General features: G+C 46.8%; 1 pseudogene; it reads right to left on the bottom strand.

Annotated features, from left to right (window-relative positions):
- Positions 1–34,676: 34,676 nt before the first annotated feature.
- On the bottom strand, positions 34,677–42,988 carry LOC110554713 (cytochrome c-like; annotated as a pseudogene).
- Between the last annotated feature and the right edge of the window lie 29,101 nt (positions 42,989–72,089).

Raw genomic sequence — 72,089 nt, 5'->3', positions numbered from 1 at the left:
GCGGAGACTGGATTCATCCGGGCAGGAAGGCAGCTCCCACAGCTGTCAGACGCACTCTGCCCTTTCATTTCTTATAAGAGAGGAAGCTAATTATACTGTCACTGAGAAAAATAAATGTACAACTTCTACTGAAGCTCAACGAGGAGCAGCAGGGTAAGCCTCCTGTAGGCTGCTCGCCAGCATGCTGTGTTCACCCAGGTGGCACAGGCCACGGGGGCTTTGAGGCCGGTGCAGTGAGGAGATTGTAGGCTGGCAGAACTGTCCCCAGAATCAGTCTCTCTCTCTCTCTCTCTCTCTCTCTCTCTCTCTCTCTCTCTCTCTCTCACGCACGCACACGCCACTCTCACCTCCGATACCAGCGTGCTGTCACCAAGCACGTCTGCTTACTTCCGTGGACTTCTGTTTTGCGGTCCTCCTGTTACATACAATGCCTGGACATTTCGTGGTTTTAGCATCCCCAGGCCTCCAACTCTGCTCACTCACACAGGCTCTGCTCGGAGGAGCACAGGGGGACTGGGACTACTCACCATCGACTCACTACCGACACAGCTACAAGGTCAGTGCATCCGTTCACCCCACAGTCCATACCTACCTCCTTCGGAGACCGAGCAGGGCTGGATGCCCACGCCTTCGCTGAACCTGGCCACTGACAGACGCTTCACGCTTCTGTGATGCTTGCAGTGGGGAACCAGGGCTGAGAATCAGTGTATCAGGGCAAAAGGTCCATCAGCTGCATCCTTACCTGGGGGCTTCCTCTTCCTCCAAAGTGGGACCTCTGCCATGTCACAGCAAACTGAGCTTTCCCCTTCCTGGCCTTTGAAGTGAAGATCAACTGACACGCAGACCTGCACTAAGTGAGCAGAAGCTCACCCAGGTGCAGTGGTGCACGCCTGTAGTCCCAGCACTCGGGAGGCAGAGGCAGGCGGATCTCTGTGAGTTGAGGCCAGCCTGATCTACAAAGGGAGTTCAGGACAGCAAGGCTACACAGAGAAACCCTGTTTTGGAAAAAATAAAAGTAATTAGAAGTTCAATTTGCCAGTTTCTCATCATGCCACTGGCGAGAAACTTTCAACGGAAACCTTATTTGTAGCCGAAAGCAGTTTTGTGAGCAGCAGTAGGCTGGCTGCCTTCATGGGAGAATCCCTCCAGGAAAGGCAACCTGGGAGTCACTGTGGCCTGGGAGCCACTGTTCCTGGGGGTGGACTGGGGTGAGGCTGAATGTGTGAGCTGCTCTCTGAGAAGGGGCATAGGGACTTGGCAAACAGAAGAGCGTTTGCGTCTGAGGGTGCAGCTTCAGGGAAGTCAGCTAACCATTGGAGGCCCCAGCTTCCTCCTCCATGTAAAGCTCATCACAGTACCTCCCCAAACACTTCTTAGTGGTGATAGTGACAGATGGCAACTCTTGAAATGAGAGAATAAATAGGAACATGGCTTTATTTTTCACGTTGTACCAGGGTCCCTCTCAAACCCCAAACAAGGATTGTACTCTTTTCTCAAGCCGTGTCAACAAGCTGATGGACACTGTGACATCTTACTGTAAAAGCAGCCACAACTTCAGTGGCTTAAAATAATGCGGATTTATTAGGGTACAGTGCCGGAGGTCAGAAGCCTGAAATGGGCCTCACTGGATTCAAATCAAGATGTTGGCAAGGCCTGCTCCTGCTGGAGGCTCTCAGGGAGAATCCATCTTTTTTACTGTTCCAGCTTTTTGAGGCTTCCTGCATTCCTTGGCCCATGGCCTCTCCCGTCATCATCAAAGCCAGCAATTTGGCATCTTCAAATCTGTCTGTCACTCTCCTGCCTCCCTCCTGTACTTACAAAGGCCCTTGTGATTACATAGGGTCCACAAAGATCATTCAAGATAATATTCCATCTCAAAACCCTTGACATAGTCACAGCTGTAAGCCTTCTTTGCCAGGAAAGGTGACAGCCGCCACTGTCCATTATTAGAAAGTGGACCTTCTGGGGTAGCCATTGTTTTGCCTACTTTATCTGAGAGTGTAGTGAATTTAAAGGTTTTACTCCTCTGATCCGCCACCCCTTAACCTTTGACACTCACTTCTACTTGCTTAGTAACAGATGTTGGTAGAAGGCTCAAGAAAATATTCAACAAACAGAAGAGTCACGGTTGGGGAACGAGGTCCTTCCCTGCACACAGACAGGAATGTGCGAACCTGTTTGCTTGCAGCCGTGGGTTTATAGTTCCTGAAACAGCAAGGCAGTAGTTTTCTCTTGTAAAATCATGCCTAGCCTGTTTGAGGGCCTGAAGGGCGGAGTGGCACTCTGATTCTGCAGGTAGCTTGATCTCCCGGGGGCCTGAGGACCGTCCCTGGGGTGAGGACTTGACGGATACTAGCCCTGCTCTGAGACAGGAGCAAGCAGGAAGAAAAGACTCCAGTATAAGACTCCAGTACATAAAGACTCAGTTCAGAATATGTGACATTTAAAATGCTTTTCCAGGGAGTCAAGAACTCAGATGTGGAATTTGGACTGGAAGCTGGAACTCTGTGGGAGGTCTGCGAGGATGGAGGATTTGGGTACTTTAGGCCTCCACAACAGAAAACAGGTGGTTCTCAGCCGTGTGGTGGGGGAGGCAGGAGGGAAGAAGGGGGGCGGGAAACACTGAGTAGGCAGGCTTCTGGGAGAATGGGACTCAGCCTCCCAGACTGCTGCTGGAGAGGAAAGAGTATCAGGTGAGGTGGGGCACCTTCCTGGATGTTGCTAGGGGACAGCATAGACTGTCCAGAGGCCTGGGGCGGGACCTGAAATCCGCACTGGCAAAGGCTTCTCTGCACAGGAGAACCTCTGCTTGGCTCTGAGGCCTTGGAGTGAGAGACACAGAGAAACGGAAGTCAAGCCAAGCCTGAACGCCCCACAAAGAAGACTAGAAAGTCCAGTGGAAAGCCCTCCTTCTGAATCCTTTGGAGCCGGGATGTGACCCTGCTTCTGAAGCCACGAGTGCAGCCCGAGGCAGGACCAGCTGAGCCTGTGACAGGCTTTAATTATTTTAGGGTAAGAAATGTGTGCCTTGTAAATACACCAGATGTCTTTCTTTTGTTTATTTTAATTTTTTGTTTGTTTTACTTTTTGTTGTCATAGATGTTGTTGTTTTAGTAAAACTTAGTAAATAAGGAAAGGATAGCCGGGCCCTTATCCTTGTTTGGGAAGACCCAGCTGGAGAACCAAAGAATCCTTTTACAGTACAAGACTCTGGGGAGGTAAATCATGAAAACGTGATAAATCAGGATCCCAGAAGTGGCTGCTTTGGGGTTCCCTAGGGGAGTTTTAATAACCTCTTCAACAATTGGGTGGATGGGGGGAAATGACAATTTTAGTGGCATTGAAGGTGATAAAAACAGAAACATCCTCCTGTTATAGGCATCAAAATGGGCAATCGATCCAAGCTCCACCTTCTCTCACAGGCCCAACAACAATCCAGTACAGAGCTTGCTGGGTAACAGGAAGCCCCCCATGGACCCCCCAAAGCCTTAGGCCTTAGCTGACCATTCTCCCTTCATACAAAGAACACGACAAACACACACCTGCAGTCTGCACAGCAGGTCTGCCTGGCATCAGTTAGCACCGACTTCTGGCAAGTGGATTCTTAAACAAGGTCAAGATGCTCTCAGCGTGAGCATTTAACATGGTCTATAAATGAGCATCCGATGACTTCCTACTTCACAGGACAACCAGACTGGAGATGCAAATTGTGACCCTGTGACCCAGGGATGAGCCTGTGACCAGAATCAAGTCCAAGGGTCCAACTCTGCTCATCTCACTCAAGTTTCTCAGCCAAACACATAGAAAATGGATTTCCAGAGACGGGCAAGTGACAGAGAAGTCCACTGCCTTTGTTCTAAGATGTCCTTAAGACAAAACAAGCAAGCAAGCAAGCAAACAAACAGAACCCACTACTTCCCTTGTTCACGATGCGGGGAGAAGCTCAGGGCGTAGAAGCTGGGAACTAAGAAATAGATTTGAAGACAAACACTTCAAAGCTGTCTAGAGAACTTCCCCAGAAAACACAGACCTTGTTTGGCAACTAGTGAGTGATTCAAGCCCACTTGGAGTTTCCAGGGAGGAGAGTTTCCTTTGAGCACCACAGATAATTTTTCATCTGGCAAAGTGGTCTTGAACCAGCAGAAACCTGGATGGCCACAGGGAAATGGGTTTCCATCTGATCTTGTTCCCCAAGCCATATTAACCAGGGGTGGCAAAGACAGGAAGCCTACCGTCTACAGTCACATTTGATTTTGTCCTTGCATGACAAACGGAGGACAGTAAGCTTAATCTGGGGCCCCTGAAACCCAGAGGGCTGACGTGGCCACGAGAAAGGCCATGCACCCACATAGGACCAGATGTGGAAGACATTCATGTAAGTTGAAACATCTTCCTGGGTCTGGTCCTGCCAAAGGGGCAGCCAGGCAGGCTCCCCTGGGTGGAAGCTGTGCTCCTGTCCATCTCCTCCCTCCTCCTTACTGCAGATTCACTGTCCTTCCACGGTAAGCACGTGATTGCTCATGAGGCCAGCCGGTCAACCTCCTTAGATGGCCAGCTAGGAAGGACCAACCTCCCGTCAGAGCCCACCTGGTCTTGGTCCCTCGGGACCAGCGTCACCCCCTCCACGGTTTTTCTGCGTGATGTCCTCACCCCGCGCTGACTCCGATGTCCTTCATGGAGACCACAGAGGTGGCCCCTTGGTGACCAGCGAAAGCCACGCAGTTTCCCCGGATGGCCACGCGGGGGCAGGAGAAATGCCCAGAGGCTCGGGTCAACCCAGTTGCTGGAGGCGGGGAGCAGGGATGGAGCTGGCGCCTGAAGGCGGCGGGGGGGGGGGGGGGGGGGGGGGGGTCCCGGGAAAGAGCCGCACTTGACCCACCTGCCCTGCGATATCCCTGGGCCCCGGGTTCTGCTGGCTTGGCGACTCACGCTGGAGTCCTGCAAGTGGTCGCAAGGGAGCTCTTGGCTCTGAGCTCTGGAAGATCCCTCCAACCTGCACATGGACCTTTCATCCTGGGAAGAAAGGTGCCCAGTCCCCCCCCCCGCCCCCCCTTCCGTCTCTTCTGCATCTTGTCTGTCTGGTTACCTATCTGCCCCAAACTTGTGGCCACTGTTATCCGTCCACCTCCCCCCAACCTCCCTCCCCAGTGCACTTGACTGCTGAGCCATCTCTTCAGCCCCCCAGCCCCCATTTAATTCTTTAATAAAATATTTTCCAACTCGGCTTTGATTCCCTGAGGATAATTATTTTTTTATTTACTGATAAGGTAAAAAGTTTAATGTACCTTCAAAATAGACCTGGCTCAAAGAGGTTATGAAACTGTTCTGATGCTAACAAGAAAAAGATTTTAAAGGCTTTGAGAGGAGACAACGCGAAAACAAGGCTGGGGAGGTCAGCGGAGCCAAACCAAAGCCCTTGGTGTCCTCCTCTGGACCTATCCGAAGTTGTGTCTCAGTGGGAGGGAGCAAGGCTTGTCTGGAGGCCCTGTGTGAGGGCCCCGGGTCCTACTGTCTCCCACCCCTCCTCGGCAGGGAGCGATGACCTCAGCGTCCTAGCGTCTAAACAAGGGACAGCGAGGCTCCTTCGTGGAACTGTGGCCCGGGGCTGCGAAGGTCTGCGCATCTGCTTTGTTCCCTCTATGGCAGATGTGGACACCCAGTGTCCGCTTCTCCAGCAGGGCAGTGGCCAAGGCCTGCGGATTTTCCACTCTCCCTTCTGCTGGCTTTCTCCCTTCACCCTCCAGCCCTTGGAAACCCGCTATTCGTTTGCTTCTCCAGCAGAGGGTAGGCAGGAGAAAGAAGAGCTGAGAAGCAAGTCGGTCTTGCTTTTCTCAGTTGACTCCTCCAGGGTTTGTGGGAAAAAGAGCTGCGCTGTTGGCTGAAATGAGATTTGGGGATTATCTGTGGATTTAATCTGGTCTCACATCTATCATCTCCTCAAATAATTAAAAGATTACTAGTCACATTCAGAAGTTGCATTAACCTCACGGAATCCACAGAAAAATCTAAATAGGCTTAAATTCTATCCTGGGATCCATAATGTTAAGTGCGTGCTACCTCCAGATAATTAACATTTTAGGATCGCCCCTCCCCCGGGGGCGGAGCCACAGCAACACCTAGATGGGTGAGTTGACTTGAAATATAATAAATATGAAGGCGAGAATGGCCCAAGTCGGAAGAGGGTTGGCTGTGCAACACTGATGGTCTGCAGCTTCTCCGGTCTCCGAGGGAAGATTATGATCTGGAGGTGTTGAGAAGTGCTTTGCTTTCAGGCACTACTCTGTCTGGTGGAGAGCGTTCTGGGCACAGAGGCTCCGGTGGGGACAAAGAAGGAGGGTAGACAGCTGAGGTCAGAGCCACAGCGAGAGCCCTACACTGGCCGTGCAGTGAAAATGGTGTTGGTCCTGCACCGGGCTCAGGAATGTGCTGGTAACTGGATTCTGCGCTGCCATGGCGGTTAACAGTTTCCAGAGCGATGTTGCAACTGTTCTTTGCTTGATCTTCACAGTAACTATGAGGCAGGAGAGTTCAGAAAGTTAAGAACAGAGCAGAATGAGAATCTAGGCCTAATGGCTCTTTCATTTGCATGCCATCAGATTTTTTTTTTTTCCAGACAGGGTTTCCCTGTGTAGCTCTGCTGTCCTGGAACTCCCTCTGTAAACCAGGCTGGCCTTGAACTCAGAGATCTGCCTGCTTCTGCCTCCCGAGTGCTGAGATTAAGGCATGTGTCACCCTGCCTGACTGAGTGGCATCAGATTTCGTAACACACCGCAGCTTCTGATTTGACTACATTTTCATCCTTGCTGCATGCTTTTTAAATGACTACAACAATAAAATAAGCGCACTTAACACAAATCCTAATCAGGAAAAACAAACAAACAAACAAAAACAAAAACAAAAACAAAAAACAAAACCCGAATGCCATATAAACACTGTCTTTCCTTTGGAATTCAATCTCGCTGCTTCTGCTCTACCTACTGATCGCATTTTTCCTCCTTTATAATCAGCAAGCCTTAGCCTAAGCATGTAGTGTCCCCAAGTTACTCATGAAACACCATCTAGAATCCGCTTTGTTCCATGGGGCTTCCTTTCTATGCCTGGAATCTGAGTGGGGGCTGGGATTTTCCAAAGAAATGAGTAAGCTCACCCACGAGTCCCCAAGCACAAATAAAATGTTTAGCGTGTAATCACTTCAAATTTTTGTTCTCTCCATTGATATTTTTAGGAAGGTTTATTGAAAAAAAGTACTCTGACGTACTCCACATGCTGATAGTCAGAGCCAATCAGCACCATTCATATTTTGGAATGCAGTTGTGGTAGAGGCCTCCCCAAGTGTTTCCTTGAACCTCTGCTAGCCTGGAGGTGGGGGTAACACTGAGTCCTTGGCCGGGAGTGCGCGATGGCCATATATGGTGAAAGGCACATGCCCCTGAGACACAGTTGCGGAACATGTTAATATGCACGTGTCTCCGTTCTGCTCCCAAGAAGCTGGTGTGCAGATGTGAGGGGCTGGGGTGGTGGGCGCGCTGCTGTCTACAGTTTACATGAGGTCTAATAGGCCTCCAGAATGTGTTTAAAAGGCAGTGTGCAGGGTGAGGCCCCCAAACCTTCTTTGACGTAATTGTCTTTCTTTGGAGACGCATCTTGAAGGGAAAGATGAAGATTTGAAAGGGGAATTAATTTTCTCCAACAGATTTTTAATTTCCCCTGCACTTCATAGGAATTCTTTAAACACAACAATGGCCATAGCAAATCCATCTCATTGTGGATTCCTACCTGAGCAGAGTTTCTGTTTCAGAGCTGTGTATCCCTCTGTAGTTTTTGACCCTGTCTAGCCAATTCTGTCTAAGCTGCTGCTGTGAATGGAAAAAACAAAACAAAACAAAACAAAACCCACAAAAAACCAAATTGAGAGCTTGTTTTGTTTTTTTCTTAGTTTTCATTATAAAAGTTGAGCTTGGGTAGCCTGTCATAATTAAAATGTGATTTCCTCTGTATTTTCTGTGCTCAATGGACTATAACAAGTATGATGCATTCTGAAATGTGGTACAGTGAGGTGAGGAGGGGAGGATGTTCAAGGCGATTTTGAAAGATCCAGCGTCCCGATATGGATGCCGGACAGACGTCACGGTGGTTAATAAGTTTGCTACTATCTTCTAAATGCGCTCTTCCTAACACCACTCCATCCTTAGAGATTTACAGTCGCTATAATTTATGTTAACTTATATCTGGGACTTTTTTTTCCCTCCAATGTTTGGCGGCCAACTGCTGGCGTCCTGGCATGTTTTATATTAGTCAGCAGCCCTCTTAAATTATTTCTATGAAATGATTTACAAAGGATTACAAATTCTTATATGGCATTTACAGTTAATGATTAGGCAGAGAGATATATAAAAATATGATTGGTCACATACGTAGCTGACTTGTGAGGCTCAAAACTGTGCGTGCTTTATAAGAATTGTTTTTAAAAATATATTCTAAGGCTTATGTATTTTTCCAGTGAAAGACAAAACATGTGTAAAGGAATGGGGGGAGAAAGATGTGCATGCTCTCCTGGACTCTCTCCTCTAGTGAAACACTCACAGGGTTATTTTCTGTTTCATGATCGCCATTTTTAGGAACTGTTGAGCCGTGTAAGATCTCAAGTGATGATGGTGACAACCTGTTGTTTACTATTTAAAGTTCAATATATAACATTTCTCCTAAAATATGAGATTTTTATTAATGATATTAATATCTCTCACAGAAAAAGAATTAGCAATGAGATTACAGGTTGCAAACACAAGGAGAAATGAAAGAGAACACCGCCTTCCTCGTTCGCATCTCCTCTTTGCTTCTCTGTGGCGGTGTGAAGTCTCCCAGATTTCTACATTGGATTTCATTATTACCCAGGAAAGGCAGACCTGGAGGAGCAGCCCAAAGGGCTTCCTCACCATTTTATTCATGTGAAAGGGACACCCGTAGGACCTCTTTGCATCTGAGAGAGATATTTCTTTTCTTCTTCCCTTCTTCTCTTGGTCTCTGCAACTGTGGCTTTAACACAACTATTTATGATTCGTTTCATGAAAGGCTGTTTTCTCAGGGGGTACTAAAAAGTCTTAAAGTTGTTTTAGAGACTGGCAGCAGCAAGGACTGATCTTCCTTCATGCTGTAAAACAAAGTCATTGTTAATAGTCTACAACCTGTAATAAACTGTTAAAAAAGGAATTTACGATGGCCGGTCATTATCCTCCCAAAGTAATGTTGTTTTGCGTCTGCCCTTGTCAGTCATCCAAGGAGTCATGTAAGGAATGGCAAACAAAGAGAGTGGTCTGCGTCCACACAAGGGCTCAGGCGGATTGCCTGGGTAAGACCTTGTCTGGTAGTCCCTTTATCACCATCTGAAAGCCACAAAATGATAGCCACAGGCATACTTCTTACTGATTGGTCGGAAAGGCACCAGTTTGTGGGGAATAAGTTGGGCTGAGAACTGGAAAATGATTCGCATAGTTGTCTGCAGATTGCGTGGCGTGCCTGGAGTGAGGGGGTGGCAGATTTTGATCCTGTAAGTCCAGAGACGTTCTCTTCCTTTCTCCTCATCACTCACAGGCACTTTGCTGAAGCTGTATATATTTGGCAAACTTCTGAGATGTCCTCAGGGTCAGCAGGGAGCTGAGAAGGGAACTTATGGCAGAGGGCGGAATCCCATGCCTGTAAGACAGCACAACCGAAGGGTCTACTTACCTTAGAGACCCCTGACGTCAGAGAGGTCGCTTACAGGCAGAAGTTGTGAAAGGTGACTTCTAGGGAAGAAAAATTAGAGTGTGCATGTCCAGAGCAGATGCTAATGGACATCCAGTGAGAAGGGGAGGCAGGAAGCAGGACATCTGAGGAGGAGGCAGACACCTGGTTTGCTTGGATTCCAGCAGCTGAAGATAGAAAATCCCTTCCTAAGATCACACCTTCAGTTCCCAAGGGTTTTTCCAAGTCTAATGGAAAATCCAACATCCACTGAGTGTGCTGAAAAGCAATACAGAGAAATGTAAGGAAACAGTAAGTGCCCAAACAGTGCTGATTTCTATGAATGTATTTAGCTTTTTGTGAAATTTCAGAGCAGGCCCTCTGCATCGACCTTTATAGAGCAAATCCTCATTTTTCAGAGAAAGTGCTAGATTGTCATTGGCAAACTGATAGCTTTCTTTTTCAAGAGAAAATAAATACACATTATGTTTGCCAGTATGTGGTACAGGGGGAGGGGAAAGGCTCCCCACTATTTAAGTGAACAGTTCATAACATTGAATGTGAAAGCAATGAAAACTGGTTTTAAAATGAGACTGAAAAATGGAAGTTCTATTTTTTTACTCCTTGGCTATTAATTTACACAAGCCTGTTCTATGCTGGCTTCAGAAAGGTGTCAGTGGCCTCGGTGGGTCTTGAAAGCGGATTGTGATGTGTGCTGGTCGTGCCCATTGAAACAGGATATCAAGCATATGCCTTTAATCCCATTGCCTTGGAATCCTAGAAAAGATTTGATGTCACCTGGAACATTTGCTTAAGGATTTTAAATTGAAGACAGTAGAAATCCATGTAACAACATAATAAGTATGGCCTTCCAAAATCATGTTAACGCAAATTGTTGTTGAGACAGGGGTGTTATTGTATAGCCCTGGCTGGCCTAGAACTCATGAAGTAGATGAAACTAAGACTCACCGAGACCAGAGACACCCCTATCTCTGCCTCCCAAGCAACAGGATTAAAGGCCTGCATCATGGATCAGCCAGTGAGCTTTTTGCTAAAATTTCAGAGCATGTTTTATGCACTAATGCTTGTGGAAAGTTAGACACTGTCATCACCCTTGTCCCTGTCCAAATCACATGACACAGCCATGCAAAGGCCTTCCCCAGCCGTTATCCAGAGTCTTTTTCAAGGGACTGAAACCTTCAATGGTAGCCTTATAGTGAAGTGTCTGCTCTTGACCAAACATTGACCTAGAAGTCACCTCACTCAAGTGGACTCAGTCATACCCACAGCAGTGTTGTCTGTCACAATAAAACACACTTGCGATATGCAAAGAAGAGAATCGTAAAATTAAATTTCAGGAAAAAAAAAAGGCAAGACAATGCTCACTTTTGTGAGATAGCCTATTCCATGGTAATCTATAAATAACTGGAGCAAAGGTGGCCTGAGCCAGCAGTTCTCTGGTGAAATGATGGAGAATCTGATCTGTTTCACTATTGAAAACTTACCAGAACTTGTCACTGTACTAGAAAAATAAAAACCCAAAAGAATATGGTTTTCTAAAATATTTTTCTAATTATCACCTTGACTTTCTGTGGTTCTGCAAATACAAATAAATAGAAAGTGAAGTTCTTCATTTCTTCCCAGCTTCAAATGTAGCTCAATCACGGCTGAATGGAAAGCGCTCTCTGGAGTTCTGAGACAGCAGCCTGGTAAAGAACAGCCACAGGGGTGTTTTCAGAGAGTGGACGGCAGCTGCCGGCCAGGTGGGGAGCCGTTTGGGGTTGCTGGAGGATGGCGGTGTTTCGGGTTTTCCCACCACTCAGATGCACTTGCAGTTGTTTGTAAGGGGCCGTTTTTTGTGATGTGGCCTGGCTAACAGAGTTTATTATCGAAACAAACACTGTAGCCACTATGACCATAACTCCCTCGAAGCAAGTAAGTGCTGAATCAATCAGAAGATGGAAGAAAGACTGAAAGTGGCCTCTGGGACCAAGGGTTAGCTCAGTGGTTCTTACCTAGAGCGTGCAACACCTTGCAGTCCTGGCTCAGGGGTTCTCCTGAGTCTGCAGTCATACTGCGGGCTTGAGGTGAGAAGCAGCACAGGCCTCTGCAGCGCTGACAGGGGCAAGATAGTCCTTTCGCAGAAACCTTCCTCTCTATAAAGTCTCACTCCCACGACAGTCCCCTGTGGCTGGCTGCCGACTGAAGTGCCTCATTTCTCCTCTGATGTGGCCCCTCATCCTTTTTGTCTTAGTCCATTTTGTTCTGTCGGAAGAAAATAGCAGACACTAGATGATGTATAAGGAAAAGAGGTTTATTTGGTTTCTGACCGTCTAAGCTACAGGGCATCCACATCTGATAAAGATCTCCTTGCATCTCAGCATGGTGGGGGGCGGGGAGGAAGAGAGGAATGCGGGAGGAGGACAGAAAGTGAGCGTGTTTACCTCATTGTAACTAACCCAATCCCTTCAGACAGAGCCCACTGAGTCCCCCTAGGGGACAGGAAGGCATTAGTCCCTTCTGAGGACTGCTTCCTTGGCCTATTATCTCTTTTAAAGACGGCATGACCTGGGGCTCAAGCCACTAGCACAGGGACTTTTAAGTGGCAACCAGAGCAGTGACCCCTCTGTCTGGTATCTTCAGGGTGGCATTCTGTCCTGGGTGACTGAGATGGATCTAAGATTAAAAGAAGAAATAGAGAAGCGATGAGGTAAGAGTGAAAGAATGAACATCTCAGATGGAAATTGCCGTGTATTTACAATCTGATCTTGGAAGTGGCTGTCCATACAAGAGTCTTGTTCTATGCTAAGACCAGGCTACTGCACAGTCCAGGCGTAGTGGCTCAGAAGGACTTCTGCGTGTATATCCTGGGCTACACAGTGATTTGAGACTCCATCTCAAAATCATAAAAATGAGTTGGCACAAATGCCAGGAGATTACAGGCAGGAGGTCACCTGCCTCCTGATTGTGTCAGGAGGTCACACATATATTTTATCTAACCCAATACATCAATAAATTTTTTAATATAAAATCATTGACATAGTTTATAATTTTTCATACCATCTTTGCTATTGGATTATAGGGTTCCCCTCACACACTTTCATTTATAGGTTGAAGCTCGTAATCCCTAATAGGATGGTATCTGGAGGTGAGTCACTTGGGGGTCACCAAGTTTAGACAAAAACAGAGTCGTGATTAGTGTCCTAGTGTTCTGGCATGCTAATCTTGGACTTCCAGGCTTGTGAGTGTAAATATTAGTGGTTAGTGCCCAGTCTTGTAATACGTCAGAGGATTCCAATACGCCTAGGAGAGGCCACAGTTCCATTTCACACCTATCGCACAGACAACCTTGGCTGTGGAAAACAGCCCAGATCTAGATCTCTCACAGCCTCTGGAAGACTCAGCAGCCCTAAGGAAATCTCCGCTGGGAGATTACGCCATTTGTGTGGCCTGTGTGGCACAGGGGAAGCGCTGGTCACATCGCTGACTGCAGTACTAGAACAGCCTCCATCAGGGCCCTGTTGCCAGAAGGAGGCTCCGGTCACTTCCTGATGCACTCTGGCCTGCTCTCTCAGGTCCTTTCTGGTTTTCCAGGAAGAGCGAGCCCTGCATGCTTACCCTCTGGGATAGGAAACAATTTCTTCAGGCACCAGTGAGGCCCATAGAACAAGCCCTGAGCTATTGAGACTCCAGATTATACTCGACCAAAACCCCTTGGCTCTAAGCATTTATTTACCCTCTCAGCTCTTGAACTTTCTTTGTATTATCCCAAAGATCTTGATAGCTCCTTAAAAGCACGGGTACCCTGTTTCTTCCCAGTATGGACATACTGAGTAACCTCTCTGTTTTACCCCCTCAGCTCATCTTTCTGACTGGATGGACTCTTGGCAAGTGACCACATGTGGTCTGTTGAGACCCCGGGAGTGAGGCCTTTGACCTTAGACCCCAGTAATAATATTGTCAGCTCTCGGTTCAGAAGGAACTCAGACCAAAAAACTACGTTCTGACTCTAGATGAGCAATGCAGGGTCATTCCAGAGACCTCTAATTTGGAATATATTCTAGGATAAAGCAAAACTCAACCCCTCCACTCCCCTTGGCCCCCAAATCTGCCTGGCCCATCTGGAGCCAGTAACTGTGCACATCAGTCACTCCCGGACCTGACCTGATCTGTGTGCTCCAGTCCTGAACTGGAGCCCATATGTTGTCCTGAAAGCTGATTTGCCTTGGATGTGGAACAAGTTAAATGTTTGTTCAACTGAGCACATTGTATGCTATCCTCTTCTGCCATAGGCGGGGCTTGTGGGGAAGGCGGCTCTCAGGGCCTCCTCTGCTCTTCTGGGTTTTTTCTAATGCACTGGAGGAGACTACAAAACTGTTGGGACATGTCCCCTTGCACCAAGCTTCAAATGCATGATGAAATTAATGTGAGGGAAAATGCCATTAATTATGTCACTAGCTATGAATGGCTTCAGCCAAAGACTTGATTGTCAGATTGATGGCCTTTGCTTTGACAGAATGTGACAACGTATTTGACTTGTATCTTTTCTCACAGCCAGCGTTCTGAGCTGCATTTATGCGAAATTATAATCACAGTGAAAGTCTAGCTGTGTAGCAAGCATGCCCAGGGCCCAGAAGAGAAAATGCTTCCTCTCCAAAAGCATTTAAACGCCACTCACACTCCTAGCAGGCCTCTTAAAGAGTTCTTGAGTTTCATTTGAGGAAAACACAGCATCCTTTACATTAGAAGTGAGCGGAGCCGCTTTATGCGTGGTCCTCCCACGGATGTAAGTGGTAAGTCATTTATTTAAAGCCAGCGAAAGTGCCATGCCTGTCAAATGGGAAGACATTAGTTTCATTCATATGGTGTCTGGAAAAATGGCCTCAGAACCTTCTTTATGAACTTTTGTCCTTACAAAAACACTGTTTATAAAAAGGTAAAACAAATGTGAAGGCAGTTTCAAGTGGAGGAGTACAAAGAAAACAATCTGTCTTTCTGACACGTAGACCCTATTCCAGGACTTTTATTTTATCGTACAGACACACACTGTTTCATCAGTGTCACGGCAGCTACATCTTCAAGAGAGAGTGTCTGTGCCCCACAGTGTGGACACAGCTTTAAAAAATACGTGATGACACAGATCTCATTTCTATGCACGATAGTTTGGGCTGCTCTAGTCCTGGGCTTAGCCACACAGCCTGGAAAAACATTCAGGAGGGGCTGGAGCATTGAAAAGTCCCCAAAGCTGCTTGGCTGGAATGCAGAGGGTGAAAGGAATGCTTCTGTTCTGTGTAAATCTGTCCAGATTTCGTGTTTTACAGAACCAGGCAACGCTACTGGTGCCAAGGCCTGGCTGTGCCTCGAGGCAGCTTCAAGAGGCGGAAACTCCCGTGCCCTGAAGTCAGGTTCCATAAAGGCAAAAGTGAATTTCCAACATTCCAGTCAGGGTGCACTTTATGTCTGTCGTCTTTACACACGTAGCAGTGAAGTTTGCTCTTGCTTTAGAGATCCTATGGGAGCGAAAAGCAAGTAGCATTTTAAGAACAACAGGTATGGTCAATTTAGGCATGTGCTACTAAACTTCTTGCAGCATTTTAGAATGCAACTTGAAAACCGCAGTACGTGTTTCACAGATACACCTGCGCCTGTCTTTATGCACGCATGGGACCACGTCTCTCCACGTATGCATCCACGGACATACAGACCCTGGCAAAACTTGTGTCTCTCTTTTATAACACATTTGTATCATCATTTGTTACCCCATGCCAGATGCCGCATTGCCTGTAGGTGAAGGCAGCCACCCTGGGAGGTGGGAGGGAGCACGCAAATCTTCGCAGGGACAAAGGAAGTCCAGACTCAGGCTAGAGCTCCGCTCAGCTGAGTTTTGCACTGCTTCTTAGGAGGACCAGGTGCTGGAGCTGTGTGTCCTGACTGTGATTTCACTGCGCAGGCTGAGGCAGGAGAAAGACAGTTCAAGGCTGATTTGGATTAAAGAATGGACCCTTGTCTCAAAACACAGAAAACAGTAACAACCCCCCAAACTGAAAGCTGAGCTCCTCTGGAAACAACCGAGCTTGCAGTTTGCTCCAGAATTCAATGTCCTCCGTTTGTGGGTATCCTTGGCTGCCAGCGGTCTCCCAAGGCTCCTAGGGGGTATGGAGCTGCTAAGCTGGCCTGGTTCTAAACGATGGAGGTTTCTCAATCCCAAGATCGTGTTTGGACCTTCTCTCTAAATCTGCCGCCCTACTTGTCTTCTGAAGCCAGAGAGGCCTGGTGGCAACAGGCAAGCAGGCCTATGCTGTCCAAGGAGGACAGTCTTGCAGTTGTGTTGCTGTTGCTGGCACTCAAAGGCTGTCGGGTAGGAGGCAGCAGATTCTTTGGGCGGTGAAGTTGGGGTGGGGTGGGGTGGGGGCGGGACTCGGACAGTCTTTCCATCAGGCCTCTAAAGGAGAGCACCTTTAAAATTCCTTAACTCCGGAGGAGGACGTTGGTAAGCAAGCCTAGCGCGTTTGATCTGACTGCCAGTAAGTCTCCACTTCCTTCTAGAACTACGAGGCTTGCCAGAGGGGGCAGTTTAGTGCCGTCGTAGGGCAGACAAAATCGATAACTTTTTCTAAGCAAGGAGAGGGGGCAAAGCCCTGTAATCGGCGCTTGGGAGGCGGAGGCGGAAGAATCGTGATTCCGGGATGGCCTGTGAGACACCCCCGTTTTAAGAAACAAAACCAAAGGAGACAGACAAACCAGCAGAAGTTTAAAACGTCACTAATTTATCGTGAAATTCACGAAGCTTGACCTAATCCTAGCGGTTTTGGAATGAGTGCATTTAAAAGGCTGGCTTCGCTCTTCTTTGTGGCCATTTAGGTTCTGTGCCCCACCTCCCTCCAGACCTAAGATCCATCTTGGGAAGTGCAGTCCTACCCAGCGTTCCCTGGTTACCGATCTGTTTGGGGTGCGGCCTAAAGGCTGTAACTCTGGCACACCAAGCCTGGTTTTGGCAGAGCGCAATTTCAGACATCTTACCTCATTTTCACACCTTTCTTTTTGGAATGGGCTCACGGGTACTGGCCCACACAGCAGTTTAAGCAAAATGCTATAATTCTGATTTGGTATAGATTCCATGGGTGTGCTTGCTGCTTAATGCACACGCGCGCGCGCACACACACACACACACACACACACAGAGAGAGAGAGAGAGAGAGAGAGAGAGAGAGAGAGAAACCACCGCATAATAAATAATTCCATCTCTTAGCCAAAGCTCTGGAAATGAATATTACATTTTCATCTCTTGGCCCACACTCTGAAATTTAATGTTAAATTCCATGGCTTTTAAGAGTTGTTGAAGCCAGTGTGGCGTGATGAAATATATGTAGTATTGAATCTCAGAAACAAAACAAACCCCAAACCCCAAACCCCTCTCTTTAGGACAGCCTGATTAAAGCAGCTGGAGAAAGAAGAGAGGGGGCTGTGGAGTAGGGAGAAGGGAGCGACAAGGTCTCCCTTGCTGTCCTCAGAATGTTCTGCCCATCCCTCCCTCCCAGAACAAACAAATAGAGCATTGATTGTGTGTAAACATGAGCTCACCGAGAAGCTTGCGCTCCCACCTCCCACCAGCTTCACCAGTTACCATCTCTCTACACCGAAACAGCTCCGGACTTTGAAAATAAGCAGTTTATAATTTCCTGAATTGCGTTCTTCCGGGAGGGAAGACACCCCCCCATGTGGTGGACAAACTACATCTTTTCTCATTTATAAACAAGACGTTTTTTTCACTCAGATTTTCCCCATTATTCTAAAGAAACCAGGAACACATAATTTAAAAAGTAAAACCAAAGCAAAAAGGGGGGAAATTAAAAAAAAATCCGCCTAGAATTATACAGTTTATGCTGCATTTTAATCTCCAGCAGGCTGAGTGTATTTTAATAAATGCTGGCGATTAGGGCAATGAAAAGAAGTAGACATTCAGAAAATAGTTTCCTTTCTATTCTTGGTGATCGCGTCGCCCTCGCTGGTTTTGTTATTGACTCTTTTTTTCTTTCTTTCTTTCTTTCTTTAACCATGTGGGTGGTTTAAGGGGGAATAAGGAGGGGAGGGAGTAGAGGACATTTGCCTGGACATCTTTGCCTTGGCCAGGGAGTCTCCCCCGGGGGAATGCAAGCTGCCTTTGCTCATCCCCAATGCTGCAGGTTATCTGTAGGCAGCCAGTGGCAGGCTCGGGAATCACTGCCTTCGTCTCCCAGCCGAATCCCAGGCCAGTCTGGAAAACGCGTGAAACCTTGAGTTTACAGAAAGCCACGTACCCTCCGCAGGCCAGGAGGCCCTAGGGTGCTCTCTCTGTCTGTCTCTGTCTCTCTCTGTCTGTCTCTGTCTCTCTCTGTGTGTCTCTCTGTCTGTCTCTGTCTCTCTGTCTCTCTCTGTCTCTCGTGGTTTTCCGTTAATTAATCACTCATGGCCGCGCGTCCGCGGAGCCGCTTCCCCGCTCACTCTTCCCCCTCACTGCAGTCCGCGCTGGGCAAGGGAGAATTGGCTCGCTCTTAGGGGTGGCGCGGCTGTGGTCTCTGCCGCTACTGCCCGCGTCCTGCCTAAGGACCTTCCGGAAGGCCCGCTCCCTCCCCCGACCCTCGAGCCCGTGTGCCATGCCGGCGGCTTGGGTGGTCCAGGTGTTCAGGGTGGTCCTTGCGCGCCATCGCGCACCCCGCGGGCACGAGCCTCATCTCGCCCCACTCCCGACCTTCCCCGAGGACCTCTCAGGGCCTGCCCTGGCCTCGGGCTCTAGAACATTCTGAACTAGGCAAACGAGGCAGGCGTTGGACTACCGGGGACCCAGCGGGCTGGCTTCTCCCGGCCCTGGCTGTGCAGCCTCCTCTTGGGAAAAGCCGGATCCCGGCGCCCCGCGGGCCGTGCCCGAGCGTCCCCGAGGAGCGGGTGGGTGCTAACTCGCCTCCCCTTCGCGTTTAGCGCTCCTGCCCCCTCCGAGCCCCGAACAGAAGCCTCCTACGCGGGCCTCAGCTTCGAGAACGCATCCAGATGTGGCTGGGACCACCCTGGGCCTCCAACTGTGGCGCAGGCCGCCCCGCGCCGTCCCGAGGTGGGATCGGATATCCCGCGTGACTCCGTGCCGCCTGGCGTGCGAACCTGGCGAGCGGACGGCCCCGCGTCCCGGGCCCCCGCGGCGCCGTGGGCCGCAGCCCGCGGTGCCCAGGGCGCCGGCTTGCGCGGCAGCGGGCATCCCTCGGTCCCCGGACCGCCACGACACCCGCGAGCGCGCGAGGGGCGCAGCGCGCGCGTGGGCCGGCCCCGCGCGCACCCCGGAGGGTCCTCCGCCCGCCCGCCCGCGGCCAAGGCGCGGTTCCCACCGGCCCGGGCCAGCACTTCCTCCCTCGGTCAGCGATCCGGGCCGCCGGTCCAGCTGTCAAAACAGGGGGTGTCTCTTTCATTCTGCCTCACGGAGTCCCAAAGGGGAGCAGGGGGCCTTAATGCTTGTGTTTGGACACAAGCAATTATCCCTAATTATTCTTTTTCTTTTGAGCCTGCCCGTCCTGCGGCCGAGCCCGCCGCGGAACAGGCCCCCGTAATCCTCCCCGGCCGGCGCAGCTCAGTGGGTTCTGTGCGGCCCGAGGCCCGGGCGCTTTCATGTCACTGCGGGTTTAGAGCTGATTCAAACTCATTGCGATGGGGGAATTAACCCCGAGGCCCTGGCTTTCAGGGGCCTCTGATAAGAGATTATACGTGTTGATGGCAAGCTTTTCCTGGCAAAATGTTTTCAAAGGGCTTGGAGTTGTTAAATCAAAGCGCCATTGAATTGCTCGGGGGCCGCCCCCTCCCGCCCTTCCCCCCAGCTCCATCTCTTTTCCCCTTCATCAGTCCGCTCGCACCGCAGCCCAGGACTGCGCACCCGGAGCAACCGAGCCTCTGCAGAGCCGCACACCAGTTTCTCCCCGTGCCTCGCCTCGCCTGGGGGAGGACAGTTTCTGTGGGTGCCCGTCGCGCTCCTCAACCTCCAGGTCCCCCACCCTGGCGCAGGTCCTGGCCAGGAAAGCCTGCCTTAGATGAAGCGCGGTCCTCTCCAAACGTCTGTTCTGTAGAGATCGGAGGCGGCAGGGTGGGGTGATGGAAGAAAGGAAGGGGAGTCTTCTCCCCCCAACCCCTCCTAAAGGTCAGAGGAGTCAGAGGGGAGCCGCAGGGTTAAAATGTGCTGGGAGCAGGCTTTGCACATGCCAGCGAATCCCCTGGTCTTTTTAGGAGCCGGTGGCACTGGGAAGCTAGGGTTAGAGGATTGTTTGGATGTGGATTCTGCGCTGGAGAAAGCCTGTGTTCGGCGAATCCGCACCAACTGTAATTTACAAAGGGTAAATTTGTACTTTGCAGCTGTTTGCTTCCGTGAAGGCAAAATTTGGACTGGAGATTAAAAAAAAAAAAGTCCTTCAGGGGCTCAGAAAGTCTACCCTTGAGAACGACGCAGCACTTTTAAAAGTAACATATCTAAATATACAAATGTGTTTATTGTGTGTGTGTGAGTGTGCCCCACACGCAAGCCTAGCGCACACAGAGTTCAGAAGAATGCCTCTGGAGCCTCTGGAATTGGAGTTACAGATGGTTTTGAGTCACCGTGTGGGTGTCAGGAATCAAACCTGGGTCCTCTGCAAAGGCAATAGTGCTCTTAATTGCAGAACCCCAGCAAAGTCATGTTTAATGGCGAATACGTAAAACTGTCGACAGCGCCGTTGTCCCGGTCTCTTTATGCTTCCTCTTGCACACTTCCCACACTGCGCCGACCGATTTCTGTAGCTGGACTTCTGATACTAATTTCAGCCTTCTCCAATGCTCTCCTTTCTCCAACCCTTTTCCCGTGTGCTTGCTCTGACATCCCGCTTATTTTCCCTCTGATGCTTGCTTTGGGAGAGGAACAGCGGTGGGATGGTCTGTCCTGCTTGAAGTGGAGGGGACTGGGGGAGAGCTGGCTTGCCTACTCCACAGTGCCATCACTCAGGGACTCCTGGCCCTGGCCACCATCTGTTGCCTACACTCACAGGCACTACAGTCCTGCAGGGCATCAAGACTTTACACAGGCCAGTTGGTGCTCCACACACTCCCTTCCTGTTTATTTTCTTCTTGGGACTCTTAACCACTCACATTCATGGACCAGCCCATGAGCTAGTCCAAGTTATAACAAAACTTGAGGCTGAGCTGGCACCCCCTGTGCCTGGCAGTTTCCCGAAGGATAAATTGGTTCCTTTATGGAGGCTGGCTTGGAGTTAATGACCTTAGATGGGCCCTGTACAAAGCAAAATTCAGTTACAGCTTTTTGTTTCACATTGCTACAAGGTTTTTGCTTCTGTGTCTCCTAGTAGCTGGCTAATGGGTACCTCCTCCTCCCCTCCATTCCTTCAGATTGTCCTTTTCCTCTCCACTTGTGTTATCTCTAAGGAACATTTTTTTAATTTTGATCTATTTAAATAATAATAATGTTTAAATTTTTACATTGCACAGACAAAGGGCCCCAAAACAGACAGCTGGTGTTGCATCAGACTGAAGAGCTTCTACACAGCAAAAGAAATCAGTAACTAAAGAAATAACCCATCAAGTGAGGGAAATATGTGTAAATCATTCATCATATAAGGGAGTAATATCCAAAATATATGAGGAATGCAATAACTCAATAATAAGAAAACAAAAACGACAATCAAAAAGATGGTCAAAGGCCTGAGTAAATATTTTTCAAAGAAGATATAAAAATGAATGGTCAACAGATACCTGAAAAACGAAAATTGAGCCTATACTGTGAGACCTTCCATTCTGAAAAACAGTGAAGTAAGACAGATATATGGCACCTGCTGTCAATTCCAGCACCAGCTTGGGCTACATAGTGAGAATCTGTCTCTAAGAAACCCTAGAACAACAACAACAACAAAAAAAATAGATGAAAAAGTCAGTGTCAATAGGGTATGGAGTACACATTCATATTGTAAAATTGGTGCAGACAATTTGAGGAATAATAAATATACTAATATTATATATATATATATATATATATATATATATATATATATATATATATTATTTGAAGGTGCTTCAAATAACCAAAACTACAGTTACCACGAGATCCAAACAACCTATTTCTGGAGATACGTCTAAAGGAATTGAAATCTCTGTGTCAAAATCATGTCTGTGCTCTCATATTCTTGGCTGCCTTATTCACAATGCCAACTCCAGAAAGAGTTTGCTTAGGGCTGTGGAGAGAGGAATATAAATAAAAGAGACAGGAGCGACTGATTACAATGAGGTTTTCTTCCAGAAACAGCAAAACATTCTAAAACTGACTGTGGTTATGGGTGCACAACCCAGCGACTGTACTAAAGAACCATTCCATTGTATACTTTCCGTGGATGAACTGCACAGCATGTGGATCCTCTCGGTTGTTTTGGGCCGCTGGGTACTTGAGATCTGTACAACCGTACAGGGGTTTCTTTGGTCATAGTCTAGAGGCTGTGAGGTCCTGGAACTTGGTGTTGTTCAGTGTCTCGTGCGGGTCTTCTCACTGTATCATACAGGGCAGAAGAATGGCTTGGCAAGATGGGGCAAGCATGCTAGTGTGGGTCTCTCTTCCTCTTTTTATAGAGCCGCTAAGGCCGTTTGGGGCTTCACCTAGAGGCTCTCCTAATCTTAGTTCCTTCCCAAAGGCCTCACCCCCAACTATCATGTGAGCCTGTGGGCTACATTCCAGTGAATGAATTGTGGTAGTGGGGGAGGGACATGCACACTCAAACCACAGCGTGGGTAAAGTAACAGGAGAGCTTGGTGATGAGCTGTGTGGCACCTGGAAGTTTGTAGACAGTGCCAGCTTGAGAAGATGCCTTTTGCATAATGACCCACACACGTACCTGCAGAAGAATGGCACCGGGAGAGGAAACAGCCATGGCTCTGGGTGTCCAGCCTCCTGACTGGCTGGTGTGAGAGCAGTGAAGTGATGGAGAAGGAGGGAATCCTAGTTGAAGTCATGGAGAATGAAGTATGGAGGCTGAAGAGAAGATGTTTCTACCCTGAGAGTATGGAGGGTCAAGTAGAGAAACAGCATTACAATGGTATTTGTGTATGGACATGCCATGACAGAATACATTAGTTTGCATGCTCATTTAAAAAAAATTTAAAAACAAAGCTGGGCATCGAGGAGCATGCCTGTAATCCCAGCATTCAGGAAGGCAGAGGCAGGTGAATCTGTGAGTTCAAGGCCAGCCTGGTCTACAAAGCGAGTCCAGGACAGCCAAGGCTCCACAAAGAAACCCTGTCTTGAAAAAAAAAAATTAATAACAAGGGCTCTCAACTTCAGATAGAAAAGTGAGACAGAGAGATCAGTCATGAGGCTATTGCTGGGGTCCAGTCCAGAAACAGAAACTTAGAGAAAAGCACAACAAAAGAAACTAGTGGCAAACAGTCTGGTTTTGGCTGCATTTTTAATTTCCTGGCAGGCAGGGTGTGGAAAACAGGGGAAAAAAAAAAAAAAAAAACAGACCGAAGGATGATATTGGGATAGGGGAATCTGTTGGGAATTCAGTTTGGGACTTGTCAAAATGGAGGTCTTCATCCTCTAAACAGAGCAGAGATGACAATTAGACAGTGGGATGCTTGAATGGGGAGCACAGGGAAGAGGTGCAGGCTAGAAATGGAAATTTGGATATTATTGCATATTAATTAGCAGCAGTATGAAGTCAGGCAGGCCTAGGTAAGAGGAGAAGCAATAACTGCAAAGGCAGCGGGGAGGAAGAGCAGAGTCCTGGTGGTACCCTAACTCTGAGAACTCAGAAGATGCCCCAGCCGGGAGGGCTGGGGTGAAGATACACTAGTATTCCGGAAGTCAAGAGAGCAGGTTGTCAAATACTGCCGAGCCGAGGCAGCAGCCATGTGTCAGCTAGAAGGAGCTGCTTGAAGGAACTTGAAAAGGAGGTTTTAGGAGTGAGGTACAGCGAAACTACATGGGGACCCTCATCACAAGCAGAAAGAGTAGAATGGGGTGCTGATGAGTATGGACAATTCTTTCAAAGAACTTTGCCATAAAGATTAGCAAAGCAATCAAGGGAGCTAGTCAAATGTCTTAGAGAGCGAAGGCGCTTGTTGCCAAGCCTGACGACCTGAGTTCAATCCCCAGGACCTACATGATGCAAGGAGAGAACCGACTCCAGCAAGTTATCCTCCGGCCTCCACAAGGGTGCCAGGGCATAGGCATGCGATCTCTCACACACGGCAAATAAAATAACTGATAAATGGGAACAAAATGAGTGTAATTATTAAAATGGAAATTTGGAGGAAAGTAAGAAAAGTGTGTTGAACAAGGGAAATAAACCAGGCACAGGCAGACTTTATGTTGTCTTAATGTACGAAGGCTAAACGTTGACCTTACAGAGTACGGCAGTGGTTACCAGAGGCCGAGTGGAGCCTGAGGAAGCAGGGATGGTTAGTGGACACCAGGATGCAGGCTGGAGGAGTAACTCCCAGAGTTCCACAGCACAGACACAACTACTGATGGCATATATGAAGCTTCTGACCATGAACAGAATTTAAGATTTTTTGAAACTACATAATAATCCTAGTAAGTTAAGTCATTAAATTTGAAGACTACAAGATATAATAATAACCAGAAAAAATAGTATCCAAAACCACAAATGACATTAAGAAGTTATTCTAAATTTAAGAGTATTCTTTTAAATACTTAAGAATAGTCTCATTCACTGTGATACACCTGGAGATGTCTTTATTTTAAAATACACTTTAATCTTTGAAACAATTACTGCCTTATATTATCTTTTATAAAGTTCTCATCTATTGTCTTGTTTGTACAAAAAAAAAAACCTTTTTGTGCGCATATGTGTGTATGTCTGTGTGGAAGCCAACGGTTGAGCCCAGGTGCCACTCCTCAGGCACTGTCCACCTCTATTTTTGAGGCAGCGTTTCTCACTGACTTGCTGGAATTAAGCTAACATGGCTGCTCATCATTTTATTGACTGAACTATCACCAGCCACATCTCTCCTTCCTAAGCCATTTCCTGAGATGAACGTCACATTCCATAAGCTTCATATATTATTCATACCAATGGCTTTAAGATGCTCACAGTCATATGACCCATTCCCTCTCATTATCTTTGAATAGTATTTTCCCACCGTCTATTTTTAAAGGTTTTTAATTTTTATTACATTTTAAAATTATTTAGTGTGTGTGTGTGAGCATGTGAGCACACGTAATTCCTTAGGCATGTTTTAGGAGTTGGTTTTTCCCTTGGGACCAAGTGGGTCCCAAGCATCAGATTCAGTCATTAGGGTTGGCAGCAGCTGTCTTTACCTACCAAGCCGTCTCACTGGCTCTCCATGATCTATTTTATTCTAGCTTCGGTGTCCCTTTTAAGCATATGGTCCACTCCTGGGGGGTGAAGGAGCCTAACATATAACACCCTTTCTGCGCACTGACAGTCAAAATTAATTGAGTTTGTTAGGCAAGGAAATTAGACAGATGGAAATAAAAAGAGCCGTTTTATAGCTAATAAATGCAGGATTTGAGGATGTGGCTTGGAAGTGTGGGCAACCATGGGTTTCTCAAAACTAAAGCTTAGTTTGAATTACCCCTGCTCTCTGCCACAGACAGCACGGAATTGCCACATGCTCCCCATCTGGCGGAGCCTCTGTGAAATGTATGGCCGAGTTGTAAGTTGGAAAGCATGCCCAGTGTGGGCAGGCTGGGTACCAGGAGGGGCTAGGAATCACGGGCCTGCTTTGCTGTGACTCACCAATAAGGTCAGTCACCGTCACAGACAATCAAGATCTCACACTGATAATGCCCCCCCCATGTGCACCAGACTGCTAGAATAGTCTATGAAGCAAGCATAATTCTGACAACCAAACCCAATAAAGACAAGCGACAAAAACCATATCATATTGTTTCATGTTTACCTAAAAGTATGTACACACACATACACAGTCAAGAGCAATAGACTATCTAACTAAACTATCTGTCTATCTAGACAATCTAAGAAAACCCCAGCAGCAGGTATCAGAAAACTTCTCTCAAGCTGTTGGTCAGGGAGCATAAACAATGATGATGTCACCCTTGGTTGACTCCTCAAAACTGAAAGTAAATCTCTGCTGAAAGAGGTTATTCTTTGCTAGAGATGAGCTCTAAACTGTTATCTAACACAAAATGGTCAGCCCTAAAAAGTATACATACAAGCAATGCTAAGTGGATCCAGCAAGTTGCATTTATATATTTGTACACACACACCAGCTTCTTAATTGATTGTAGCTCTTCATCAAGGGATGGGGTTCTATGGAATTTCCAATACCCACACTGGCATGTCAACTGGTTTTATTACTCAGGTCTTGTTTTAAACAGACATATTGTTGAGATTTAAAGTGCATAGCTTTCCTGTCACATCTACAAGATGTGTATATGTGTGTATGTGTGTGTGTAAAACAATAATGAAAGAATAAGAGGCCATGGATTTGAAAGAGAGCTGGCCGTGGGGAGGATGGGGAGAATGAAGTTATGATATTTTAATTATATTTTTAAAAGAAAGAAAATGTAAAAACTGGGGAAGGAGGGCTGGGATGCAGAGAGGTAGAGGGATTGCCTCAGGCTTGTATGAGGCCTTAGGTTCTACCTCCAACACTGAAACAAAGCAAAAACAAAACAAGTCAGGCTGGAAAACAGAACTGAACAGCTTGTGTTGATTATAAGAGCCAGTTATGTAAAATATATAAAACATTTAAGAATATTACTTAGATATATGTAAATAGAATATGTAGATATATGAAGGTGTGTGTACTGGTTTTGTTTTAGGCTGGATTATTGTTGGGAATTAGACCTTGCTGAATATGAACTCTTTCTCTGAGCTACATCCCTAGCTCCCAAAACTGTACATCAGTGTCACTAAGAGACACTACGATAATTTTAGCATATATTTAAATTAAAACCTATAGAGACAGCAGAAGAAAAGTTTCTTTTTTTTTTTTTTTTTACTTTCCATCGTTAAGCTACTGGGTTTTTAGAGAAGAAAAGTTTCTTGAGCCAATATCTAAAATTATCTGGAGATGCATTTAACACATTTACTTGAAACTCTACAACAACATTGACCTCAATTACATTAAGATTACTGAAACATTTTGAATAACACAAGATAAGAAATAAAAATGAGACAAATAAATATCACACATAATCAATCAAACCACTATCTTTGGTAGATGCTTGTACATCAATGAAAGACAAAGAAACTGCTTTGAAGATGAGTCAACAGACTAAATATCACTTATCCCAAGATTAATGTGTAATTTTAGCACAATCCTAGCTTAAAATCCAACACAAACTTTCCTAATGCTCTATGAAATTTTAGTAAATTTGATAAAAAAATACATGGATAAGAATCATTTAAAAATTTATTTAGAAACGGGGTCCCACGATGTAGCCCTGGGTGGTCTAGAATTCACTCTTTAGACCAGCCTGGCCTCAAACGCACAGAGAGCTGCCTCTCTCTGCTTTCTGAGTGCTGGGATTAAAGCTGTGCCCCACCACAATCTGCTTAAGTCATATTATAAAAAGAAGAGCCTTGGAATATATTGTTGGAATAATAATAATGAAAATAAGACCCAAATATTGAAGTAACACTAACCATAGTTATCAATTAAACAGAACAGAATACTCTGAAATAATTATCATCCCTCAGAATGTGAAAAAGAGGTAACACACACACAGACACAGACACAGACACACACACACCAACAACCACCATCTACAAAATAGTGTAACAGAACAAACTCTTCAGAAAACAGACTACGAATTATAGGGAAAATTCATATGTGCTCCAACTCCTCTCCCTGCGCTAGTAAGTCTTAAGTAAAGAACTAAGGTAAAAAAATAGTTTTGTTCCCAAAACTCATGGGAACAAACAGAAAAACAGGAATGAATACTTAACTCCTTGGAAATTTGAACACGTTATCTGCTTTGAAGCCACTTAAGGAATCACAGAGAGACAAGGAATGGATTTAATTCTACTAAAAAGTCTGTTAAAAAATAATGAAATGAGAAGACATGCATTTGTAGCATGAGCGTGCTTATTCAACCCCGACCAGAAGTAGAGTTAATATGTGTAACCCAACAGGGGGGCCCTCAGGGTGGAAAGATAATTTGTGGTGTGTGCCGACAGTAGGATTCAATTTGGCCGTTACAGTGAACAAACTATATCTCATAGTTTGTCAAAATATGTGCTACCGAGTCTAAAAAGAGCTAAGAATGCTAAGTTTAGAAAGTTATCTGTCATGCAAAATTAGAGAAATCACTAATCAGTGCAGTAGTTGTGTGTGTGTGTGTGTGTGTGTATGTGTGTGTACAAGAGGGAGAGAGAGCGAGAGATGACTAAGTGTAGAAAGGAGAGGCAAAGCTAGGAAGGCTTAACCCTAACCTGTCTACCCTAACACTAATCCTAACCTGTCTAACCCCAACCTAACTCCTAATCAAGGGGGCTTTCTATGTGTTATTCTTCCATACACCTGAAATGCTATATTTAGCATTAGTACCTGGGAACAGGAGGAGGTAGCTTGGTTAGTATACTGTTTGTCTATCCTGAATAAACCAGGTGTGGTGGCGCATGCCTCTAATCCTGGCATTGTGGAGTTGGATAAGGGAGTTTGGACGTCCAGGCTGGGCTGGAGAGATGGCTCGGTGGTTAAGAGCACTGGCTGCTCTTCCAGAGGACCTGGGTTCAGTTTCCATCACCCACATCAGTGGCTCACATTTGCTCATGCCTTCAGTGCCAGGGAACCCAACACCTTCTTTTGGCCTTCTTGGGCATTTCATGCATGTGGCGGAGATATACACACTCAGGCTCAAAAAATAAATGAGTAATCTTTAAAAAATAAGTTCACAGGCATCCCCTGTTATTCGATGAGTTTAAGCCAGCCTCATATACATGAGATCCTGTTTCCAAAAATATATACTTAAACATTTCTAAAGCAAACAAAACCAGCCTCACAAACCACCAAAATCTGTATGTGAAGGTCACACACACAACCCAGGAAAAGGAAATACACACATAGGTAATATTTATGACCCTTGGAGCAATCCGAGATTGTTCAATTATGATTAAATGGAATACCAACCACCTCTGGCAAGCTAATAAAGAAGTGTATTTCTCACATGGTCTACAGATCAGTGACACTTTAAAAGATGTGTGTGGCACACGGAGTCTTTAAATTTTGGAGAGTGGCATGTGGCTGGCCAGAACAAGATATCAAGCAGGGTGCGGGGTGTGTGTGTGTGGGAGTCTTCCTTTGTTGGTTCCTTTTCCATAGTTAAGTCCTTACTCTTCACAAATCTCAAATCTCTGGAGCAGACTTCTCTTTGAAAGAGCTTCAGACTTCAAAACACAGGAGATTCATGAGAGAGGCTGAGAATGGAGTCTGGCCCTTAATGTTTCCGAAATAATCAGCCCTTAATCCGTAAATGCCCCTCAAATAAAACTTCTAATTCTCAAATAGCTTCCAAATCCTTAAACTTTCCTCAAAACATTTGCGACAACTCGCAGTCCTACAAATCAAATCCAGACTTTTGTTGAACTCCAACTCCAGTTCACCCATCAGCATGGGAGGCATGTGTTCAAGTGTACACACACACACACACACACACCCACACACACACACACACACATACACACACACGTGCACACACACATTTTCTTGTGGTTTTTGTTTGTAAGGGCTTCTCAGTCAAGACAGAGTTCCTCTTTTGTGAACCAGCACGCCTCGTCTACACCAGGGACATCTCGGAGCCCCCAGCGGCTGTCATCAACACTTGGCTTTTCCCCGTTTGTTTTCAAAGAAAATGGTGGGGGGCATTGCAGGGAAGGAGGTGCTGAGCAGCAGGAGGCATTCTTATTTTTGTGTTTTCGCAAGGGAGCCCTAAACATACTGAATTTCTGGCTGGCCTCAGTTCCTGCAGCCGCTTCCTTGGGACCCCAGTCTTCTGTGAGGTTCTTTGTCACCTGCCCTTCCTAGGTGGCTATAAAGAGAAACAGCAAAGGGAGAGTTGAGGTCCTCTCAGAGTGTCACTGTCTGAGTTCCTGGGTAAACAGAGTCAGGTGTGAGGCAGCTTTCAAAGGGAACTAAAGGGGAGGCCGGCAGATGGCAGGTTCAGAGACTTCCAAAGAGAACACCCTGGGTGTACACAGTGGCTGACTAGGAAGACTGAGGGTGCCAGAGGGTAGCAAGGGCTAGCTGGAGCTAAGGTGGGATGCAATTCTGCTACCAGCTCAAAGCAGGTGCTGTGTGTGTGTGTGTCTGTGTGTGTGTGTGAGAGAGAGAGAGAGAGAGAGAGAGAGAGAGAGAGAGAGAGAGACAGAGACAGAGAGAGACAGAGAGAGAGAGAGAGAGAGAGAGAGAGAGAGAGAGGGAGGGAGGGAGGGAAACACTTCAGCGAAGGTAACGGCAGGAAAGGACTAGAACTACTTGCTCTCTAAGCTGTACTGTGTGACACTGTTGTTAGCTTTTGCTTGGACTCACTCAAGCCACCTTCCTCAAAGCCAAAAACCCATATGAAGAATCTCATCACCCCCGTCTTACAGACCGGGAGACATGGAGAAATTGATCAAGAAGACCACACAGCTGGGAAGCTGCAGAGCTGGGCTGTCTCCAGGTGTTGGGGTGAGCGAGACACCTCACTCCCATCAGACCCCAGATGGGAAGAGGGAAAGAGAGACCTGGGTTGGGCGTGCTGAGTGAATTACCGGGGCCCTGCAGGTCAGAATGGGCGTTCTGTCCACACTGCAGGCAGTCCTACCGAGCCCCCAGCAGCTCCCGCTGTGGGCTGCACAGCAGTTAGGCTCATGCTGTACCCCGCAGGGCCTCAAATTTCTGTCAGTAGGAACCCAGGGCACCGTGGAGCTGAATCCTACCATGCTGGCCCTAGGGGGTTTACTGTTACAGATTCAGAAATATATTTTTTAAACATCAACCTTTTATTTTAGAATAGTTTTAAGATTCATTGAAAAACTGGAAAGTAGTAAGTCAATTTTCGTATGTTCCAAAAGCAGCTTCCCATTATTAGCATTTCACATTAGTCATTAATGTGGTATATGTTACATTTAATAAACCCGTATCTATATGTTATTCTTTTAAAAAATCATTTTAGGTTAGGATACAAAGTAATGGCTTTTGTCCTGGCATGAGCACACTTGTGCTTGAGTGTATCATGTCCCATTCTAAACATTGTTCTCTTGGTCCCTTCCTCCACTGCTGCCTCTCTTTTCCCTCCGCTTAGTCTGTTGTTGTATTTGGTTGATTTCGTTGTTGTTGTTTTATTTTGAGACAGGGTCTCTATATAGCTGTGAAGGTCCTGGAACTCTCTCTGTAGATAAGGCTGGCCTTGAGCTCACAGACACCCGCTTCTCTCTGTCTCCTGAGTGCTGGGATCAAAGATGTGGGCCACCACCTTTGGCCCACACAGCTGTGTTTTTGTTTTGCTTTGTTTCCCCCTTCATCCCTCCCCCTCCTTTCCCCCATCCCCCAAGACAGGGTTTCTCTGTATAGCCTTGGATATCTTAGACTTGCTTCGTAGATCAGGCTGGCCTCGAACTCATGGAGATCCACCTGCCTTTGCCTCCTCCAGTGCTGGGATTACAGGCATGCACACTGCGCCTGACTCATACAGCTGTTTTTTTTTAATGAAAGTCCAGGCTTGCTTTCCTTAGTTTTTACTAGTGTTCTTTTCTGTTCCAGAACTGCATCCAGAACTACTTGCTCTCTAAGCTGTACTGTGTGACACTGTTGTTAGCTTTTGCTTGGACTCACTCAAGCCACCTTCCTGAGTGTGTATAATAACTGCATACACACTCATTGTGTGTAGTTATTATTTTTCCTACACTGCCACAGTTTCTCAGGCTTTAATTGTTTGGAATGGCCTTGATAATCATTTTATGTCTGTGGTGTTTGGCTTGCATGTATGTCTGCATTACATGTGGTACATTACTTCTGGAGGCCAGAAGAGGGCCTAAATCTCCATGAAACTGGAGTTATAGATAGTTGTGAGCCACCATGTTTGTACTGGGAATAGAACTCCGGTCCTTTGGAAGAGCAGCCAGTGTGCTCAACCATTCAACCATCTCTGTGGTCCCGGGTCTTGATGATATTGTTGGTCAGGGTTTTATACAAAGCCCAACTGAGGTTTCATGCTTATCTTACAGGTTGGCTGGAGGAATGGATATAGATGTGGGGGAAGAAGTTCCCTTTGGGAATTGGCTTTTGTCATCACAGCCTGTCAAGGCTACAGGTGCCCGTGTGACTCATGGCTACTGAGGTAAACCTCGACACCTCAACGAGGGAGTTAACATTCCTCACTGTGAAGCTGTTCATCTTTCCCACACTTGGAAGGAAGCCATTACATACAGGCCAAACTTATAGGAAACAATCAGGAGCCTTGGAATCAGCATGTGGGGAGGGTTTGCACCACAGAAGGCAGCAGACTCTATGAACCAGGGACTAGGGGAGAGAGCTAGTGTCCCAGCTAACCACTCGTATGGCTTGGGTTTACTCTTAAGAGACGATTGGTTAGACAAGCAGAAGAAGGGCAATAAATTGGTCAAGGGGCTTATAGGGCGAAAGCGAAGGTGCTAAACTTAGGGGACATGAATTAGGAGGGTTACAAGGCTTGGCATGGACACACAGCTCCTATAAACCCAACTGAGACCATTCCCAAAGGACTTTTCTGGGCAAAAGCCTTGATTGGCCTATTCCCATGTCCCTTTCCACAGCAGCTGTCTATTGAGCACTCATAGACAGCTATAGGTCTTCTCATCTCTATCAGTCCGTCTAACCCTCACAGATCCCCATTTTACATATAAGAAAAGAGACCAAGTGCCTTATCCGAGAGCAAGCCCAGCAAACCGCCAGAACAAGATCTAACCCCTGCGTGTCCCCAGCCATGCTGTTCTCTATTTCATTTACTTCCTCTTGCCTGGCCTGTCCGTTTCCTCAGATCCTGTTCAAGATGGCAGAATGATGGTTGTGGGTGAGCTGTGGGGCGTGTTGAGTGATGGGAGTGTGCTGTCATTTCCTGTTCAACTTGGTCGGTGCTCGTGGAAAAGAATAAGAAATGGGACTGGCGGTTCCAGACGTTTCTCTCTGGGCCAAGCAGAACAGGGTTGCAATTTTACTATCCAGTCCTTCCAACCCAAACTTCTCTCTTAATATTTCCTCTTTCTTTTTAAAAATATAAGTCCATTGTAGGGAAAATTATGGATCCCTAACTTTTGTAGATTGATTGAACTCTATAGGGTCATTATGATTTAAGCTGGTGCATGACTTCATTCTTTTCTGAAGCCATTTTTCAGAAACAGACTTATAAAAATTCAGCACTAGAATTAACCAGTAAGGATTGGAGAAATTCTTATCTGTATGGATACTGAGCAAATGTATATAAAAATGCAATGTGTTTCATTTTTAAAACCCAGGCATGAAATTCACTTAGACTTTATGGAATATCTAAGGCAAATGAAATTCTAATTCAACTGTTTTCATTCAAAAATTCGTGGAGTTTAAAGTTATTTAAATAAATAACCCGAAAGAAGGGTTAGAAGTTTAGAATGGTGCCTTTCTGAATAATAAAGAACATTGAATTTTTAAAAAATTAAAAAAATTATTTATTACAATTTATTCACTTTGTCTCCCAGTTGTAGGCTCCTCCCTCATGCCCTCTCAATCCCGCCCTCCCTCTCTCTTCATCGATTGCATTTTTAACTGAGGTTTCATTGGTCTTACTAAAGTCTGAACAATATTCAGAACTGTTACTAAATGGAGCTTATGTTCTTTTGACTTTCCTCCTCTCAGATCAAGAAGATTCTTCAAACAGAGCTGAAGAGGTGGCCTGATGAGGAGCTAGAGCCCTTTTCTTTTCTTCTTTCCTTCAGTCCGCTTCCCTCTCCTGATGCCTAGCACCCCTCAATGCACATCCCCACTATCGCCTTCATCCAGAGACTGGTCCAAGATGATGGGAACACAGACAGGCACCTGGCCAATGGGTAACCAATTTCTATAGCTGAGCTACCCCATCTTCTAGAGTACATTACCTCCAGACAAAGAGGCTGAGCCATTTTATGAACTGACAGTAATGGGCTGAAGGTCATGGGGGCTGGGGTTGGAGTCAGCCACCTGAGCTCTGTATGCTTAGTTCATATTGCTTCCATAAATTCTATGGAATTCTACGGATCACCTAATGGCCTGTTTCTGTGTGTCTCTGCACATTGGGACCTGTCCCAATGGCATGAGGCTGCATCTTATTCATTGTGTCCCGGTTGTTAGCATGGGGCACACCCAAAAATAATAATGAAAGTAAAATTGATCGAACACTTGTAATATTCCAGTGGTTTACAAAATCAGCTTGTTAATTATCAAAATAATTTTAGGAGGCAAATCATATTGTAATGCTCAAAGACATCGAGTGCATCACCCGGAGATGCACGAGTAAAGAGACAGGAAATCTCAAGTTTGAAGCCAAGTGTCCTGACCCCAAAGATTAGGAATAGAGCTCCAGCACATGCTGACGAGCCCCCTGTGTCCTTCTGAGATTTCCCCAGGAGCTCTGAAATTTCAGATGCTCCACTGCACACTTCCTGAACCACTGGGTCACTGAAGCACTGAGGAGGACACATATTGTTCCAAAACCTTCCGGGATTGTAAACTCTAGCACTAAACACCGCTGGGGTATTTGTTAAACATGCAAATCAGAACATCTCTTCTCATACATGGCCGTGATGCTTCAGGAGCTCCAGAGGTTTCTGTTTCAACTGCTACTATGTCTTGTATTTTGTTGTTGTTTTTAAATCACACCCACTATACTACAAGTCCATTTTACTTAAATCAGGACCGTCTAACAAAAGCATTGTTAGCCATCCATGATCTGAATTCTGTGTGTATGAATTAAATTATGGTACACATTAAAAGCCACGAGACATTTGTTTGTAATTATCACTAGCAGTCTTTTTAAGGTAATCTATTAGGTCTGTCCCTTTCCCCTTATTCTTAATCCCAGGGGAGATCACTTCTGTTTCAGGGGTGTGCTTTCTGTAATTCTCCAAATTCTCCCTCAGGTATACTCTCCCTGGTGATGCCTTTGTTCTTGTCATCTATGTAAGAGAATCCAGCAGCTTGACCTTTCTTCCGCCCAAACAGACCATGGAGATTTGGTCCAGTCTCATGCTTGCCTCCCTTTTCCACCATGTGGCCCTGAACATGCTTCTGAACAGAAATCTTCTTGCCTTTCTCAACATCATCCGGTTTTAATTTGCTCCCGGCTGGTTAACACTGTGAATGCTACAACCGGAAGACTGACTTCTGCTCTCCTGGGTCAACACCACAAAAGCTATCACCCAAAGACTGACATCTGCTCTCACAGTCCTTGTCTTAAGGAAGGCTGGGAACTACTTCTAGAGTGCAGGCTTCAAGACAGGTCTTAGCTGGGCACACCTTTAGCACCAGCTCTTGGGATGCAGAGGCAGGCAGAGCTCTGTGAGTTCACGGGCAGCCTTGTCTACATAGTGAGTTCCAGGCCAGCCAGGGCTACATGGAGAGAACCTGTCTCAAAACAAAACAAAACAAAACACCCAAAGTATGTCTTAATTTTTAAAAATCTAATGCATAATAATTTTATTAAACGCATTCCATCCACACAGTTTCTGTTTTTAAATGATTATAAGCTATAAAAATGCAAAGTGATAGGCTTTCTAATGACATTTTTGTCCAAGTGTGTTTGGCTGTGTGTTCTCCCTCTTGCTCCTTCCCTTCTGCTTCATGTTATACATATGTACATGCAACACACACACACACACACACACACACACACACACACACACACACTCACACACACACTCACTCACACATATGGCCTGGATCCCACATATGAGAGAAGACATGGATTTGTCTTTCTGGATCTGGCTTCTTCACCTAATGTGCTAACCCCCAGTTCTACTCATTATCCTGAAAACGACACAGTTTTGTTCTTTGTGGCTGAAGAAAACACGATTATGTGTACACCACCGAGCTGAAGTAGCTGACAGCTCCTCACCAGGCCTGACAGTGCCTGGGACAAACCCTGATGTCATGACACTATTAGCTGGCCTTGGGCATTCTATGAACTTGAGCCAAAATCTGACTCAGCAGCATGACAGCAACTCCTGAAGAAGCACAGAAGAGCATGCTGCAGGTACTGGGGGGGGGGGGGGAGGGCGGGGCTGGCTGGGGCCTTACCAGCCTCCTCCTGGGGGCCTCCAGATTGCCATCTGCCAACTCTTTTCCATGTGAGTGTGAGTGTGCTCATGCGTGTGTGTATATCTGCACACACACAGAGACAAAGCAAAACAGATAATCTGGATTTTACCCAGATCTCCAGGGCATCACTGAGCAGCCCAGGGGTCCCAGACTCCCAAGTGCTGTGATTACAGGTGTGGTATTTTTTATGTGCCTGAAAGAAAGCATTGTGTAGCCTGTCCCTGACCTCCAAAGGGCTGGTCCTGCTCCTCCTTTTCATAATCCCCTATTTTGTCGCTGGCTCTCTGGAGGCTGGCTGGCTCATTTCTGAGCAATTGAAGGATCTTCATTTCACCGGCTTCTCATGCTTCCTGTGTGCTCACGGACCTTTCCTGAGTTGCAGAACGAAATGCCCACTCTCAGGTTCAGCTTCATTCACACACGAGAGGATAACATTTCTTTCTTGCTGCTCTCTTCTCTTCCCCCTATTCTCATCCCCCAAGAAAAGCCCCTGCATCTATTTATGGACAGTGTTCTAGAACTTACCCTGCCAAAATGATTTTCCTAATGGGAAATCTAATGGGGCCTCCCACTGACAGAGAAGACCACCCCATCTGCAGCTAGGGACGGGAGACACTCCCAGCCCAGATGTAAAGAAATGTAGCAGATCATGGCTTGGTGTATATGCATTGCTTATTTAATATTTGAGCATCTTTTTTCTGAAGAGATTTCTATTGAGCTCACTGGTGGAGTCAACCATCTGGAAAACATCAAGCCTCACCCCACTGAGGTAAACCCCTATTGCGTCTTTTCCCTTTAATGTGAGCCCAGTGGGCATGCAGCGTGTATCTCTGTTTAGCACAGTTCCTTGCCAAGGCAGTTCTCAAACATATGACACTCTCTAAATAAATCAGTGCTGTACAAACCCGTTGGCCACCCTTCCTAATTGATGCTAACAGAAAATGCAAATGGGGGCTCTGAGGAGCCTCATGGCTTCATGATGGGAGGTCCTTTTTACATTCTGAAGCAGTGGGTTGCAGCATAAGGGAGTTAAGCAGTGTTGGAGCATCATTCGCTGGCCCGGGTGCAGCTCAGTGGCGCAGTGTGTGCAAGTACACAGTGAGGATCTGGGTTTACGCCAGCATCCTGCCCAAAGAAAACCCCCAGATCAACTGCTTAATTTCTGTTAAATGGTGTTTTTGTTTTTTTAAACTTTGAGTCAATATTGCTCAAGCTAGAGAATTAATCCTTGCTCTAAATTTACAAGCGAAACTATCCATTCTCAAGGACACAGCGGACAGCATACCAGCTGAACCAATATATATTGAAAAGCCAACTATCCTATTCATGATGGATGGACTAAGATGAAATTTTATTATGTAAATGAGGAAAAGGTTCGTGTTTGTTATTATCCTCTTGTTTTGAAATGTCCATAAAGTTCATTTCTGTTCTCTGACTGTTTAGGATGTGGTCGGGTTAGCCAGTGGCCTGCATATACAGCAAAAATAGCCACATTTTTATTAAATTCTGCCAGTTACATGCTTAGCTTACTGATAGTCAGGGATGTGGCTACTGGAGAGTGCTCGGCCCTCTCCTGAGAACATTCTGCTCAGCACATGCAGCTAGCCCTGGGGGAAGAGGATACTGGGCACTGCACTCTGCCCACGCCTAACAATAATACTATTCAGGCCACTGCATAGAAAAATTACCCAGTAGTGTGGAGATGAGCTAGTTTTCTTCTGTGCTCAGTCAGTACTGCAACAGAAGTATTGAAAAAGCGACTCTAGGTAAAGGGGCTAGAAGTGAGATTAAGCTGTGAGGGAGAGCCAGATGGTGTTGGAGCATTGGGAGACAGAGGCAGGCAGATCTCTGCAGAGTGAGTTCCAGGATGGCCAGGGCTACACAGAGAAGACTGGGTTGTTAGACTTTTTGGAAGAAGGTTTTGTTTATGTGTGTGGGTGTTTTGCCAGCATGCATGTCTGTGCACCATGTGTGTGCTTGATGCCCATGGAGACCAGAAGAGGACCTCAGATCCCCTGAACCTAGAGATACGGATGGTTGTAAAACACCATGTGGGTGCTGGTAACCAAGCCTGGGTCCTTTGGAAGACGAGCCAGCACTCTTAGCTGCAGAGTCACCTCTCCAGCCCCTTGCTCTCCTTTGGAGGTGAATCATCAACAGAAGGAAGCATGATGCTGTTATGAAGTGGTTTGTTCTCCAAAGAGCAGCTACTCTCCTGTCATGTACACTCTTTCTTCTCTAGTGTCATGGCCTTGCTATTCCAAGGTAAAGGCTTCTATGAGGGCAGCAGACAGGTTTGGCTCTGTAGGCAAGGCATCCATGAACAAGGTTATTGCAGAATGCCTTATAGTCCTATCCTCGTTGTCCATCTCCTTCCTGTACACTAATGCCATTCTCTGTCTGCCTGCATCTTTGAGACCCCTGCACGTGTTGCTTCGTGATCTTCATTTCTGTCTTTTGTAACAGTGCCGTTCTTTGTCAGCCCATATGGCAGCTCATCTGGCATGGAGCTGAGCAGTAATTTACTGTCAGCATGAGGTTACAGAAAAGCGTTTTGTTAACACAAGGACTGAAACATTGTTAGAATCCAGGTGTGGTATTATGTCGTGTTTGTCTTATAAACTGGGGGCTGACTTAAGATAGCTTTCTTTCTGTTCCCTAAGATAATTAGATAAAAACAGATGAGCAGATATTGTCTAATCCCAGGTTTTGGACACTTCTAAATACATGTTTAAATAAAGTAACATATCTCAAAAGAGAAGTGACCCAAGATAGAATGTAAATTTCTCCTTTTTTTCTGCAGGAAGAACTTCGGTTGTGAAACAGCTAGTGAGGAGATTTTTACCAGAAGGGTTTTTGGAGGAGAAGCCCAACCCACTCACTTCATGAATATGCATGCGCAGAGAACTTTGGAGTTTGTGTGTGGTGGGGAAGGTGTTGAGCACTGAATGAGAGGCTGAGACCTGCTTCTTCCTGCTCTCGAGGACCTGGAAGAGCCGACAGACCAAGTTATGACACCACCACATGAGGAGCTGTGCCAGTGTAAGGCGATGCAGGAACAGAAGTGTGGACCCGAGCAAAAGGAGGCTTTCGACCTCGAGCCTGCGGCCTGCTAGCTCGTGCACTAGGTCCAGGCTTTTAAGTGATTCCTTAGGATTTCCTAAACACACGATCATGCTGTCTTCGAAGACCGTCTTTTCTTCTTTTCCAATTCCTATGCCATTTATTCATTTTTTTTCTTGTCTTACTGTGTTAGCTAAGGCTTCTAGTACAGCGAGTAGTCACAAGCTCTCGACTTTTGGTTAATGCTCTTTAATGATTTAAGGAAGTTGTCAAACGCTTTTTATGTTGCTGTTGGAATGATCACATGACATTTTTCCTTTTCAGCTTGCTGGTGTGGCTGGACACTGGGACTATCTTGATTGTTGGCCTGATCAGGTTGAGAGACACTCAGATTAGCACAGCACATTTTCAGGCCCATCCCTCGGGACATTTCCAGAGCTCAGGGGAATCTGACTTAATAAAGGGCTTTTCACAGGCTCAGACTCTGAAGAGCCTGCTGGGAGATGCTGGAATTATAGGAGGTGGAGACAGGTTGGAGAAATATCACCAGAGAGACCCTTTGAAGGGAGTGCCTTGGCTCTGACTACACTGTTTCACTCCCTCTGCTCTGTGCCCATCATGAGGTGAGCGGGCCTGCCTGACTGCAGACTTGCTGCCATGATGTTGAACCTGACCATGGGCACAGGAACAAGGGAACCAAGTAACTGTGGTCAAAAAAACCTCTGAAACCGGGAGCCAAAACAAAACTTTCCTCCTTTTAAATCACTTCTATCGGGAATTTGTCACAACAATGAAAAACTACCACAAATACCTCAACTGGTTTTTATCTATCAAATAAGCCTAGGATGAAGCCTACTTAATCACAGTCTGCAAGACTTTTCAAAGGTTGTTGTGTTTGTTTGTCTTTTCCCAGCAATGTGAAGACTTAAGCCTAGTTCCTTGTTCATGCTAAAAAGCAATCTGGGTCCACGCTATAGCCACAGCACTGGTTTGCTAACTAATACACACACACACACACAAACACACACACAAACACACACACACACACACACACACACACACACACACACACACACACACACACATCTTAGGGCTTTTGAGTCTGTGCCCTTAAGATGAACTGATAATATTTGCCTCATAGACTCTTATATAGACACAAGTTTATTAAATTCTCTAAATATTTCTGGCATTTCTGGGGTCTATTACTTTTACACACTTGTTTATAAAACTCACCGCTGCTCACTTGGATCATCACAACAGCCTCAAAACTATTGGAGCAGCAAGAGCTGTCTGAGAACCTTGAGTCTGAGAACCGAGGGGGAATCTGAAGTTTTACACTGCATGAAAACCAACAAGGAACCTGAATGCTAGGAGCTTCGTGGATATGGACAGATATGCAAGACTTGGCTTTCTAGCTGCCAGCATGGCAAGCCAGGACACTTTCCCATTGTCTCTGCTTTCCAAGTCCCACTGAGGCATTGTGGAGTGACTCAGGTATGTGCCACACAAATACCGGTCTTCTGCCTCTGCAGAGAAACCCAAGCCTAAAGAACCTAGTTTTCCCAGGGGCGTGGCACAATGGCTTTCCCCTTGCTCCCGGGACTAGCCCTCTGTCCTCTAAAGATGTTTTCTATACAAATGTTCTTACCAAAGTAAACCAACACACACCTGTAACCTCAGAGGCAGAGGCAGGTGGATCTCTATGAATGTGACATCAGCCTGGTCTACAAAGCAAGTCCAGAACAGCCAAGGCTACACAGAGAAATCCTGTCTTGAAAAACAAAAGCAAAAACCAACCAAACAAACAAGGACAGTTACTATTTCACTCCTCCCAATAACTGCCTAAATCCAAATCAGGTCAACCAGCAGCCCTCCTTACCGGAAGAATAAAGCCAAGTTCCTTGAGCTGGCACTGCCTTCTCCAGCCTCATTGCTCCCTCCTCCCACCTCAAGCATGGATGCCAAGCACCCTGAAACCCCTCCAGCAGCCTGTGCTCATCTGTCCTCCAGGTCTTGACTTGGGTTGTCTTCTATGCCTCACGCCTTCCTAGTCAGCTCCTTAATGCCAGATGCTGTAGTTTTCTTATATTTCCCAGTCTCTAGAACTGTGAGCCAAAGCAAACCCATTTTCCTTATAAATTACCCAGTTTCCAGCATTCTCTTACAGAAACAGAAGATAGACTAAGGCACTATCTAATTTCACTTCTCTTCCCGAAACAGACCCAAAGAGAATGAGTCACAGCACGGCGTAGCTTTGCATGATACAGCTTTCCAAAATGCTGTGAACAACGACTAATGCATTCCAGAAACACTCTGGTCATTTGATCGTTTTGTGTGATTCATCAGCTTTGAAAGGGCCTCAGGAGTTGCTGCCTGATCCTCTTACACGGGTCCTGGTTTTTGGTTTTGTTTTCTATGAAATAAAGTTAATGGCATTAGCCACTGATCTGGCCCTGAGAAGGGAAAATGAAGAGAAATAACAGCAGGCTTACCATGCACTGGAGAAAACAGATTGAAAAATCTGAGACAGACCAACTTGGTGAACTAAAGAGGCCGAGTAATACCCCTTGGTGTCTCCTTTTGAACTATGTGGCAATAGCTCTTCCTGGTAAGACCAGTAGGTTGACATTTTGGTCTCATATTCTCAGAACATGGCTCTGGCCCCATCTTCTACCTCTCAGCTGCCCTCTATTTGCCCATGTGACCTCAGCTCCCTCCATACTGCCTGATGGGCATTCTCAGTGCCCATCGGCTCCTTGCTGACCTGAGGATTTGGGGATAGAGTCCTCCTAGGCTTGAGGGTGTATGTCTGTGCATGTCTGTGCACCATGTGTGTGCTTGATGCCCATGGAGACCAGAAGAGGACCTCAGATCCCTCAGATCCCTCTGGATGTCAGAGCTGTGAGCAGCCTCCATCTCACAGAGACGGCAGAGTAGGTGTGGTAGCCGTCTGTTGGTGCCTGAGACAGTCTGCTCATACAGAGAAAGGTGTTTGCATTCGATTTTCGGGTTTCCCATCCATGGTCAACTGGCCTCACTGCTTTGGCCTGAGGTAAAGCAGCACATGCCGGAGCAAAGCCATTTACCTCACGACCAGGGAACCAAAGACAGGAAGCAGCTGGTACCAAAAGCACACCCCTCATGGCATAGCACATCCCTCCTGGTCGCCTTTAAAAGTCCCACCATCCCCCAACAGTAACTCACTGAAGGCCAAACCTTTATCACATGGGCTTTGTTGGGAGCATTCAGTATCAAACAGCAGCAGCTGGAAGGAGAGAAACATCTGGAACTCAGTCTGGTTCCCCCTGATTATCTTTTTCCCAACTGAGCTGCAAACCTTTTCCTTGAAAGAATTTCATCCCTTGCTCACACTATCTCTAGCATGCTAGTTCATGTCCACAAAAAATCTGGAAGTTGATGTGGTAAAAATCCAGGCATTTTTAAGTGAAAAGTAGGTCACTCACCAACCGTCGGCACAGAACTCAGATGGACTGTGAAACCCACAGTGAGCTAGTCAGCAGCCACCCCTTTTCCCCACCCATCTGGACTCACAGGTCTGTTCTGACAGTGATGTATGGTCACTGGAGGGGCACAGTGGGGGACATGGCATGGTTAAGCAATAAAATCCCATTTTCCATAGAGATCCTTGATAATGTGATACAGGAAATGTCATGGAGGGCATACTGGGGCCCGAAAAGCATGGTCTCAATGGATTTTATTGTTTTTATTCTGCTACCACAAAGTAGAAGCAAATAAACACTATTTTATGCTGCCACTGACCCATGGAGGCACACAAAGCCGATTGCAGCGTGCTTAGAGTGGGGGCGTGGAGAGGATGTCGGGACTCGGGCATAGTGGTGGCCTGCAGCGCAGCCACGGCGGTGAAGCCCTCTGTGCAGGGAGATGTGATATATTCCATGTTGTTAAGAATTAGCTTATTGAGAGCCAGTTGCTGACGTTTTGGTATTTCAACCCTCAACTTTGAGGATTTGCAAGACGACTCAGAGGTTAATATTAAGCATGCCAACAAAAGAATTCATATAGTGGTGTGGAGTACAGGGAATTCAGATGACAATAGAAAATTCCAGACGGAACCCGGACAGAGGCACTTCCCTGAACCATGTCCAGCATAGGATTTTGCCAATGTTAGCAAGAAAGCTGTCAGAGCCAGCGGCTGTGGCTAAAATCAGTTCTCTCTGCGGGGATAGATCATGAAAGAACCTGTTTATTTCTCATCCCTGACTGCTGTGAATTCTGTGTCCTCCCCAGGCCACCACTCATCTTGCCCACTCAGGTCCAGAATAAAGGAGTAGTTCCTGTTTGGGACGCTGTTGTCATAGCAGAAGGTGGAGGGACAGAGTGACAGGAGAGCTTTTAAAGAGCCACTCCTCCCCAGCATCTCCATGCTAACTCACATTTCATTGGCCAAAACAAATTCTAGCTCCACCTACAATGGGGCAGGAAATTCTGTCTCCTGGGGACATAACCCTTAGGTTGGGATTGAAACACGTGAAATAGGACTATGTTGGTAGCAAAATAGTGTAGTGGAGAAACGGCAGTATTCATAGAACCGCGTCGTCCATTAACAGCGGCCTAGTCCTGTGGCTTAATCAGAGCACGCTCATTCAACGCTTACACTGGCTGCAAAGAGACTGTACAATCTCACTCAAAATGAGCAGTCATTTCTAGTTATTTCTTTTGTGATTCGAAAATTTAGGCATTAGGAACGCACTTAGCAATTAGTAGGATCTGATAGGGGCTGGGGAGATGCTTACCAGTTAGGTGCATGCCGTGCAAGCACGAGGACCTGAGTTAGGTCCCCAGCACCTGCAAAAATGAAGCGTGTGGTACCATGTGCTTGTAGCCCAAGAACTAGGAATGCAGAGGCAGGAGAGTTTGATGGCCACCAGTCTAGCCAAAGAGTCCACAGGAGGTGTGATCTCAAAAGTTAACACAGGGATCCGTAAGGGAAGAGACTCGATCTCTGATCTCTGTGTGCAGCCTCCATGCCAGGAGTTTTCAACCTGTGGGTCAGGACCCTCATCAGATATTTACATTACAATTCATAACAGCAGCAAAATGACAGTTACAAAGTAGCAATGGAGTAATCTTATGGTGGGGGTCACCACAACTTTAGGAACTGTATTAGAGGGTGGCAGCCCTAGGGAGGTTAAGAACCATGGCTCTACACACCCATGAACATGTGAACATGGGTCTCTCTCTCTCTCTCTCTCTCTCTCTCTCACACACACACACACACACACACACACACACACACAGACCTCACTCACATGGCAAAAGCAGACGGGATCCTGAAAGAAGGAAAACAATCCCAATTGTTTTCCTCAGAGGAGACACCCTCAGAGGAGTGTCTCAGAAGATGGGCCCGAGATCTGCCAGCTGTAGAAAGCCCTGGAGTGTGGACGCGATGTGCATGTTTCTGGGCTTGACCTGAGATACACTGAACGGAGGCCTCAGGTACAGAGGCAGGCTCTCCATTGAATTAGGATTCCAGACGCGATGCCGACGCCCAGCCTAGCTTTCTCCCCAGGCCCTTAGGGTTTTACTACAAAGCCCAGTCCGTTCTCAAACTCAGAATCCTCCTGCTCCTTCAGCCTTCCAAATGCTAGGATGACAAATATCCACCACCATGACTCACTCTAGGTTTTTCTAATGCAGAGCAGCTATGGAAACTTGCCCCTCGGAAAGCCCTGGGCTTCGGCAGGGTCCGCTCCAGCCAGCATGTGCCCCGCTGAGTGCTGGCATCTCTACATCTGCTGTACCCTGGGCCTGTAGGGTGCCACACGCAGAGCCAGCCCCCGTGCCCAGCCAGCGCCCATGCTCTCAGTCCTGGGCCGAGAATCCTGCTGGGCCTTGGGGTTTCCTGGCAGGAACAGGAGTGGGGAAGCTTTCTATAGAATAGTTTCTAATGAGGGGCTCTGTCCCCTCCTTTAAATACATTTTAGTTTATATACTTGACTATTTTTCTCATAAATTGGCATCTGTGAATCATTTTCTTTGTCTATTTTTAGAAAGAAAATATGACTGCATTGAACGATGTTCTCATTAAAGAAAACCCCTCTTATAATAGTAACAATTGTTTAAAAACTTATATTGTTAACTGTTTTTATTCAGCAAGGGGCAGTTGGAATCAATCCTACAGTAGACACTTAACAGTGAGTTTTCAAGCCTGATCTTTGTGAGATTTACATTTGGCTAGATATTGCAGTTGTTGGCTGCTAAGATGAAAATGAAACCCTGTCCTCCAGGGCTCTGCCTGGGACATTCTAGGGTGCTTCCAGGAGAGCAGTCTTGCCTCACCAGGGCAGACTTTGGAGTTGTCTTGCAATGAGAACCATGGTGCCACCTGATTCCTTGAATCCAATATACCCCGGCTTCGAAAGGAAAAATTCCCGTTCTTGTGGGGCACAACTGGGCCAAGCATGGTGAGAGAGGCTGCCCTAAAGTAGGCTCACTCCAGGAAGTCCAGCCCCTTCAGTGTGTGCCATGGTCGTGTGTGGGGTGATAATGACCTTGACCCCAAGCCCTTTAGAAGCCTTGGCAGGCAGATTGCTGTTAGGCAGCTTTATTCAGCTCTGCTGCCCCTACAGGACTATGTGAGGGCGCTTCTGGGGGCGGGAGACTTGGTAATGATGACTTTGCCATCTTTCCCATTGCCCAACTCACACCTCACATACCAGCAGCTACTGCCTCAGTAGTCAATGTTAACATCTCGGCGATTGCTTTGAAGTTATTTCCATCTTTATAAAGCCATGTGTATGGTAAAAACAAGAAGCAGACAAATTACTGCAACATTTAGTTGAGGAAAAGGAAAGGTTGGAGAGAAGGAGGGAGAGAGAGAAGGAAGAGGGAGTTGAGAAGTAGGGTGGGGACTAAGAAGTCTGAGATGGAGAGAGAAGTTGGGAAAGAGAAGAGAGGGAGGGAGGGAGGAAGAAGAGATGAAGGGAAGGAAGAAAGAAGAAAGGGAAGGAGGGAGGCAGAAGAAGCGAGAAGAATGGAAGAAAGGAAGAGATGAACGAAGGGAGGGAAAAGGGATGGGGAGGGAGGGAGAGCAGAAAGGAGGCTGGAAAGGAAGAAGGGAGGAAGGGAGGGAGAATGGAAAGGAGGAGGGGAGAAAGGATGGACGGGCTTAGGGGGAACATGTTCCTGCCCCTCTGCTCTGCCCTGAAGTGCCAGCTTCATGGTCCTCCCCAGCCTGGCCCACATACCCCGGGTCCATGTCTCTCTGACACCGGATTCTTTTCATCCTGACTCCTACACCCTGTGAGTTAAGTACAGGTAGAACTTTTTCCCAAGGTGAGGGAAAACTAGCCCAAGAAGCTTCTGGCTCCCCAGAAGCTCGCTCTGAAAGGACAGAGGGCAGGGGAGACTTCACCCTCCTGTGGTGTCATGCAGTTGTGAGGGTCACTCCCTGGGAAGGGCAGGCTGCCTTCGACCCAACTTCAGAGCTGGCCCTTGTCAGCATAGTGTCCAGGGAGTCACGCGAGTGGCGACCCCGTGCCAACCGCAGGCTCTGGTTTATGTTCAGCTAATGGGGGCTTCGTTTAGTTTCTTGGGATTAGAATGTTTCAATGCTGCCTTATAAAAAATATTCCATTCTGATTTGTGGGCAGAGAGCTACGTGCAGAAAAGCTGTGAGGTGGGGTGCCAGCTCCCTGCATTCCTGTCATTGTCTTTAATTTCTAAAGACCAGTGGGCAGACGTGGCACTCTACAAATACACAAAGACAAGGCCCTGGCCTCCTATCAGAAAAACACACCCTAATGAAAATAATCCAAGCAGAAGCCTAACAGACAGTTTGAGAGGGCAGGGAAGGGGGTGGTGATGTCTAAAGCGTTTCTGTTTTTGTTTTTGTTTTGAGCTGGAAGTGACTGGAAGAGGGGGGAGCCAACTACATCCTGAGTTTGCTCTGTGTTTAATCTTTCCAGACTCTTGGTCTCAGGAGGTCACTGGATTCAAAAGCCAAGTTGCTCCAACTGACACCCCCACCCCCATCCCCTGCAAAGAAATTGCTCTCTGTGGCAGCCAGCTCCTTTTCTCCAATGGCTGTGGCTGACCTCAGCTCCCGGACAAGTGTAGGCTTAAATAAGATAATTACTTTCTGAAGCTCTATGCCTCCTATAGGAAAGCTTCTAGAACGGAGAGCACCTCAGTGGACCACACCTGAAGTCCCATCCCTAATCTCTTTTTCCTTATTTCTTCCCGAGAAAGCTGCTCTCATGCATAGACCCAACGTCAGGCCTGGAGCTCCCAGAGACACACGCCAGTTACTTGGCACTGTGGCAGAGTTGGTTCATCAAGACGCATTTTATGAAAACCTCAAGTTATAACCCACATGTGCTGGCAGATCATTATGCTAAGACTCTAAATTGAAGCAGCGATGCACTTGGAGGCCGATCTATCATAATCTGGACATTTTTTCTTTTACTGGTCTATTTTAACAAGTGTAGGGAGGAAATCAAACTCGAAAAGCATAAACTGTTTTACATTTTGAATTGAACTTGTGTAAAAATGGAAACACTCCAAGATAAAGGAATACTGGCAGAAGAGGAAGGAAAGATGGGGCGGGGGATGTGGGAATACAAAGCTTCTGTTATGGCCTTTACATTTCCTGATTTAGCTCAGCGAAAAGGGGCAGGGGGAGCGATTGGAGGGAGCCAGGGTCCCTAATGAGAAAGATATGACAGAGGGGAGGAGGGCGGACATAGGGAGAGGAGATGGTGATGGAACTTGTATTGGGGAGAGGGGAGCTGGGGTGGGTAGTGAACCTTAAAACAAAACACTAACTAGTTCCCAGTAATTATCTCTGTGAAATTGCCAATTAGAATTATAGGTCACTTTTATTTTGTCTTGAGGCATTGTTGTATTTTCCAAACTCTCAATGGCAATGTTTTTCTTAATCCACCAAGTGCTTTATTTGTTGCTGTAGTACAGTAGTTTTTAAAATCTATCTTTTGACAATCTCCTTCCCGTACAGAATGCATTCTGGTTTTTCTTGATTCACACTCTCTTCTTTCCCTTCCACACCATCAACCACCCCACCCCCAAAATTCCTCCATGTATCAGGTCTCTCTATCATATTTTGTGAACCACTGAGTTTAACCAGGCTCATTTGTGTGGCCATGGGTTTGAAACTGCCTCATGGAGCCTGGTGGGCTGATGACAGTGGCAGGCCCTCTCCCAAAATCCATCAGTAGCCAGTAGTTAACCTAGAGAATCAGGGCCCTGAACATTTTATCTTTAAAAGAGCCTCTGACTCCAAAGGCAACAACTTGACTTCTGAGCTCGCGCGCTCACGGTGGGTAGAGGTCAGGGTCATTCAACAGCAGGATTTTGTGAGTGTTAGCTACTCTTGGGCTCGCAGATAAATGGTTTTCTATGTTCCAGTGTTCAAGGCTTCAGTAACATGAGACACTGTGGCAATGACCCATTGTTGAGCGTTATCACCACCATTCACAAGGTCAAACCCATCTTAGCACGAGGAGTGCTTTATACCTGTGTCCGGCTGTAGGAGCTCCACAGAGTGGAGGGTGCCCTGCCACAGGATCGGACTGGCTCACCCTGGCTGCAGTGTGAACTGCAGTGGTCATTTTAGGAGCCAGCCCAGGTGGAATATGAGCCGTGCCGTGGCCTGGCTCGGGAGGAGAGAACATCCGGAAGCTTTGGATACCCACTGTATAGCCCAGTGGCTTCTTGGCACACAAAGGCCATCCTTCTGTCAGTTTGTGGGTAAAAGGTGCCTTCAGAGGTGAACTCCAGATCTTTGTCCTGGCTCCCTGCCCCTGAGCTGGTCACTCTGTTCTTCCATCTGAAACCCTTGGAATTAGGGGTTGCTTAGGTAGTGGAAGCTGCTCAAGTTGGCTTGTGAGCACGGCTCAGAGCATGAACCATTTCATCTGCTTGCTTCCTTTTAAACATCTGGTCGGCTAGCTAGAGACCCAGGCATCTAGAGCCTGTAGAAAAGAGAGCTCGTGGTGGGCAGGCTGGAAAGGCAGCTGCTTGAAGGCCAGTCTTCAAGCCAGTGGGGATCCGGGGAAGGGTCCAAGGAAAGGGCAAACAAGGATGTTTGGTGAGGGTGTCTAGCTTTCCCTCCACGCCTCTCTCTCTCAGAGGAGCACTCTGCCTTCCTCCGTGTGAAGGAAGCTCATGGGAACATGCTCGGCACCCAGCAACCCACTGGACCAACTCTCTAAGACCACCGGCTCATCTTCCTGTTCCTGCCTTCCTTCGGGCCGGTGGTCCTGCCCCTGCCTCCAGGACACCACCAGCTACTGTCTCTTTGATAACCTCCCTACAGTCCTTTCCCCCTTTTCTCTCACACTTCCCAACTGTCTCTTTACTGCCTCTCACCTGCCATCTGAGCAAACAAGCCACAGAAGGTCCCTCTAAAGTCACCTCTCACCCAGCCTTGCTGGCCTGGCTCAGACATTCTTCTGGGAAGAGCTACTTCCCGCGTATGTGGATGTGGGTAGCTTTTTCACCTTTTCTCCACCTGCTCCATCTGGCTTCTGATCCCTGCTGGGAAACTACTCTTGCCCAAATCACCAGTGGTACTGTGACAAAGTGCAGTGGGAACTGCAGGCCTTGGCTTGCCTGGCTTCCTTGAGTCCTTGACCATCATGACCTTGGCTTCTTGGGTCCCGCTGTCCTTGAAGAGACACACCCACTGTCCTCACAACCCGGCCTCCAGTGTCTGTGTTCAGCATGGCCTTCCTTGCTAAGCTGGCCGCCATGTACCCAGACGGGAGTTACCTATCACCGACACAGCAGGCAACATTTTCACAATGGAAACTGTCTTGTCACTTCTGAGGGTGAATCTTCCCATTTCTTCCTACCTTACAGCCTGATGCCAGTGTCCTGGGGCTTCTGTATGTGCAGATGCCTCTCCTGGGAAGCGCTCCTCTTTCCTGAACCCTCGGACCCTTCACCTGTGAGGGCACTGCTTACATTCTTCAGGTCTTCGATTGCCCATTTTTCTCCTGAGACACCCAGACTTGACACCCAGACTTGATCTGGATGCACTCATAATCTCTCATGCTTTCATTTGTAACTCACAATGAAGAATTTACCTTTTCCACTAAAGCCCACTGCCAGGAGCAGCGTCCTCAGTCTGGTGCGTTACATCCGCTGGCTCTGTGGCAGTGTGACCTGTGACACAGAGGGTGCACATCAGAAATGGGATTATATTCAGGCTGTGGAGGTGGCTCCGTGAGCAAAGCAAGTCTGATGATCTGAGTGCTGAGCCCAGAACGCAGGGAAAAGCCAAACCCAGTGACACAGGCATCTGTGAGCCCACGACAGCTTTACAGACATGGAAGGCAGAGACAGCAAAGACACCAGGTACTTCAGGGTCAGTAAGCCTGGCTTATACAGCAAAGAGACACTGTCGCACACAAGCTGTGTCACACAAGCTGAGTATCCTCCACATGGGAACCATGACCATCCCCCCTCTCCACATACACGATTATTGGGAAAAAAAATAAACAACCTATTTTCAACCAACACCCAGAACTCAGGAAGAAGCAGGGCTTATGTAGGGTCAGGGATCTCCTCCCCCCTTATCCCCTCAGGTCCTTGTTCTAAGATCCAGGCTAATTTCTCAGGTGGGCAGCTTTGCCTATCTTTGGCTCAGTTGCCGGCAGAGCAGCCATATGCAGACCCACCCTGGCTGTCTTAGTTAGGTTTTTTTTTTTTTTTTTTTTTTTGCTGTGAAGAGACACCATGACCATGGCAACTCTTATAAAAGAATACATTTAGTCTGGGGCTGGCTTACAGTTCAGAGGTTTAGTCCATTGTCATCATGGCAGGAAGCACACGGGCAGACATGGTGCTGGAGAAGAAGCTGAGAGCTCTACATCTGCTTCCAAAAGCATCAGGAAAAGATCTGTGAGCCACGAGGCCTGATTTGACCGTCTGAGACCTCAGAGCCCGCCCCCCAGTGACTCACTTCCTCCAGGAAGCTACGCTTGCCACACCTCCTAAAACTGCCACTCCCTATGGGCCTATGGGGGCATTTCGTTCAAACCACCACACTGGCCCTTTTTCTATTGCATGTAAATTCATCTCTATGGGAAGATGTATTTGATCCCTTTCTCTTGTTTTTCAAGACAGGGTTTTTCCATGTAGCCTTGGCTGTCCTGGAGTTGCTTTGTAGACCAGGCTGGCGTCGAGCTCACAGAGATCCACCTGCTTCTGCCTCCTGAGTGCTGGGATTACAGGCCTATACCACCACACTCGGTTTGTATTTGACCTTTTAACACCAACAAAAAACAAGCTTTTTAAATATTTTTTATGGTTGAGGACATTCTCACATGTAAACATGAGTCACTCAGCACAAAGCACTCTAGGCTACTTCTTTGCAGTAAAACAAGCCATATTGCTATAGGAAATTCTTAAAAGCAATTTGGCTTATGCCTGTGTTTTTGTTTCCCTCTTTGGAGTTTAACTCTGCTGAAGAAAAATGTTTAACGCCAATGCTGTCACTTGAAAATGCATTTTCCAAAGGCTCAATGGTGGTTCCTTTTGCTTTGGCTCATTACTTTTATAGGTCCAAATACATATTCTTTGATGCTTTAATTGATGCTTGTGGCTAAATTATAAAAGCACAAAAATGTTTTAATCAGGCTTTAGGAACGAGTCACATGTTTTTCCCCTGCATTTTGTTCTCTGTTTGGAAGTCAGGACAGAGACTGGACCACAGTCTCCATGGACTCAGATCCTGCCCCCGGCTGGTGAAGGAGGAAGACGCCCTGCGCCGTTACTGCCTTCTTCGGTCCCTGTACTGTGCTGCGTTGCGCCATGAATCCTGTAGAGTTTGTGTCAGCACTACTCGAAGCGTTTGTACAGTTGTAGAGCTATGCTGAGATCTTCTTAAATGAGCAAACCTCTGTCCTGCTAACCCTCGGAACCAGGATTGCTGAGACCTGGGCTCCACCCGATTTCAACAGCTCCTCCGGGTTATTCCGGCACAGCACGAAGCCTGCCCACTGTGTGTGGCCAGCAGGGAAAGGAGAATGTCACAGTCCTTGCATGGGTGAGGCGTCAGCATCTTCTCTGTAGACGATGAGGCAGAGATGTGGGAAGATCAAACTCCTTACAGTTTTTATTTTCACCTTGATGCTAAAAAGGTGTATTCATTGCAAGTAGTCTCACAGAAGTAACTGCATCCGGAGTGTCATCCACGGAAAGCAGGCAGTTGGTGGCAGTGTCCAAGGATCTGTCCCTGAGCCTAAACAAGAACAAGTTCTGAAGTGAGCAGCCAGGATTAAGGGCTGAGTTTTACCGGCTGGGAGTCTCTCACAGGTTGCAAAGAGTCTGTTCATTTCTTGCAGTTTTCTGACTTCCCCATAAACTTCACAGAAATTGAGAACAGATCTGTAAGTAGGGCTGGCTCTCCCAGTCAGTGGATACTCACTGAACATTAGATACAGGTGAGCTAACTGACTGTGTCCTCCCATCAAACCTCCTGTGCCCACGGCTGCCCTGCTGTGCCCCTGCAGGAGTCCTGTCTTGGTGATTCCTTACTTAACAGTAACTGCTCAGTCAGGGGCCTGGCTCACAGCTGAGGCTCCTCCGTAGCCTCTGCTCTGATGCCTTTCACACGCCTGAGTCATAGAAACCATGTTAGGCAACACACAACCAATTAGATAAACATCGGTTTATTGCTTTAATACCTTTTGAAGTTCCGGTGAAGTTCAACTGTAGGCTAGTCACTGACTCTAACAGGACATTTTTAGTAACCTCCCAAAGTGGAGCAGATGGGTGTGGGCAGCCAGGTTTGCCTGCGTGTCCAGCGTATTTCTGGAATCATTGGTTGCGCAATGTTGAGAAAAAGCCTCATTTGGATAATGAGTTGCACGTGGTAAAATGGGGTTTTGTTGCTGTTAAGATAGTTTTCCTCGTGAGTTGGCATTCTTTCTCTTAAGCAGTCGGCAGGACAGCTTTCTCCTGAGCTATGCATGCCATCTTTACACAGCAAAATGGGGCACAGGGTATATTTGATTACATCTCTTGCTTCTTTGTGCATTTTTTAAAAAGATGAGGGCGTTTACATTCAATTTTTTGAGGCTCAGCAACATCTTTGTAGCTCCTCAGAGCTGTCCAAAGTTACCTTATAGATGAAAGTCTTAGATGAGAGTATAGTGCCCCATACTCCGGTCCTCTGGCCTTGAGAGTCGGAGCTCCTGTGCCGTACATCTCCCTACCCTGGTGTTTATGGTTTATGTGGCCATCGAGATCCCAAGAGCCTCTTGTTTAGGAGAGAAACTTCTGGAGCAGGAGTTCTGTTTATCCTGCTTAAATGAATCACAGACTGGGATTCCCCCAGAGCTGTCTCTCATACTCATGGAAGGGTGCAGGCAGAGAGTACTCCGCTAGGCAGTGGTGAGGAGCCCGAGGCCACTCAGCCTCATCTCACTGTGTGTCCATCACTGGTCCCTGGAAAGAATCCGGCCTTCCTTTGTACAGCCAAGGCCTGGCCCGCTTGTGCAGCATTGTCCAGCTTTCCTTTCGTCAGGTCTATTCCCAGAAAGCAGTTGCTCATTTAGATGAACTGCTGCTGGCATATGCTCATGTGAAGCTAACAAAGGGATTATTCTGGGGTGGGGCAACAGAGCAGAGAGGAGCGGTGGTTGCAGAAGAAGCCACCTTTCCTGTCATCTGGGGAAGTTGAGGCAGGGGACTCAATAGTTCTAGGTCAGTCTGGGCTACACTGTGAGATCCTGTCTCAAAGGAAAAATTAATAATAAAATCTCAGGTTATACCTCACAGACCCTGCCACTGTTTGGAGTAGCAAACTCTTTGAAGACCAGCACCCTTGGAGACAGTCTGGCAAGAACAGAGGTTTCTGGGAGAAATGGAACCACAGTAACAAAATTACATCTGATAAAGGAAACCTTCCCTTGCCTCCGGTCCTCTTTTTACCTCAGAACTAGCAGCAGCCCATCCATGCAGCAAGGCCAGCCTGGAGATCCATGCTGGGAATGCAGCTTCTTCCAGTGTCAGAGCTGAAGCTGCCAGGGCCATGCAAGTGTGGAGATGGAATGTCTGCAAGCATGTCTGTCATCAGCAGGGAGAAATTCAGTCCCCCCCTGCCACGAGGCTCCAAGTGGCTCCCCAATACTGCCTGGTCTCTCAGCAACTTGCTGAGCTTGGATTTTTCCAAGGTTGAATTTAATAATAATTTTTAAAAACCGTGAGAGGATTGTCAAGGAACGGAAAGAGCTAGAACTCAGAGTGCTGGCTGACGCTGATACCTGGAACTGGCCTGTTTTCAGAGGAAAACTGGCCCAGGAGTGATCATTATTTATTCCTCCTACTTGTGTTAGGATCAAGTGGATTGCTTTAAAATCTTCGTTTCTTAGCAGGAAAAATCATCACGCTAAGAAGGCTGCATGCTGTTAGTGTTCAGGCCAAACCTTCTCACGTGGTCAGCCTATGAGAGGATGTTTGCCGATTGCTTCTCCAGGGTCACTCCCAGGATCTCCCTCACCAGAGGAAACGATCTTCGCTCATCCCCAGACTCTTCTACCCTTAGGAGCAACCATGCCAGTCCTGACTGGTGACATGTCGGCTGAGTCTGCGGACCGGGGCTTCAGTACAGGCAGACTCAGGTAATCTGGGAAACGTGTCCCTCCTTTTATCTGTCTTTTTCTTGCAGTGTGGACGTGACAGTTAGAGGAAGAATACCTAAAAGATCCAGGGAGGCCACTTGTGGTGGCGCCCTTTAATCCCAGCGTTCGGGAGGCAGAGAGAGATTGATCTCTGTGAGTTAGAGGCCAGCCTGGTCTACAGAGCAAGCTCCAGGACAGCCAAAGCTACATAATAAAGAGACCCTGTCTCAAACAAAATCAAACCAAAGCAGGATGTGTGTCCTTGCTGTCACTTGACAAGTTATAGTAACCTCTACCTGACTTGAAATTTCTTCTCAAGTGAGCAAAATAAAATTTCCTTGGCAGCCAAGCCTGTACCATCAGCATTTGGTTAATGGATACAGATGGGTCAAGAGTTCACCACATAGTAAGTTCAAGGCTAGCTTGGGCCACAAGAGACCCTAAAAACAAAAATAATAAGTAATATATTTTTGTTTGCGACTCAGTGTTTGGCCTTCCCTCAAATGTAGCTAAATTCACCCCTAACTAATACTCTTTCAAAGCACAAACGTTAACCCATCGGCTGGTAGAATCTCTTTTCTCACAGTGTGAGGAATCGGAGATGGTGGGAAGGCACCCAGAAAGCTCTCTCTTGCTGAGTCACATTTTACCTATGAGCCCTTAAGCCTTCAGCCCTTAAGCCCTTAAGCTCAAATGACTCCTTTATGTCTGTAGAGACTTTCATAGACTAGGAACAATCCATGTCCAAAGTCCCCCAAATCTGGGACACCTGTCTTCTTGAAGAGGTCACCCCCAGGATGTTTTCTTGCTCCTGTGATTAAAGGCTCCAAAGCAAAAAGTTTAAAAACAAAGCTTTTATTTGAAATGATGGGACACTATTTAACTTTTATATTGTTAGGGAGAGGACATAGACCACCTGCCGGTGGAAGGACATTCAAGGAAGAACACAGGTGTTAGAGAGCAGCCCCCTTCCCTTGCTGGTATTTTCTCCAGTTAAGCTCCTCGCATGCCCAGTCCAAGCTCAAATGACTCCTTTATGTCTGTAGAGACTTTCATAGACTTGGAACTCTTCAGAGCTCTTGGCAACACGTGGCCCAGCAAGACAGTGACTACTTCCTCCTGCCACAGCCTTTTCTTTGCTCCCTCTTCCTTCTGTGCTAGTCTGGTGTCATGACTTTCTCCCATTTTCTGTCTACCTTCTAGACTCTCATGGATCCGTCCCATGACCCATGGGGTACCCATGGATGTACCCCAGGGTCTCCCATGCCTAACTAGGTGGTAATCTTAGGTCTATTCATGACATTTACTGTCACCTAGGTTTAAACACAAATGGTATCTATTGACGCTGGAGACAGAAACGTTCTGTTAAGAGAAAACAGGAGCTCACAAGGCTGGATGTGCTGTCTGATCCTGTTACTGGAAAGTGGGAGGAGACAGAGAACAGATGTATGAGAGGACACACAGAAAAGGATCTGTCAGTGGGATGCTAACACTCATGGATGGTGCAGTGAAGGATTTAAACCCTTGATAAACAGAGCAGGAGAAATCACCAGTTTGATTCATGCACCTGTGTCAGGGAGCTCGAAACCACCTGAAATTTCATCTTTGATGGATACAATGGCCTCTTCTGGACTCCCAGGTTACCCTCACAAACATTCACACAGACCCCAAAACAAAAATAAATCTTAATTAAAAAAAAATCCTTGATTCAAAGACAAACTAACCCTTTCATCCCTAAGGGCTGAGAAGCAATAGAAACTGTTCCAGTGATTTTCTGAATTGTTTTTCCATCTTTACTCTACAAAACTGCTTGTCCTACCTTCCTTCCTTCGTTTATTCATTCATTCAGAAAGCTTTGGTTGTGTGACACCTATGTGTCAGGCGTGGCGTGAAGGGATATACATGAATCATCATGAAAACAAAGCTTTTATTTGAAATGATGGGACACTATTTAACTTTTATATTGTTAGGGAGAGGACATAGACCACCTGCCGGTGGAAGGACATTCAAGGAAGAACACAGGTGTTAGAGAGCAGCCCCCTTCCCCTGCTGGCATTTTCTCCAGTTAAGCTCCGCGCATGCCCAGTCCAAGCTCAAATGACTCCTTTATGTCTGTAGAGATTTTCATAGACTAGGAACAATCCATGTCCAAAGTCCCCCAAATCTGGGACACCTGTCTTCTTGAAGAGGTCACCCCCAGGATGTTTTCTTGCTCCTGTGATTAAAGGCTCCAAAGCAAAAAGTTTAAGAAAAAAAAATCTGCCTGCCTGCTGCACTGGGTCAGAATCCTGACCTCCCGCCATTGCTGGCTGCCCTCACCCACGACTAATCCTGCACTACTCTTGGGTAATGTGAAGATCTCTTGTCTGCACATGGAACTGGAGAGGTGACTGGCCCATCTGTTCTGCCTCTGGATTGAGCTTCCGTGTCCTTCACAAACCTACCTTCCTTCTCTCCAGGATCTTCAGTATTAATGATTTTCGGATCCTCCTCTGACTGGGCGATCACAGTCAGTGGATGGATCGCGCTGTACATTTAGCATGGGAGGAAGCTGTATGCTGCCTGGCTTAGGTCCTGTATGGCTAACAGAGTGCTGGGTCTGCAGGGTCATAGGCCCATCAGGGACATTCTGCAAGGGTTTTCTATCCTGAGGGCTAAGTTTCTGGACACTAGCCCCTTCCCTTGGTGGAGAATCAGCGTTTCTCTGGTGAGTCTTCTGTCCTGAGACTGTTTTCTGAGACTGTTGGTAAAAGGGCAGAATGGACAATGCTACGAGCAGGCGCTGTGTATGCATGTCGTATGCCATATTACACGAAAAGTAAGTACGGAGGTCTGAGGAACATCACTCCGAAAGACCCCAGCACAGAGTCACAGCCTGGCAACCTGTCAGAGCTTTGGACAGCATGCTTGCTTACCCATGCCTCAGGTGAACATGCATGTATGTGTAGTTTTTTTTTTTCTATTTGTTTGCTTGTGCCTAGATGTGCACCAGGGCGTCAAGTGATCACCAAGTGACTGCGACTTTGAGGAACATTTAAATGCATAACCCCTGATGAGCAGGCATGCATTATGTCTACTCCCATGTGTTGTCTGGATATTTTCCTGTCCAGCTGGTTTTGCTAGGAGGGGACAGAGGCTCCTTGAACATTCAATGCTTTTCCCTTTGTGTTTTTTTTTTCTCTCTCTCTTGCTCGATGGATGATGGACCAGCCTGCTCCAGCGGGGAAATTCTCTCTTCTAGACCAACTGCTCAAGTTCACTTTTCTTTGCATGAAAGATGTGGGCCTGACTTGATTTTGATTTTGAACACACACACACACACACACACAGACACACAAACACACACACACACCCTGTTGGTTCTAGAACCTATCGGTTCTAGATCTTTTTAGTACCTGTTTCCCAGACGAACCATCCTTAAAGCAGAAGAAACAAAACAAAACAAAAACAAAACCAACCAGGCTCCCTTTGCTGCATAGACATGACATTCAATTGCAGAGTTAAATGGAATTTCACCAATTCTAGTGGGCTTGGTCTACTAAGTCAAAGGTACTGAAGTTTTCTGATGAGTTAATTTCATTAAAATAACTTCAGTGCCCTAAGTGGGGGAAAAAAAAGGAAGGGAGGGAGGGAGGGAGGGAAGAAGAGGGGGAGAGGAAGGGGGAAGAAGTAAGGAAGGGAACATTTTTCGATAGAGACCCACACTTAGATTATCAAGGGTGTTGGGGAAGTTGGGAAGGCCCTGTGAGGATCTTGGAGCCTTTTGTGTGCATGCTGGAGGCTAAGGGTCCTGAAGGGAAGGCTATACTTCGATATGGTGTGGAGGAGCCATACCTTCCCTTAAGAAAGTTATCCAGACCTGTCATGGTCAAGACACAGGGGCAGCATTGACGAACTCTGAAAACAGGCCAACGGATCTCCCTCAAACAGCAGAGACAGATGGCAGAGCCCGTGTTTAAAAGTGACGGTTACTCTGCAAGTACTGGGGGGTGAGTGGAAGGCTGCAGAGCCCTTAGCCTGAGGAAACACAGTGTGGATGAAAGGCTGGCACATCCCAAAAAGAGGCTGGGGAAGGAAGGGCTTCAGGCAGAACCAAGGTCCTAACCCAGACCTGTTGGTTTGGAAGTGAAGTGAGGGCTTTGTTTGTGTGTTTGTTTTTTCCTGTATAAGCTAGCCATCCTGGACTGAGAGAAAACTGATGTAAACAGAAAAATTAGCCCAAACCAGTTTCTGACCTAGACACGATTGGGCCCAGGAGGAGTCACAGGGCTGGGGAGGTGGGGGGGAGTCACAGAGCCTGGGGCTGGGGGGTGAGGAGGAGTCACAGGGCTGGGGGGGTTGGGCTACCTGAAAGAAGACCCTTCCTGGTGGTCACAGGGCTGGTGGGACCAAAGAGGCCACCTAGCCCATAAGATCGCTTCTCTTCCTGCCTGCCACACAGAGGGGATTCTCTTCCTGTGTAACATAAAATACTCCCCTATAATCTCTAGATGCAGGTAACTGCTTGACTCTGGTGAGAAATGACTGGCTTCAAGTTTCCCCCCGGTATGACTTCCTGTTCATACAGTGAGGGGCCTGCCCCCAACCCCCCACCGTATACCCAGAAGTGAAGAACAAGGCTGATTCATGTCTGTGATTAATGCCTCACCGAATGCTGTAATCCCATACCCAGAACCCACCCAGCTCTGGGGGCCTGGTTGAGAGCTCAGCGGTCTGAAAGACGCTCTTCACCAACATGGGGCCCAGCCACCTTCCTAACGCCTTTCTCTGTGAGCTGTTTCTCAAACACTCCTCACCAGGGCATCCTGTTCTGTTACCTCTGGCTCTCTGTTTTATGACAGCTGTCTGTTTGCCTCTTCTGTGGTTCTTGCCTCTCCTTCCTAGGGACGCTGCAAAGCGACACACTGCATTGCTACTTACAGTGATTGCACCCGAGAACCATGCAACCCAAAATCAATCCATAAACAGCAAAGAAACATCTGAAAACATTTCAGGTTGGTTTTAAAAAGTTTGCGTTGGTCCTTGTTCATAATTCTCCTGAGTTGCAGGCTGAAAGATGTGTTTAAGATCATTGGTGGCATGGCAGCCACATTCTCCTCTCACTCTCCTCAAATGCTAAGTCGAATGCCAGGCGAGGTTTAGAGCTCAGCCATCACAGTGGAATGACCTCATGACAGAGACCTCCCTAGCAAGACATCACTGGAGAGCAAGGAAACCCAGAATGAATTCCAGTCCTGGCCGGCAGTGCGCTTGTAGGCCCCTCCTGATTTTCTCAACAGTAACCTCAGCTCTGGGTTATGATAAACTGCCTGCTCCTTGCTCGGCAGTACATTCAGGAACTGGACGGCAGCCAGGGAAAACACAGGAGCCGTGGTAGGACTATTGAAATAAATTAATGGCCTATGATTAATACAAGAAAACAGTGCTGGTTAATAAGCTTAAACCCCCACAAACTCACAGGTTATTTAAGAGGGGAAGGAATTTTTAACATGCATGTGTATGGTTTTCCAGTAGAAAAACTAGTTTAAAATTTTCTGGTCTTTCAAAATCGGTATAAAGATATTGGCAAGTGTCCATCGCCTGAATTATCTCTATTTCTTTCTTTCTAGAGCTCCCTAGAACTGGCACAGGAGGAAAATTAGATACATTACTTGATGATTGTGCTTTGTTGGCTTCAAGTCCTAAATGGTATCAGCAGACTTGGTTTCTGGAGGGGATCACCAGATTTGGCTGTGAATTATGTGTGACAAAAATCCCAAAATTAAATCCACCTTCAGCGATACAAACCCTTGCTGTTCCTTGGGTCTGTCAGAGGGTTTAACGAGTTCTGGATTTCCAAGGGGACATTTCCAGCCACGAGCAGTGTCCAAGCTGACCCCGCCGATGACCGCAGCGACTAAGCAAACTCTGATGGCTTTGTTTGAAGATCTGTCACGTCACTTTAGCGTTCCCTCCTAGCCATTCCCCACAGACTGTCACCAGGTTTGCTCTGCACAAAATAGTTGACCCGAATCAAGGAATTTCAACTTTAAATACCAGAGCAGCCGTGACATTAAGACCAGTGGGAACTTCCCAAGGCAACACGAAAACCTTAGCCTACACGGGGTGTCTCGGCAGCTGGCCCCCAACAGGAGGCACACACAGTGGTGTAACTGGAAGCAGCCGGTTTTCCTTCCAGCATGACGTAAATCACTGCATTCTGTTTCAGTGGGGTGGGGGTGGCCATGGCCGTGCTGGGCCCAGCAGCCAGTGGCTCTGTGAGAACTTCTGTGTCCTCAACACGCTGTTTCGGGTCAGTTTGCCTTGGTGACAGAAGGGCATTGGGACGTACTTGCAGGTGACAACCAAGGCACCCCAAACAGGAGCATAGTGGGTAATGCAAAGCCATCGCTTACAGGCTGCCTGTGCAGGAAAGGCTCTGCCGTGATGGACCCCGGGAGAGCAGAAATTCCTGCTACCCAAGACTTAATTCATGTGTCTCAGGAGGTCCAGTTCTTTCTGTCTTGCTCCCTGCTTCCCCTGTCCTAGGCACTGTCAGTGAGTGAAAGAGCAGTGATTTTGTGTGTAAATCCCACTTGATTTGTGAGGCCTGTAAACTCCGTCTGCAAACCTACCTAAGGCCGCAGAATAGTACAGCCGAGCTCCCCAATGCCTAGCACTCCAGGGTTACTTCCAACTGCAAGCCCCTCAGCCCCGTCCCGCTCCTCTGCTGGCGTCCACAGTTCACTGAGCAACCCCGGAAAGGCACAGTTTAAGGGCTTTCTGGCTAGCCAAACTCCAGTTACCATAGCTTCCACCATGTCCCACTGACGAAAGAACATGGATTCACACAGAGGCTCCAAGCTGGGGGAAAGCTTGCTGCTGGTTTCCTTTGTGATGAAGCAGACCAACAGAGATCTGCCGCAAGGGGCAGACGGTGAAGAGAGCTCAAAGATGCAGTCTGCACCAGAAGGCAGCCTTGACCAGATGATAAAAGGGACTCCTGACCCAAGTGATAACACTGCCTGGGTGCGGTAAGTTGAGACGAGCTGTTTTTTCTTCTAAGAGATTTCCGAGATCTTTGACATCTATGCTGGACCCCATGGGCTGGATCTGTGGGTGTTGGCTGAGAAAGCCACCCTTGAGGGACTTTCCTTTTGGTGGTTGAAAGGCATAGATTCTGATACTAGACTTTGTGGGTTTAAGTCTGGGACCTATAGTTTAACTGTGTGACTTCGGACAATGTATTAAACCTTATCTTGCCTCCACCCCTTCCTGTGGAGAAGAGGTGTCCTACCAGAACCTTCATGTAGTCGCTGACTGTTGGATGCATATCCAGATGTTCGGCAGTGTCAGCCGTGTGGGCTGTGCTGTCAGAGGCCTCACTGTTATGATTAAGGCAGGAGTTAAAGGTCCCAGCCAGCAAGGACAAGCCCATGGGTGAAGGTGTGGAGGGCTACAGAAAAGACTGAACTCGGAATAAGGTGCCAGGGAGAGCGCCCAGTGGCAAGAGTGCTTCCTCTGTCAGTTTGAAGACCTGCTTTCGAATCCCTGGCATCCATGTAAAAAGTCGGACAAGGCTGATGCCCCTGAAACCTCAGAGCTGTGGGGAGCAGTGTCTGGACGGTTGCCGGGGTTTGCTGGCTGCCAGCCTAGCTCCAGGGTCAACAAGAGATCCTCTCTCAGGGAGTAAAGTGAGGATTGATGTAGAAACACACCCAACACCCTCAATTCAGCTCCATGCCCTCAGAGACGTGCATATGTACCACACAAGACACACGGATGCATCTGAATGCTAACACTCACATACATACACACACACACACACACACACACACACACACACGCACACACACACACACAGGGATCGGGGAGCAGGAGCAGCACGTTAACAGACAGAGTCAGCAGAATGAATTTTGTGGGAGTGGTGGGGCAGATCTCAAAGCCGTGTTCTCACCCAACTTCAGGCATTGCCTCCTAAGCTTTCAGCAATGGCCTCTAGCCCTTCTCTCTGATTCCCAGCTCTTGTCCTGCATTAGGTGAAAGATTTAAGCTCCCGTCAAACTTCAGAACCTGCCTGTTTCCTTTGAGGAGCTGGGCTACAGAGGTGAGCGTCAAACAAAAGCAATATTGCCCTCAAGAATAATCTCAGTGACAGACAAGGAACCCGGCGTGTAATTCTCTGGGTTAAGAACAGTTGCTATGGGAACAGAGAGAAGAGCTTGGCCCCGAGGCATCCAGAGGTCACAGAATCTTCCAGGGTGTGTAAGCGTGTGTGACACAGGATGAGGGGACAGGGAATAACTGTCCAGACAGACAGAAGTGTTTGAAGTTTAGGGTGGAGCCCCACCCTGCCCTCCCCCACCCCCACCCCATCCAGGGACACAGAGTTACTGGACCATTTATCTCCCTGGGAGGGAGAGGGACTCCATGCAGAAGACACACCTTGAGCAAGGGGCGCAAGTGGAAGCCCAGTGGAGCTGTGGACACAGCCCCCCTCCCCCAGCAGATGGCCCTGACATCTGGAACAAGCTGTTCGCTTCCCTAGGCTCTTAAACATGATGAACCAGGCATGTTCTACTTGGCCGAGCGGCTGGGCGGTTGAGTGAAGAAACTGAAGAACATCCCATAAGCATCTGCTATGCACACAGCTGGGAGGGGTTGTTGGAATCGCGTGCAGTCCCCACTCTCAAAGTGACCAGTCTCGCTTGTGGGAGATGATGATGCTAAGTTTGAGCAGCCACGGTAAAGGATGATCAGCGGCACGATCGGCCGTCTACAGAGGGTGTGGCAAGCACGCAGGGAGTACGGACCTGTGCCTCTGCCGTGCACAGCATATGGGATGCATAACCTTGGGTCTGCCTGAGGGATGCCTAGATGGTTGCTACAACATTCTGATGTGTCAATGTGAGTGTTTCTCGAAGAGGTTAGCACTGGGATCCGCAGTCCGAGTCACAGAGCTCAGGCCTCACCGGTGAGGGCAGGCACCTCCCAACTGCTGTGAGCTTGAACAGAACAATGACAGAGAAGGGGCAAACTGGTTCTGTGCTTGAGCTGGGAGGTCCGTCTTCTTCTTGCCTTGAACATCAGGGGTCCTGGTCCTTAGGCCTTCCTGAACGTTTGGATTTGGACTGCTGGCTGCCTACTAGTTTTTCTGCACCTCCAGCTTTCAGAAGGTAGGCCACCAGAATCACATGACTTGGTTCCTTGATATGTTACACACACACACACACACACACACACACACACACACACGAGGACTGATATTCAAAGTTGTCCTCTGACCTCCACATGTGCCCTGTCCCCCAAATCAAAATAATAGCAAGATGGTTCTGATGATAAGATTTTATGTGTATTTTACCACAAAATAAAAAAAAAAATAAATTCAGAAGCTTCCGGGGAAGATGGAGAATTAGAAGCCTCACTACGGAAACTGAAGACAGTCAACACACAGTCACATGACAATTGAGTTAGAAACTCTAAAAAGGAAAGAAAGCCAAGGTAGCACGAGTAAACTCCCATCCTGCCGGAGGCACGGGCTGTAAACGGAGTTACTATTGTAGAGGAGATCCCTGCTTGTAGAGGAGATCCCTGCGGGAGAGGAAGGGGGTCGTGGAAGGCAGACCTGCTGCCAGCCCTGAGTAAGCAACGGGGCAGAGCAGGGGAAACTGCAAGGAAGCGCTGCTCTCCCCGCCCCCGCTGGAGTCGCAGGAGCCATGGCAGGGTGTGTGTGTGTGTGTGTGTGTGTGTGCGTGTGTGTGCGTGTGCGCGCGCGCAGGTGTCTGAGGGAGCTACTAGGAACAGGTTACAGCCTCCCTTCCACACACAGAGACCCATTTCTTTACCCACCTTCACTTTTTTTTTTCAAAAGTAACTCAATACTTATCCCTAAGCTCACCCATCTACTTCCCTCCCAATCCTAGTCCTAATAACTAAAATCCCAGTCTTCTCCAGACTATCCTTGGTTGTTGTCTCAGCTACAGTGGGTTTCTATGGCTTTGAAGAAACACCATTCATTGACCACGGCAACTCAGTCCCAGAGGATTAGTCTATCACCGTCACGCCACGGCAGGAAGGATGGCGGTGTGCAGGCAGGCATGCTGCTGGAGAAGGAGCTGAGAGTTCTACGTCTTGATCCTCAGGCAGCAGAAGGAGATTGTGTGCCACAATGGGTATAGCTTGAGCATGGGAGAACTCAAAGCCTGCCCCCACAGTGATATCCAACAAGGCCACACCTCCTAATAGCCACTTCCTATGGGCCAAGCCTTCACACACAGGAGTCTATGGGGCCATTCCTGTTCAGACCACCGCAGCTGTTTAAACTGTAACAGCTGTTGCAGTCGAAGAGGACACTGTTATTGACTGGCAAGTATGACATTTGCATAGGAGAAACATCTAGCAGCTACGGCTGTTCTCACAGTTAATAATCTACTCTGGGATAATACAGGGACCACACAAGGCAACCTGAGACCAAGGGAATATTTTCTAAACTATGTGTGTCAACTCTACCCCACCTGAGTACCATTTGAAGAGTGCAAATGCGTCAACTGAGAGAATACAGTTGATAAAATCCCAAACAATGGAACAACCGCAGATACATAAATCTCAACACAGAAACATGAAAAACCAATGAAGCATATCCCTCTTCCTAAATTATTGATCATACAGTAATGGCATCTAGCAAAAGTGAGTTAGATGAAATCCCAGACAGAGAATTCAAAAGAATGAATTTAAATATGTTCAAAGAGATGAAAGAAGAAAGTAAACTGCTGATTGAGAACATAGGAAAACAACAAAATAAATAAAAGGGAGACAATGCAAGATATGAAAAGAGAATTTTTAAAAGAGATAGAAATATTGGAGAAAGCACAAAGTACAGGATAACCATGCTACAATCCACAGACCCAAAGAAGCTAAGTAACAAGGAGGGCCCAGGGAAGGATGTTTGGATCTCACTCAAAGGGGATGTAAAATAGACATGGATGGAGGGAACTGGGTGAAAGAGGGGGTGGTGAGTGGTGTGGAGGTGGGGATCGGATGTGTGGAGGGCTGGAAAAGAGAATAGAAACTGATGGGGACATCTCTGGGATGAGCTGAAGAGCTGGGACTGAAGAGGTGTCTGAGAGTCTATGGGAGTGACCCTAGCATTGGGAGATAGGGAGCCTGAAGTGGCCACCTCCTGTAGCCAGGCAGGACTTCCAGTGGAGGGAGGGGGACACCAACCCACCCACAAAGCCTTCGACTCAAAATTTGTCCTGCCTACAAGATGTGCAGGGATAAAGATGAAGCAGAGATCAAAGGCATGGACAACCAATGACTGGCCCAACTCAAGACCCACCCACAGGAGAGAGCCAACCTTTGACACTGTTAATGATGTTCTGCTCTGCTTGCAGACAGGAGCTTAACATGACTGTCTTCTGAGAGGATTTACCCAGAAGCTGAAGGACACAGATGCAGAGACCCACAGCCAAACAATAGGCAGAGCTTGGGGAGTCTTGTGAAAGAGTAGAGGGAAAGATTGAGGGAGCCAGAGGGGCTAAGGACACCACAGGAAGACCTACAGAGTAAATTAATTTGAGATCATGGGGGCTCACAGAGACTAAACCACCAACCAAAGCGCATGCCTGGGCTGGACCTAGACCCCCTACACATATATAACAGATGTGTAGCTTGGTCATCATGTGGATCCCCTAACATTTGGAATGGGGGCTGTCTCTGACTCTATTGCCTGCCTCTGGAGCCCTTTCCCCTAGCTGGGCTGCCTTGTCTAGCTGCAGGGGAGAAGATGTGCTTAGCCCTGATGTGACTTGATATGCCAGGTTGGGTTGGTACCCACTGGGGAAATCCCTTTCTCTGAGGAGAAATGGAGGGGGGAATAGGAGAGGGGTGGGATGATGGGACTGGGAGGAGAGGAAGGAGGTGACTGCGATCAGGATGTGAAGTGAATAAATTAATCAATGGAAAAAAGAAATATTGGAGAAAAAAGACAAGCTGAAATGCTGGAGATTTTAAAAATCTTTGTGGAATAGAATAGAATGAGTCAAGGAGAAGATAAAATATCTGAGCTTGAAGACAAGGTGGCTGAGCCGGAGTGATCAGACACAAAGGTAAAGTAATGGGGAGGCACCAGTGGTAATTCCAACATACACTTCATCCTGAAAAGATGTGATCTGTGAGTTGCAGGCAGGGAGGAAGGAGAATAATATTGTCCTAAAGGTATAGAAATCATTAAAAAAATCTTTAAAAAATATTTCAAGAAAATTCTATAGAGTTAAAAAAGGAGATGCCAATCCAGATACACGAGGCATTTAGGACCCCAAACATAAAAGACTGGAAAAGAGTCTCCCCTAGTCATATACAATTAAAACAGTAAATACACAGAACAAAGGGAGTATATTAAATATGGCAGAAAAGAAACACATGCCTAACAGCAACAGCAGCTTATTCAACTGAAATTTTAAATGCCAGAGGTCTTAGAACAATATATTTAAGTTACAAAAGACAACTGACACCCCAGACTCTTTCACCTAGAAAATGTCATTATTGAAAAAAAAACTTTCCATAATAAAAACAGACTAAAGAATTTATGACCACCAAGTCAGCCCACAGAAGACATCTAAAGGATTCCTTCAGACTAAAGGGGGAAATGAATCAATCATGAGGCCACAGGAAAGAATAAACCACACTAGAATAATACTTAAGCAAGAGAGAAAGGAGAAAAATACAAACACTACAAAATGACAGAAATCAATAATAATAACACCAAATGTTAATGATCTTTGTTTTCTCCATCAAGAGACACAGACTAGTAGGCTGGACAAAAGTCAGAAGATGTCTATTTGTTACCACCCAGAAATGAACCTCACTAATAAAGGCAGACACTGACTACCTGAGGGAAGAAGGATAGAAAGAGGTACTCCAAGCAAACAGACCTGTGAGACAAGCAGGTACCACTGTTCTACTAGCTAACAAAGTAGACTTCAAAACGAAACCAGTGGGAAAAGCTAAAGAAGCCTACATTATATTAAGAGATACATCAAGAGGACATTATGGTGTTAAACATACACTTCCTCAGTAGAGGATTAACCACCTTCATAAAATGAGGACTACGAGATGTGAAGTCACAGATTAACTCCAGCACAACAGTAATAGATAGGTGACTTAAATACCCCACTCTCACCAACTCACAGATCTTCCTGACCAAAAACAGAAACACACTATTCAACGATAAATGGGGTCTTAAAGAAATCAAAATGGAAAGTTTAAAAATTTCTAGAATAAAATGAAAATACAACATAAAAAAATTTATGGGTTCTACTAAAATTCAGTCCTAAGATAGAAGTTTACAGCTCTATACATCAACATTAAGAAGTCAGAAAGATTGGAAATAAATAACTTAATGGCATAGTTTAGAGCCCTGGAAAAAGAAAAAAAAATATGCCAAACCTCAAACCAGTAAATGGAAAGAAATCATTAAGATCAAGGCAGATTAATGAAAGGAAAACAGGTAAGTAGACAAACAAACAAAACTAACACAAAGAATAAATGAAACAGAGTTGGTTCTTTGGAAAGAGACACAAGATTGACAAACTCTTAACAAACTAACAGGAAGAGAGTTAAGATCCAAATTAATAAAATTAGAAATGAAAATGGAACCATGACTGGGGGCTGGAGAGAAGGCTCAGAGGTTAAGAGCACTGGCTGTTCTTCCAAAGGTCCTGAGCTCGATTCCCAGCAACCACATGGTGGCTCACAACCATCTATAAGGAGATCTTGTGCCTTCTTCTGGCCTGCAGGTGTACATGCAGACAGACATTGTATTCATAATAAATAAATAAATATTTTTTTTTAAAAAGAAAGAAAATGGAACTGTTACAACAGATATCAATGAAGTTCAGAAAATCATTAGTTGTTACCTTAAAAAAATTCCACTAAGTTAGAAAAATCTAAAAGAAATAGTTGTATTTCTACATGTATGTGACCTACCAAATTAATAAAAACAAGACTAACAATTTAAACATATTTATAACAAGCAGTGAGATTAAAGCAGTTATTTAAAATCTCCCAACTAAAACAAGTCCAGGCCTAGATGAAGTCACTGGTGAATTTTACCAGACCTTCAAAGGCAAGACACCAAGGCTTCTCAAAGTACTCTTAAAACAGAAAAGGAAGGAATACCACCACACTCTTTTTAGAAGAAAGGAAGAAAGGAAAGAAGGAAGACCAGTTCACTTGATGAACATAGAAAAATTCTCAACAGAATACTTGCAAAGTGAATTAAAAAACCAAAAAGATAATTTACTATGATCAGGCTGGCTTTATTCCAGAGAGTCAGCAATGGCTCAATAGGCATAAATCAATAAATGCTTTATGTTACATAAATGTAACTTAAGGCAGAAATCATGTTATCATCTCAATAGAAGGAGAAAGGCTTTTGACAAAATCTAACACCACTTTAAAAGTCCTGAAGCAAGGAATTCTTGCCTGGTCAAAACCTCAAGGCCGTAGATGCTAGAAAGGACCTGCTACTGTCATTCTGCTAAATAGACTTGTTGCCAAACTACCTTTTATTATTTATACTCATATTCATTTGTTATGTTTGTGTTCTTTATACTTATATTTATTTACATTCATCTTCACATTCATGTTCATGTATGTTTATATTTATGTACATAGATTGGAGCTGCTGTCAACCCTCCTCAGAGACTCTTGTTTGTGTCGTGGGCAGCAGCCAGAGCTTAGGCTCATAATAGCTTGAAGTGCTAAGAGTAAATAATGTGTCCTCAGCCCTAGATAAAACATTTACAACCTCTCAACCCCTTGTAGGGCTCAGGGAACATTGTGCAAGCAGCGCGGGAAGAAAGCCAGAACTGGAGAATAGGGAAGTGAACTCTGCAATGCTGTCTTCTGGACATGACATAGCCGAGGCTCTGGTTATCTGCATATGAAAAACATCAGTCAATATTACACATGGACGAGGAGGGGCCCAAGAGCCACCCCTGGCTGAGGGTCTGCTGGTGGCTGATGGAAGCCGGGCAAGAAGGAGTTCTTTTGCTATTGGGGGGGGGGTGTCTTCTGGTGGATGGCCCACACTCATGGGCATGCAGGGGCACTAACTGGAGGCAGCGAGTTACTTAGAAAAAAAGAGAACACAAAGATGAGGGTGCAGGAGAGAGGAGGGCTTTAGAACAGTCTGGATCAAGATACAGTATATACAAGCGTGGAGCGTAGAAGAAGAAATTTGAAACAGTCTTAAAGGTAACTTTAATGCAGGATTCTGGAGGAGACTGATCCTGTCACCTCACTAACGAGTGCTCTGCCTGCAGCCACCGAGTGTGATGCCAGAGGAGCGGTGGTTCCTGACCTGCCTGATCCCTCCTCAGCCCCAGTGGGCAGATTATCTGACGGCTCTCTGCTTTTGCGTTTAGATCTGTAAGCTAGGAACATGATTTTTCAACGATGATACCTTAATTAGATTACTGACAATTTCTGTCTTTCCACTCGGGTTCCCAGCTGTGATGGTAACATCCTCCCTGGGGAATGGCCAATCCTTATTCTGTGAACCCTGCTCTCCTTTTAAGCTATAAAGGGGGCCTATAAGGTATATATAGTACATCTGAAGTCCTTTGGCCCCTAGCCTTAACTGAGATCAAGGACAAAGGATTCTTCTGTGCATTGGACACTCCTGGCCACAGGTTGATGGGTACTGTGGTGGTGGGTACTCGCACACAAAGCAGGGACACAGAGACCAGACACCCATGGGGCATCAGGACAAACCCGGGCTGGTCTTGTGGTGAGGCGGTGTCTGAGAGTCCCCGCCCCAGGTCAGCCAGAAGGACAGCGCCGCGGCAACGCAGACGCACAAACGGCTACAGTCTGAGTTCTTCACGCCTCTGCCAAATATTACGGAACATTTTGTTCCGACGGGCACGAACACACTGAACACACCCTCTTCCATGGTTAAACTCACAGGGGCACCTTAGACTGGCTTAAAAAGACAAACTGCCTGACATGGTTTTTTGTTCGTTTGTTTGTTTCTAACTAAGTAATGTACCCCTGCTGAAAGCTGCGCTGCTCTCAACCTAGTCAGAGCGGCTGCTTGTGCCGAGGCTCACTAAGCCCTAAATGCTCCCAAACCAACACTAATTAAGAGCAGCCATTCCCCACCCACCAGCCTTCCTTCTTCAGACACGGACTAACTGCTTGACGAGGAGAGCCTTCGCTCCTTCTCTGGGCCAAGACTGTCTTAGTGAGGATTTGAAGGCTGAGCCCTATTCTCTCCTTACACGCTGTGTACGGAGCTTGGCTCCCCGTGCTCTGCCGTGAGCTGGTTGCCCGTTCCTCGGTCAGACCACTCCACCCTCGGAGACAGGCCAGGTCCACTGCCGCCTCACTCCTCGTTTCGGAGCCCTCCTAACCTCCCTTGAGCTTCTCCTGCAAGGGCGGGCACAAGCCCAACCTTCCACCACCCCCAAATCCATCTTTTCCTCCTCTGACTTCCGACTGCATTTATAGTTAGCCCTCTACAATTTGCCAGACCACTTAATTATACGCTGGCAGGCCCCGCTCCGTAATTAGTTTTTGCAGTTGACTCTGGCCTCTTGAGTAGACGCTGAACCCCAGTGGAGCAGAAACCATACTTGACACGTTTTTATTGTACCCACAAAGCACCCAGCGGGGCCATTTATTAAACCCTTGTGTATACTATAGATGGTACTCTACATAAGCTGCTGATGTGGTGCCCACGGGACCACGATGAGGGATTGTCGAATCTATTTTTCAGAGGAGAAAAACAAAGGTGGTCACGGTCAAATGGACACAAAGTAAGTAAGGGCTGAGATGATTCAGTCCAGTGCCCCCCAAAGGCCTTATTGAAACTTTTTGTCAGTTATAAAAATGCAAAAGTAAGAACACAGTTCGCTGGAATCATCTTGTTATGAAGGAGCTAAACAAAAAAACACTGCCATTTTTTTTAAAGGCGGAATACATGGCGAGTGGAACTCTGCCTCTCCCAATACAGCTAGCTAGCTCCCCAAGACGGAGCCTTAAGCCTGTTTTGTTTATTCAGCTCTTAGAGCTGAGTCTGACCTAGATTCGATGCTCAGTAAAATATTTGTTGAGTGAATAAATGAAATGTAGCTCGTCAGCACCTGTACCTCCTGTGCCCACCAAGTGTGATCGAATGCCTATGTGATGGGAAAAATACGGTAAAGGGCATTCTAGTTCCCTTGAATCAGCTTCAAGGCTGCAGAGTCCAGTCTTCTTTTCTGTATCAGTGGATTCCACTGCCACAGATCTGTCACTCAGGGATCATAAATGTTCCCCAAAGTGTCGGTCTGTTGATGATGAGCTCTGCAGTGGGGCCCAGGAGCATATGCTGACTTTTTCTTCAGGAAATCAGTCTGTAGA

This window comes from Meriones unguiculatus, chromosome 6, assembly GCF_030254825.1.
Source record: "Meriones unguiculatus strain TT.TT164.6M chromosome 6, Bangor_MerUng_6.1, whole genome shotgun sequence".
In the NCBI taxonomy this organism is placed as follows: Eukaryota; Metazoa; Chordata; class Mammalia; order Rodentia; family Muridae; genus Meriones; species Meriones unguiculatus.
This window is presented reverse-complemented; position numbering and strand designations above follow the sequence as displayed.